This window comes from Vigna radiata, chromosome 3, assembly GCF_000741045.1.
Source record: "Vigna radiata var. radiata cultivar VC1973A chromosome 3, Vradiata_ver6, whole genome shotgun sequence".
NCBI classification, from domain to species: domain Eukaryota; kingdom Viridiplantae; phylum Streptophyta; class Magnoliopsida; order Fabales; family Fabaceae; genus Vigna; species Vigna radiata.
This window is the reverse complement of record NC_028353.1, coordinates 809,114-870,061: the sequence shown is the minus strand read 5'-3', so window position 1 is coordinate 870,061 and position 60,948 is coordinate 809,114. Positions and strand designations below refer to the sequence as shown.

The following is a 60,948-nucleotide window of genomic DNA, read 5'->3' as shown; positions in this document are numbered from 1 at the left end:
CTACTCTCTTTAGAAACATACAAATTAAATAAACAGAAAAAAAAATTAAAAATATATATACACATTATTAAGACACATTTTTAACGAGAATAACCACGAACAAAAATTCAGGATGCAAACACAGCATTAAACTAATTTTTAAAGCCATCGTCTGAGTCACCAATTCAGATATCTGAAGCAGTGAGCTCTGTGTGTGTGTAGATTATAGATGGCGAGATTTCTCGGAACTGAGAACACCTTGGGGAAGGAAAAAAGCAATGCAATTACACTAGTTTCATTTTGTCACATTAAAACTGGACAAAGCTTCCAAAAGAAATAAAAGGAAAAGACAATACAGTTAGTTACGTAGCATTAACATCTTAAAGGAGTTTCCTTCTGTGGTAGGATTAACCATTTTCATTCAAGAGATACATCACAAGGTGACGACGCTAACCGCTCCTAGCCTCTCTCCTAGTGGCATCGTGCAACAATTCAATGTCCACCCCTTCTGGAGGTAATTGCACGTATCTCACTACCGAACCTCTGATGAAGCAGTTTCTTACTGAAAGCTGACATCAAACACCCACACGTTACCAACTAGAATACCAAAAGAATAAAAAATATAACCATCGTTATAGGTATTCAAGTCAGATATACCAAATTAAGGGAGCTAAATCAAATAATTAACCGGAGAAAAAACTTGGCGACATATATTTCTTTTTTCTTCTTTCTTAATTCAAGAGGAGCTTTGACCACTTGGTATAAATCTTCCTTGATTCTAAGGTTTCCTCGTATGCACATCAGAATTCAGCACTCTGTTTAGCAATGATATCCTAAAAGTGAGTATCTTATTCTATTTTGGCACCATACTTTCTTATTATATCTTCTACCATCAAATTCACTATACTCATTTTCTTAATGGCACACCAACATAACTTTAATTCAATCGAGCATCCACTTTAAAACAGCAAGTACCAAACATATATAAGCTCCAAAATCTCAATTCACATACTTTCCAATTTCCAATAATCTACGAGATACAATTTATAACAACTTCAATTTCTCCATATTCATAAAACATAAGAGAAAATTGGAAGCAGGAAAGCTGACCATTAACAGCCTCAGTCGGACTTATTCTAGGTGAAGTCAAACGTCACCTAATAAATCCGTTATGCCTTGACATTTAGATTTGATGTATCAATGAAAGTCCATTTCGTAGAAACACATGAACAGGCATATAGAAGAGTGTAAAGTATCAAGGGCATAACTTTTTCTCTTTATCTTTTTATTTTAAATCCTTGCAGAGTGTAGGCACCACTACTCCAGTCACCAATAAATTTATTATTTTAGATAACAGTAGATATAAACAACACTTATAAGGATTCCTATCGTAACCAAGAAATATAGGCCTGCACAGCAGAACAGATGAAGTTTTCCTGAAAAAGAAACTACTGGAGGAGGGAGACCACTTATTGATATAAGAAGAAACTTGAAACCACTCTCAATCGCATATAAACATAAAACTAATGGAGAACGTACGCTAAATGCTAAATATAAAAGACAACTTCCCTTTTACATGCTTTCAAATGAAGTTTTCTACCACAACTACCAATTCACATATACTGATGTACAATTCAAAATCATAATCAACAACGATTCAAAATTAACCAATAAAAAAGGCACATCAATACTCAATTCAAATCCCAGATACAGAAAATCCTATTATTTAACATGGGTCCAATGCTTATTAAACATACTTAATTGAAACAAACTTTAAATTAAAGAGTACTAAAAAATCTAATTTATTTTTTTAATACGTGGTTAAACTGGAGTTGTTATGATCTAGATAAGAGGAAGGGGGAAAGGTCAGGTGTGAGTTCAAAGTTCAAAAATCCAATATCTACATCAGACACAGAGAGCCTAAGAGAATGTTCCGACTCAAAAATCCGATTTTATTCCAAAGGAAAGAAAGAAACCCTACGAACAAGGGTTATCAGTGGCTCCTCGACAACAAGAAAATTCATTTAATCGTAAACTCTACATCCAAGTAAACTAAATTAAACCCTAGAACGAGAGAGAGAAATGGAATACCATGTGGGGGTACTTGTCTTGATCAACGACGCGAGTGTTTTCGAGCTTGATGTTGAGGTACTGATCAACGGAATGCAATGTCCCTCTGATGGCCAAATCGTTCTTCAGCTCTACAGTTACTTCTCTTCCCACCAAATCCTTGAAGTACGAGAAGAACAACTACAACACAACCCAATTCATCACTGTTAAAAGAATCAGAATGAAGAAAACAGAAAAGAGAAAAGAAAAGAAAGAAATCGCTACCATGTTTGAACGGAGGGAGAGAAAACGAGGCTGCGGTGGAGGGAAACCAAAAGCTGCTACTGCGATTATGTAACCTTGTTCTCCCTCTATTCTATATATTCAGTAGTAATTAAAACCTCGATTATAAGATTTATTTTTTCAATAAAAAAAATATTAGATGCAACGCAAAATAATATTAAAAATACTTGAAATTTAATACAAATATTAAAATAAAAGCATATAATGCTGAGAAGATGGAGATTAATAATAATTATTACACAAATTAAGAGAAAATAAATATAAAACATATATTATTTAATTTCATTATGTGGATAATAAAAGAAGTCATTTTATTCATATTATGGTTCTTTGGTAATATAGAAGATGATCTTAATAATAAAAATTAAATTTGAGTTAATATCAATTAGTTTTGGTTAAATATATGTTTTAGTCCTCATATTTGTTTTTCATTCTCAATTAGGTCCTCATGTTATTTTTGTCCCAATTGCATCCTAATATTTGTAATTTGAGGCAATTAAGCCCTCTCTGTTTTTTTTTTGTCCTAATTGCATCCTAATATTTGTAAATTTGAGAGAATTAAGTCCTCTCAATTGGCCTACGACGTTAGTTCCAGTTAACGGAGAGGGCTTAATTGTCTCAAATTTACATGCAATTGGGACAAAAAAAACATGAGGACCTAATTGAGAATGGAGAACAAATATGAGGACTAAAACATATATTTAACCATTAGTTTTTAATATAATTTTTAATTAAATAAATTAATTTTTTTTATTTTAAATACATATGTATTTAAAATATATTTGTAAACCTTTTAAACATATACGTGGAAATTTATTTATATTCTTGACCAATTTTTATTTTCAAAAACTAGAAAGTTATAAATATACTATTAAAAGTATATTAATAATATTATGAGTAATTTATTATATATGTATATTAATATATATATATATATATATATATATATATAATTTTATGTAAAAGAATAAAATAAATAAACAAGATACAATAAATAAATAAATAAATAAACAAACACAAAATTTCACATCCAACATGGAAACAGAACAAGTTATATTTTTCTCATAACACATCTAATATAGTCATGTTATCATAGTCATCATAGTAAATAACTTATATTATGGTGTGTAAGAAAAATAAATAAAAGAAAATAGAGTTAATTAAAATTAAAATAGAAACCAAATTAACTAACATAATATAAATTGTTTTTTACTATTAAATTATCTATTTATCTCGCTATTCTACAACATGTAAAAAACTTTAAGGAAATCATCTAATAAATTTCACTTTTACTTACAATTTCTATCAATATTATTAAGTGTGTCATTTTTTTTTAATGATGGAAGGCTAATTGTAATTTATCTTTCATTAAGTCCTTTTTAGGGGATTCCAAATGAGGAAGTCAAAAAACAAGCTTAAGTCCTCAAAGTCTTATCTTAAGTGAGTTAGGATTAAGACTAATGTGAATTTGACTCCACTAAAATACTTTCACTATTAACTCTTAAAAGTAATACTTTAAGTGTAAGTCAAAGATGAGCCGACTCAAGTCGAAAGACGAGATAGGTCGACACAAAGGCTAAGACAGGCCAACCTAGGTTGAAGGACAACAAGGTTAAACTGGATAAAGGTCGAGACAAGTCGGTTCAGGATGGTCGTTGAGACAAGCCGGCATTAATGATAGGATGGTCCAGGCCAACGGTAGAGATAGGCTAATTTAAGCTAAAGGTCAAGACACATCAACCCTATCTTTCGTCCGTGACATAACTACACGAATCGAAGACCAAGAAGGAGATCGTTAGAGTTTGAAATTGAGGATCACAATTTCTTGAAGGAAAACTCAACCGCTTGGTAATGGAAGGACTATTTGATATAAGAAAATTTCTCCTAAATTCATTGGACCTTATCAAATGTTAAGAAAGATAGGTCTAGTGGCTTATGAGGTTGTTTTACCTCCTTAATTGTCAAGGTTATTACATGTGTTTCACGTCTCCTAGTTAAGAAAATTTGTACCAGATCCTACACATGTTTTGATAGTAGATGAAGTCTAAGTTAAGGAAAATTTATTAGTGGATACTCATCTAGTAAGAATATAGGAGCATCAAATCAAACAACTCAAAGGAAAGAAGGTTAATCTAGTCAAAGTATTTTGGAATATTAAGTCAGATAATGTCACGTGGGACTTAGAGGAAGAAATGAGAAAGTCCTATCCTCATCCTAAGTGAATATTTTAGGTTGAAAGTTTTTTTAGTTAGGAAGTATGTGAAAACCTTAAAAATTAAAACAAAAAATGCACACACTCAAAAACACTTCTCCTTTACTCTCACAAACCCTTCCTCCAAGATGTTTGCTTATTCTCTACAAATTTGACTTTTCTTCTCTTTTAACTCAAGAATCGAGCACACTACTATCATATTTGCATCAAGAACAACAAATTTCACATATCAATTCCTTTCTTAGGTGAGTCTCAAATTTTTTTTGTTACCCTAAGTGTTTTTGGGAATGGTTAGATGTTACATGCAAGTAAATTTCTACTTGCATGTGGTTATGATTTTGATTTCTATTATCCTTAATATGTTGGAATTTTAGGAGTATACTTAAATATTTAATCTAAGCTCCTTTTGTGTTTAGGTGTTTTTCTTTGAGAGGTTTTGGACACAAAGACAGTTGAATAAGTTGAATAGAACATACATCTAAATGTAAGGGAAGATGATTATGATATCTTTTACATTTAAATAATGGTTGAAAATATGTTAAATGGTTTGATTGAAGTGTATATGTTTGACTTACTATAAAATTGATACGAAAGTGTTAAAATTTTAGTGGGTAACCTTTTGTTTGGTTAAGTTTGGATGAATTAAATTGTTGTTGTTTGTTTGTAAAATCTGAAATGTGTGACTCATTGGTTTGAATTTTGCATCTCATAGTCAAATTCACAGCTTTTGTGAAAAAATCCACATGTTACCTATGAAACTCGCTAGTTCGAATTCTACATCGTGGAGACAAATACACAAGTTGTGGAAAATTCACATGTTTGTGGAACATTTTGTTTCTTTCTTCACTTTTAAAAATAACTCGAGTCATTTCTTTGTTATATGTCGCATTGTATTATCTTTGTGTTTCATGAATTTTGATGGCTTATTCTTGAACTTTGGTATGTTAAAATGCTTATACATATAATTGTGATGCTCAAGATAGTGTTTTTAAGGTGAAATGCTATTGTGTCTTGTTATTTGTATGGTGTATTTTTTATAAGTGCATATATGAGATTAATCTAACTCTGCTAGTAATTTGAGTCGTATAGATGAAAATTTTTGGTGGTGAAAATCAAAGAAGGTTCATACTTAGGATGATAATATTAATCACACTCACTAGAGGTATTGAAAACTACCCTGTATTGCTAAGTGGCATGATGAAAGCAAATTTTTAGGAAGTATCATAATTGAAAGATGTTCACGCCATAATGAATAATGAATGGCATGTTCTGAGGAGGAAACCCAGAAATAATGCGAATGCTACGGTGGCTTAACTAGTTTGTGCATTAGCATAATCGGTAAAAAAACAAAGAGATGCTAGATGATGACAAATGTTAAAGAGTACTTACACGCTGCTAAATTGAATAAAAATACAAAAACAAACGGGGAAGTAGCGAACAAATCAACAATTTCCAGACATGTTTTCCAGTAAAAAGAAATCCTTAAGATATTACAGAAGAAACCTACGTCAAACGGAACGGTAACAGCAACACAAATTACATTTACATCTCTTACACAAGAATAAGCTAAGAAATTTAAAATTTGCCTCTGATCCTATAAAAGATTATATATATTTTCCCATCAACTACAAACTCTCGATCTTTTAAAACGGAGAGTAGAAGAGGGTTGTACAGAAAGCTGTTCAGTGTTGAAACTAGAGCCTTTGCTTCACCCGCCTCCCATTTATGTCACTGCCATCAAGTAGTGCTTCATTCCTATGCTTGCACATGAAGTCCGAATGCTCAGTAAATCTGGCCACGTACTCCAATAGCTCAGTCAGAACAGATGGGCAACTTTCCTTCAAGTACTCAAATCCGTCAGTTTGCATCACAGCTGAAGAATCAAAAGATGAAATACAATGGTTAATAATAAGAACTTTATGGATGAGGGATTAAGAAAGTTATCAACAATTTCATTTGAAATGGCCAGTGCTAACAATAGTAAACTCTTGTGAAAACCATCTATAATAAACGTGTTTTAAATGAGTACCAAGTATTTCAACCATTAAACCAAAATCCTGGAATAAGTTTACTGATTGTTCCATGATCTAGGCACCTTTTTGTCTTCTATTTTAATGAAAAATTACAAGAGAAAATGAAGCAGAAAGCAAACTTAAACATTTACAAAGAGAAAAACTATTCATAAAGGTTCTGGTATAAATTAATGGTGACACAAGGCTTTGAGGTCAACTTGGGACAACCAGAAGCTTTAGCATGGGTTAATATTTAGTTACATAGAAAACATCACTTTAAAGTAAACCATAATATCCCTTTAAAGCTTAACAACTTTTTTAATGCAAATACAAACTAGAAGACAATGACGACAATTGACAGCATCACTACTGATATTCAGTAACAACTCTAACTTGCAGACAACTGTCACAGACCCCCTCTAATACTGCAAACTTCTTCTGGTAATTATTCAGATGGGAAAAACAAACCTCTAAGATTTTCAGATGTAGCGATAAACTTGAGACAAACAGCTTTCAGCTGGAAACAATGGTGCTGCTCTGCCAAGGCTAGAGTTGTAGCCACAGTATTAATTGCTACATCTTCACAAAGACTTGCCTCACACGTCAGCCTAAGCCTCTCTAGGCCATATCGATCAGCTGCTGCTAGAAGATGCTGAGCCATCAAGGTTGATGCCCACTTTGAGTTCAGGCCAGTAAGCTCATGCATATCTGGTAGTGAGTCCCAGTATATAAAATGAAGCAATGCCTGAAAAATAAAGACAAGACACAACTGACAAAACATTCTGCATGCATATTGCTCACTGCAATTTATCAAGTTGAACAAAGACAGACACATTCACTTTGAGTTAGACCCAAGCCTTGCATAGTTGCATCTTGTAAATGTACGGAACGAGAGTCACACCATGTACACCCATAATGCAATTACAAAACTAAAAGCTTGGAATTTTCTCTGCATATTAAAATTATTAAAGAAAATACTTGTTATATTGTGCCAACAGCCAATTACATTCATTAACCAAGCACTTTGTTTGGATGGGGCGATGGAAAGTGAGAAAGTGGAAAATCGGAAAGAAAGAGAAAGAGGAAAAAATTATTAGAAATGCAAGTGACTTGAAAATGTATTAGTGTCTTATTCAGTAAAAGTGATTTTACAACTATCACTATTTTATGGTCATAAGCAGCCTGTACAACTTCTGAAACGAGAACCTAGCACTAAGGAGTTGCTTAGTTTAGTTTGAGAAAATATTTCCCGCCTCCAGTTTAATTTAGGAGTTTGTAACGGAGAAATGAAAAAGAAAATAAAAAAAGGATTTTTCCCCCTTTTTCTATATAAACTTTTAAAAACAAGAAACAAAATAAAAACAAGGTGGCATTTTTTAAAGTTAAAAATGAAAACAGAAAAAACATTTTCTCAAACCAAACAAACTCTGAGGATCTACAAGCTCATAATGGTTAATTTAAATGAGAAAGGTCCATGTGTTCTCTGTGACCTACCAGCAACTGAGTCATCCAACAGCAAATGATACTACGATCTGGGCAGTGATGCCACAAAATTTTTAACTTATCTGATAGGTCATGCATATGAAGTAATTCAATGAAACGTGTGAATTTTCAAAAGGAGAGAAGCACAAAAAGAGATACAGATTGAAACCACATTAAAATGAGTTTTTGCAAACCTACTGGTATACAGTAAGACTAATTAACACAGGTAGCAGAGCTGAGCTGGTATAAAGATATACAAATTCCTAATAATGGAACTATAAAAGAAAGATCAAGGGAAAAATGCACACAATCATGAAGCACTCGCGGTTAGGATGAGAGCAAATAGAAACCAAAACCACATTAGGTGACCACATTACAAACAAAAACAAATAAAGAATGGGAAGCACAAAGAGAATTTAACAAACCTTGAAAACTGGAGCCTCCATGTCTTCAACTTTAATACAATGGGTATTCTGATCTTTCATAGGACCAAAAAGCTGTGCTCTAAAAACAGGTGACCGAGCTGCTAATACCAATTTATGAGCAGAAAAAATTTCTCCGTTCACTTCAAAATTCACATCACTTCCTTTACGACTTTCAAGTAGATGCCCAAATTGATGGCCAATGCTAGAAGGTGGTATTGCTATCGTATAGATTTTAGGACCTTCCGTACGTGACCTCACAACACCAACACTACAATTCACAGAGAGACAATCATCTTTAAGGTAGTCCGATGTTTCTAGAGCTGTTCTCTTAAAAAATCTTTTGTAACCCCTGAAACACCCAAAACATCAAATAATCAGTAAATACAAAATAAAACAAAAAATCAGTAAAAGGATATGAAGCCACGTACAAAGTTCAAGGATAAGAAGGGGGGCAGGGGGGTTAAAGATAACTTGAGGAATGTAAAAGATCTAAATGGATCATAAAATCCTTCCTAAAATGCAAAAGTATATTTATACATACATGCATATACATAAAAAAAAATAGCATAGATAAGAAAAATAAACAATAAATCATAAATAACAAAGAACAGAAAATAAGAGGTCCAAACATAACAACACTCAACAGACCCAAACACACTAAATAGGCCCAAACTGAACAGAACCAAAATAGGCCAACACATACCAATCAGGCTGCCATGCAACCCTCCAACACCTACATACGAGAAAGAAAGGATGCTTCCAACCAGTACAACTATGCCAACATCTGGAAATGGTAATATCCAACGATGATGGTGTCAAAGACCAATAGTGAACTGCAGATTGGAAAAGAGCATCTTTGTTCGTCTAAGCGAAGAGGATAGAGGCAGATCAACAATGAAACTCGCAATCCGCATAGCTAGTGACCTCTGTACGAGTTAGGAAGTGGACCCCAATCGTCCAGAAGAAAACTCATAGTATCAGGAGTTAGCGACTTTACTTGTGATTTTCTACAAGACATTTCTCCCATTTTATTTCTCCAGATTGATACTTCTCTATCACCTTTCCCCAGCATTTGTGGGTGGAGCAACTCCCAAGGGATGAAAGATCTCACCACTTAAAACACTAACTAAAATCCAATCCATTACACAAGTAGGACAAACATAGGGCACCCTACGAGACTTACCTCAGAAAAGAAAATGAACACACAATTTGGTATAGAACAGCTCAAGTACTTGACATGAAAATGCAAACTGTAGAACCTTAAACCATTAAATAATTTTGGAGGGGGGTACTCGTTAAGGAAAACCTAACCCGACCAATTAAAAACATTCAATTACTTTAAAAAACACATGTAAATGTTTTCCTTCTCAATAAATACTTTCCATTTTTGTTTTCTTAACTGCTTCCTCGAAAGCACATGTTAGCATACGTTATGTAAACCCGTCACCTTCCAACAGTATTATAAGTTAAGAAACATATTAGTTTTTTTTTTGGTAAAAGACCAGTGGTATCCTTCTCAGACACGATCTTGCTCGACTCAGTAAGACAAATATGAGCGACAACATTTAAGGACTCAAAAGAGACACCACTAGTTAAACTGGAATTCAGGTGCTCGGAGACGACTTAACAAATATGTCTTTTAGACAACACAAATTAAAGTGCAAGGCAGGGACGAAATTGAAAAACAAGATCAATATCAAAATTTATTTTTAAATCTCAACCCACCACATACTACCGCGGTATTTTAACGTGTAAGGCCCGCTTTCGAGTGTCCTCTCGAAATGGCTATGCACCTTGTGCCTCTCCTTGCCACTCTGATCCAAAAGGGTTAACTCGAAAAGTGCCCTAACGTCGGTGCCGTCGCTGGCCAGAGCGATGAAGAGCGACACGTAGGTCGCATTGTCCTCCACGCTCTTCCCATCGGGGTAGAAATAAATCGCCCAATCGTACCCTCCAACGGAAAACACGTCGGAGGCCATGTACTTTCCAATCCCGATCCCCTTGGAGAGGGAGTAGCCCGTGATCTTGAACTGGTGCGAGCCTCTCACGGTCTCCGTCACCGACGTGGAAGACGTGGTGGCGGGCGCCGCCGAAGAGGGGGACGCCGATGAAGAATTCGCCGACGGCTTGGCGGTTTCTCGGAGAATCTTACCCATGCGCTAGCCACCGTAGCGGAATCGGCGATTCTAAGATTGTGGCGTTGGAAGGTGCGAATTGGGGGAATTGGGGCAGTGAGGTCGATGCGAGGAATTGGGATGGGGATTTGAGTATCGGATTTGGATAAGTGAGGTTTGATGAGAGAATATAGGTTCCGTCAGGGAGAGGTGTCAGATTGTGGAAGACGATGAATTTCTAGGGTTTCGATTCAGAGAGAGAGAGAGAAGACGAGAAGCGAGGAAAAGAAAAGATTGCGAAACGAAATGACAGATAAAGGCTCACAAAATAGAATGGCTATGCCTTTAAATAATTATAATTTTTTATTGGAATATTTATTATATGATGAGTCGCGCAACTACCTGTCTCGATCCGCTCGCGTTCCTTCTTCCCAAACACGTGTACCTCTTACTGTAATATAAAAACTTACCACTGAGCCACTCACTTCACGTTAGCTGTGTGGCAATTGGTTAAAATAATATTAATTTTTTTAAATAATTCAAAATAAAAAATATAATATAATCTAAAATAACAATAAAAAACAAAATTAAATTATTTGAGTTTTTATTAAGTCAAGCTAAAAAAATACTTATATCAATTTTTTTTTTCCAATCCAACCTTTTTTAACGTTAATAGTTACAAGTTGGTTTTAAAAATTTGATTTAAGTATTTTAATTTATTTTTATTTTTTATATTTGTTGTTGATTTGTTTGAGAATAAACTTTGTTGATTATTCACGATTTAATCTTTTATCTTAAATTAGTACTAACATTGTTTTTGCAACAGGTCACGTTTCAATTTGAAAAAAAAAATAGTCTTTATACATTCTATTTGTAAAAGTCTTTATACAGCATGGTCTAATTAATTAATAGAAGAGCTTATTGCTCAATTGAGTACACAGTAAAGGTAAGTATCAAAATCGATAAAAAAAATCAAAATATTACTTAAGTCTTTTTTAAATAGTTATTTCATGGATTCTTTTTTGTTTTTAAAAATGTGGTGAATTGTGTGTTTGGTTAAGTCAAAATATATATTATACTTTAGAAATATAACAATTAAGAGTTATTGTTTTTGAAATATAAAGACTAATGAAAATATTGAATTATGCTTGATAACATAAGTTGGTGTAGCAATATGGTAAAGTTATTTTTAAGGAAAAAATATAGGAGAAATGTATTAATGAATATTTATTCATTGGATGGTTTTTTTAGAGTTTGAAGAAATAAATAAATTGTTTTTTTGAAAACTATAATCGTATGTCATTTTTCACTTATCTTAGTATTGGAAAAGGTATTTTGTAGTATATTCTTATGAGAATTTTTATTTATTTTTTACGGAATAATTTTTTTTTTCTTTGAAAAATTTATGAATGAACTATATTGATGGATGTAATTTCTGAATAAGTTTTTTTAAAGGAAAAAGTCAATAAGACAATATCTAAACAATACTATTTAAAATGTGATCAAGGTGTTACATATTTTCTTTGGAAAGAGGTCAAACTCTAATATTAAAATAATTATATTAATTCATACTATTAATCAATCAAAACTCTCTTATGCTCATATTTCAAGAAAAAAAAATCTTTAGATAAATATATTTACTTTTATCATCAGTGTACTAATATCAAGGCCGAGCAGTTACAATATATCTTATTAAAGATATAAAGAGCTTATATCAGTTTAAAGTCCATGAGACAAATTATAAATAGTTAGCGTTACAAGCCAGGTAACCTTTGAATCATCTTCCAATCACACTTCATTCACATTCTACTTACACTCCACAATTCATATTCTCAAATATTCAAACCAAGAGCCGAGACAACCGGTTAGTGTCTCGGTCATATAAAATATCTACTGAAACAATTAATATTTAATAAGTTAATCATATTTTTTTTAAACATGGCTGTTATGTAAAATAATACATGTTTATGTTATTCATCATTTAATGTGAAATTTTAGGAAAGTATTTTAATAATGTAGATTAAGACAATTATAAAGTCACGACATGATCATACAGCATTGGTAGGAAACACATAAATATGCGTTTAAATATAAGAAAATTTTCTATTTTTATTCATTCTTTAGTTTAATTTAATGCTGTAAGTTGCTTAAAAAATCAAATTCTTCTATCTTTTGACTTTATTTTTATGATGGAAGAATAATTATTTTTTTTAGAAAAGATATTTAATGAACTCTTACATTTAATTTTAATATAGAAAAACTATGTTGCTTTAGGACTATTTTTGAGCTGAAAAACTTAAATGTTAGCCTTCATTTGTAGTATACTATAAAAAATATAATTGTCACACGAAACAAACATTCTGAATTTTGATATTGAATTCGTTTTAACGTATTAAAATATTTTACAGTATTAATTAAAAAGTAAAATATTTTATACATAACTTTACAAGTAATATTATAAAAAAAATGAATATTCTGACTTTTGAATTAGTCATAATTAGATTCAAAATGCTATTGTTAGTACATTCTAATTAAGCTATACTATTTTCTTATACTCTTAAAATCTGATGTATTTATTATAATTTTTAACCACAGAATCTGTCAAAAGTTAATGTATTTATTATGTTTTGACATTGATATTGATATCTTCTCAGCCAAATGTTCCGTCCACTTCAACGCATAAAATGTGAGTATTTTATTTATAAAATAAAGTATTTATTTAATATATTTTTCTGGTCCCAGCAAATGCTATGCTACAAGCCATTTTTCACTAAAAAGGTAATAAAATTAGTATTAATGTACTTATACAGTATGAAGCCGACCACAAACTGTCTTTCATGGAAATTCAAAAGTTGACTATCAAGCCGATGCGTACCATTAGTTTTTCCATTTTGGAAGCTTCTGGATCCAGCAAGTTTTTTTCTTTTTTTTTTGTTGAGCTGATGGATCACAATAAAAACCTAATTATTTTTTGAGGTTTGTGGAAAATATTCAGGATTTGAGGTGCGGGAAGAGATAAGGGCATGAGGGCATGACTGAGTGCACGAAAGGAGGGAGCTTTTGGCTACAGAAAATCGTTTATTAATCCGGGTTTCTTTCAAAAATGGTGCAGAGTCTTTGTTTGATGGCATCTCATGGTTACCCAACTGGCCTTGTCTTACACTCACAACTGGGTTTGGCGGGTACCAACATGAAGGTAACATCAACAAGTTGTGGTTTTTATGTTTTTTCTCAGTATTAATGAGTGTAATGGTGTTTCTACTGTAAAATGGGTATGTTGATTCAAGTTTTCAATGAGGGATTGTGCCTATGTGACCTTGGTATGATCACGCAAGGCTATGTTTGGCAATGGGGATACATTTTTCGTTTTTGGTAATTTATAAATGTTATAGATTATTCTGTAATTTTTGTGATGAAAGGAATAGAATAAGAGATCATCTTACATTTTAATCATTCGTATTCGTAATTCATTAGGCCTATCTGGGGAGGAGGGAGGGTGCATTTTTCATTTCTAAATTTATGTATAAGCTATTTTAGTAAATGAATCATGATTATTTGAAGGTTACACGATAATCTCGCATTTCATCTGTCTGATTTTGTAAATTTCTTAAACTGTGAATTGTTCCCCTATGATAACAAAGTTTCCCCATAACCAAAACTCATAATATCATCCTCCATGGGTTCTAATACTGAAATTATTTTGATAGTGTTGTGCGTGCTTAATTTAGTTTCTTATATTTTTTAGTTTGTTTTTCAAGACAGGGCTACCAAATGTCCTTTCCTTCTCCAGTAGCGAAAGTCGACCTGATTAGATATGAGTCTCCTTATCTCAAGCAAAGCTCAGGTGGGGAGTCAAGGAAATTCCAAAATGAATGGGTTGATTACAATGAGGTTATTAATGTTGACTTCTCAGTTCAACGTCCCGTGCTTACTGATGAAAAAGGTCCTTTTTGTGGTTAACTTTATTTATGACGTTAGATTACTGTTTGATCGTTCCCATGCATGTTGGTAGTAGTGTTGAATATTTGAAAACTTCAAGTAACAGTACACACCTACCGACCTTGTAGTGCATGTTCATCGGTGATTCTATCTCCCCTCATAAACTAATCATGTGGAAATATCACATTTAGCTAGCTACTCTACTTAAATTCTAGTTGATGTAAATACCTTTTGAATTTCAATGTTCTCTGATTGCTTTATGTGTCTTCATGCAAAATTCCACAGAGTCTCATTGTAGTAAGTAGGATGGCTCCTTTTTTGTCTTTGTTTATTGATTATGCATGTTTCTTTCCCATGTTAATTTAGTGGTGATAAGAAGTTGGAATAACCACACTAAGGCCTTGTTCACATGAGTGGATTTGAAGGAGAGTAATTGAGTGGATTTGAAGATAATTTTTTTTTTGTTTATTTGACTGAATTTGGAGGTAAAAGAGAGTGGATTCGGAAATAAAGTTTGTGAGAATTAGTATAGGATTTAATTTATGTGACAGATTAAAAAAATTTACTTCCAAATCCACTTTCACTTATCTCCAAATCTATTCAAATAAACAACAAAAAAATTTATCTTCGAATCCTCTTAATTACTCTTTCCCAAATTCACTCAAGTGAACAAGACCCAAAAATGCTAGCTATGGTTGTTGTAGAACCGAAAGCCCTATAATCCCCCACTGGAATCCCATACTTCTAATGTGGGACTCAAGTCCCTTATTGGATCCTAAAAGGTGGCAAGATATTAAATCTCATGACCAATGATTTAGAGTAACCATTAAAGGTTGGCTTGTTCTCTAAGATGTTATGTAGTACAAACTTGCCTAAGATATTTGGTTGCATCTTTTCTTTGAGATGAATGCCTGGGATGATTTATGGTAGTAAATCTTTTTGTGCTTATTCTGACTTCTGAATATCGTTATTTGTCTTTGGTTGCAGCAAACTGCTCAAGTGCAGTCCTTTTTGGCTTTGGAATTGTTGAACAATGCACTAAGCGTGATAACATTACAAATTTGCTAATGTCTGAGACTGCTGAAGCAGGGAAAGATGGAGCAAATTTATCTTTGTTATCGAAGTTGAAGAAATTGCAGTTGTCAGGCAATGGTGAATCTCAGCAACCATTGTCATCCCTTATCTATCCAAGTAATCAATTCATTATTCGGAAGCCTTTACTGCGTTTAGTTCAAGCTTCAGCCCTTTCTTCAAAGATCACGGTTCATCCAGATGGTCAAATCACATTTATGGGTACTGCAATTGAGTTGAAAGATCTTGTCTCTGTAATTGCTGAGTCATACTTATCAAAAAGCTCACGAAAGGGTGAAAAGCAATCTATGGTTGTTCCACACTTCAATTGGTATAAATATTTTGACAATATTGACTTGTTTAAACAGATTCTGATTGTCCAGTCATCTGAACGACTATTTTATTTGCTTAAGAATTCACTTTTATAAAAGTAATAATATAACTTTCTTTGTAAATTATGTTGATCTTTGGATTAGCATCAACCATTCTGCATTAGTTAGATATTCAACATCTAAATAACAGTTTTACCAAAGCAAAGCATGCTTTCGAATAACGTGTCTCTTTTCTATCTGTCTAGGTTTTATGTACCCACCAGACCAGAGTCTTTGCACATCTTATCAATGTGTCTCCTTTGTATTATTATTATGTTTATCACAAGAAGTTAAAAGTTGAGTTCATGATTGAGCAAATTTTACATGTAAAAGTGCCCATAATCACTACTATTTAGATTAAATTTAAGTGTACACTTGTCTCGTCATACATGTGTTTTTCTTTTAAATTTGACCCCTCTGTGAGTTTTAAATTTAGTTCCTATGTGTGCGAAAATTTTTTATTTGTTCTTTGCGGGCTATTGCTATTATAATGCTGTTAGTTGAAGTAATAACATTTTGAAGTATAGGCGTCAAATTATAAGTGTCAATCATATATGTGACAATCATTCCTAGTTTGATTCTTGCATTCTATTGCTATTATAACACTGTTGATCAATGTTTCATTACGTAGTGGAGTATGGTCATCAAATTAAAAATGTGTCCATAAGGGACTGGGAATATTATATCTTTGACCCTCATTTGACAATGATTTTGAATTTGGTCTCTCTATTCAGTGACGCTCATGTCAATATCACACTGATACAAATAACAGACAACAGGGACGATATTGAAAATAATTGTCCATATAGATATTAAATTGAAAACCTTTTTGTATGGGGACCAAGTTGACAAGAAGTCTTGTGTAACTAACATATACCTTTACCCTTTTCTTTGTGATATCTAGAAAGTTGATTATTGTGTCAATGAACCTCCATTTATCACTCCAAATATGGTGACTTTATTTTCCAATATGTGTGTATGTGTTATCATTGCAATAAATTTATGAAGTGTCATACAAATGCATGTAATAGGGTCAAAGTTCAAATCTTGAAGAAGGCATTTGTTTGTAGGCCATACTAGTGAGTACTTAAATTTGTTGAGTTGTGTCCACCGACAATTCCTAGCACTTTACTCTCACAGCAATGGGTGGAGGGAATTCACTGTCTTTGGTCCTGGAAAATATGAATACTTGTATGGGAGTTAACTTAATTTAGTTTAAGTCAACTGTTTAACTTGTGTTTCCTTGCTTCAATTGATTTTTCAATTATGGTGTTATCAGTTCTTCTGTAATAGAAAGGACCTATATATTTCAAGACACAATTTAACGGTTTATTTGATGATATTCCATATGGACAGGGTGAATATCAATGAATTAGAGAGAAGTCATCCCTCTACATTGAAGAATCAATCCACCTTGACTGCTCCTTTAAAGAGGTATGCAGAATATACTTTTCTTGATATTGTTGACCTGTTTTCCTGCTGGGATATGCTCTAATGTTTAATTGTAAAAATAGCCTGTATTCATCTTCCAGCACCCTTGTTTAGCTTTTAAATCGCTGAGCATTGGACTATTTCTATATTGTGAATTATGTAAACTTGAGATTCAAACAGAGAGAAAATATATGTTTAGAGGGCTTAAAGCACCCTTCTTATGTTCTTCTATTTATATTAATGAAGAGTTGATACAATAAGAAGATGAAAGATCAAGGGACTGTCCTAGACTGCAAGGCACAAAACTAGGTAAATTAAGTAGAGATAACCCCAACATACTACTCCCTACTTTAGTCCACTGATTACACTAACATAAATAGATTAAATAATTATTTCAACACTTCCCTTCAAGCTAGAACATACTAATTGTATATACCAAGCTTAGAACATATAAACTCAATTTGAGGTCCCATTAAGGACTTGGTCAACACATCTATGAGTTGGTCATTTGATCCAACAAACTCAGTATATATTTTATTTTTGTCAACAACTTTTCATGAACAAAATGACAATCAATTTCTATATGTTTAGTTTTTTATTGAAACATTGAATTTAATGAAATGTGGAGAGTAGCTAACTTGATTATCACAATTCCAGATGTCATGAAGTTAAACTCTTGAAGGAACTGCATAACTCATATAAGTTCACATGTTAGTGATACCATTGTCCTATATTTAGCTTCAGCTGCCACTAAATTTTGTTTCTTACTTTTTTGTAATGGCTTTTCGTCCAATGAGGGACTAAACATATGCATCACTGTTTTCTCTATTTATTTTTCAACTTTTAAGAATATCAGAACAATCCATCTGTTCGATTTTTTTTAATAATTGCCTGATGAGAAAAAGTTATCATCTTCTATGGTTCCTTTTGATATTGACTTTATACATGGTTGTGGATAAATCTGATCATGTTCAATTGTTGGACTGCATACTAAATAATACAATACCTCTATTGTAGTTTCTTGCTCAAGAAGTATTTAACATTAATGCTTTTCTCTTATCTACAGCCCTGAGAAAGTGAAACTCAAGCCATCTCCAAGAAAGAGCAAGAAAGTAGGCATGGACAGGGATCGCTACAAAAACTATTCGTATGCATGTGAGACCCTTCTGACCCTGATGGTGGACAAGAAGCAGCGTGGCAGGAAAGCAATTCTCTCCCTGAAGAAATTTAGCTCTGAGCTTTTTGATCTCCTGACACAGTTTACTGCCAGTATTGGTGGAACCGGCCTTGCTTTTCTGCTATTTGTTGTGTGTAACCTAGCTGATGGAAAGGCTACCTTCTGTGCTTCTAACTTTTTCAACACTGGGTTTGGATTGGGGTTGGTTTGTCTTGCTGGGGCAGTAAATAAGCTCAGGATCACAATTTTGAACATCAGCAAGAGCGCAGGAAAGTTTGGTTTGAAAGAAGAGAAAATGATGCAGAAGCTGGATGAGAGCACAAGAGATATTTACTATACTGCTGCAGCATTGCTAGCAGTGGTGATGCTTAGATTTGCTTCTTGAGTGGCATCTCCGAAGACTAGTTTGATGAAGTGAATAATGCTCAGTTATTTCTGGTTGGTTGGATGTCTACAGTGATGGCATTGCTGAAGCAAAGCAGACTGTTAAAGAACAAATGTTCCAGTTAGTTTTACAATGAGATCTTCAAGGTACAATGCTGATCAACAATCCGCTGTTATTTTCCTACTTGCAGTTAACCCGAGAAGTATTCCTAGTATTGTAGCTTGTAATATAGAAATTTGCAATGGAATCAATAAAATGACTGCTCTATTTTCATCGTTAAAATTAGTATGATGTTCAACTGAATACTTTGGTTAATAAAATGACTGCTCTATTTTCTAATTTTATTTTTGTAAATAAAATTGTTGACGTTTCAAATACATAATGACACTTTAGTTTAGCTATGTTTTGCCAGAGTCCGAGTTAACATGTCTTATAATCTCATGAGTCAAGTTTGACTTATTAATAGTTTGTCATAGTTTCTATAACCAGGGTAACAAGCTTTCGAGTTAGTAGATCCTTTCACAGAAAAGACTAAAAATCAGACTAAACATGATTAAAACCATTAAAAAATATCACGTTTTAACACATTAAAACTAGCTAAAGTAAAAAGCAGTCTTTAATTGTGAAAATGTCTGACCTTGAATAAAAGTTCACTGTCTGACTTTAAATAAAAATCTTATTATAGCTTATGTCTTGTATAGCGTCAAACAAGTAAAATCAAACTCTACGAATTTATATTATAAACTATATGTATGCCAAACGAAGGTGGTTCTAGATAGAATAATTTGACCTTAATCATTAAAAATTAATGCAATATATAATTACCATTGTTTAAACTGGTGGTGTTCATTATTCAATTATTACGTTTCAGCCACTCGGTTACTTTTATAACAAGTGGAAATAGATAAATAACATAGATGATAAACATATACCCAATTCCCAAAATGTATCATTACAGCTAACAAATCATATTGCAACCTATTCATTTTTCTCAAATCAATATATGCCATCAAAAAATAGAGGTTCAAACAATGAGAATCGTTATTAAAAACAAAATATTTGTAAAACCCAATATCAATGGCTCGGACTGTTGGAACACAAGATACACATTATTCTTCATAAAGCAGAAAAAGTCTGCAGTGATCAAAGGCATGTTGAAAATTATGCACTACAAAATGAACATTGAAGATTAATTTCTCTAAATTTTACTCAATTTACTGAACTTCATCCAACACAACCGCTAAATGATAATTACTTGGCACATGGTTTGTATATTTCAGGATAAATAGTCAGGTCTCAGGGCTTCCAACCCCTTTTAGCAAATGTGTAGACTAAAACTTGAGTCACAGAGAACGGTACTAGCTCATTACTTTTGACACCACACCTGCACCAACTGTTCTGCCGCCTTCTCTCAAGGCAAATCTTTGTCCTGTAAAATCAATTGCAAGCAGTAAAGCAAAGTTTCCAGTTTCTAGCATGAAGTGTACAAGAATATTCAACATACGGATAAATACATTTAGGTATGTACACTGAAATAATATTTAGTTCACTAATGTAGTACTACTGACCTGCTTCAAGTGGAACTGCTGAAATCAATTCAAAAACAGCTGTAACGTTGTCTCCGGGCATAACCATCTTAACATTTTCAGGCAACTCTACCTTTCCAGTGATATCAGCTGTCCTCAAGTAAAACTGAGGTCTATAGTTAGAGAAGAATGCGGTGTGTCGGCCACCCTCATCCTTTGTGAGTACATATATCTCTGCCTCAAATCTCTTGTATGTTTTTACAGAACCTGGCTTTGCAATCACCTTCCAATAGAAGCCAGCACAAGGAAAGCGGTAGCTCAAATTTAGTAATTTGAATTCAAAACTCAACAATTTTACTAAAACAGATACAGATGATATATGTTGTTCTCTTGCATGCAACTACAACTTCTAACAAGAAAAGGAAAAACTTGATCTCTGCAACTTACCTGACCACGTTGAATATCTTCACGCTTCAGACCACGGAGAAGAAGACCAACATTGTCACCCGCCTAATAATACATACACAATCCGTTTTAGTTTAACATATGCTCTACGTAAATAGCCATAGCCCTTTTGTATGAATATAACAGTCACTTACTTGTCCTTGATCCAAAATCTTCTTGAACATCTCAACTCCAGTTACAGTTGTTTTCAGAGGACCACCCTACCAAGGAAAACTCGGTTTTAGGACTACCATTATAAAGGAATTAACCAAAGCTCGGATAGAGAAACCAAATAATGCTCATTAAGAACAAACCACTAATCATCAGTCATTAGTGGCAAATGAAAATAATAAAGCAGCAAAAGAAAGCAACAAGTGGACATTAATAGAAAGTAACGATGAGGATCAGAGGCAAGTTATATACAGGAAATGACTAAATGAACATACATACCTGCATTAGACCCAACACCTCCACTTCTTCACCGACTTTAATGACGCCTTGTTCAACACGGCCAGTGGCAACTGTTCCTCGCCCCTTCATCACAAGTGAAAAATATAAAGCAGCTGAAATGATGGAAACCAATGCCCCCATACATATCCAATCCAATATATGCAATGAAACAAATGCAGATAGAGAGAACTAAGCAGTGTTGAAAATAGAAATTTTGATATTCTTACAAGGGAAAACAAAACATTTAAATGAGACAACAATGTTTAAAGCATCAAGTTAAGATTTAAATTACACCACCGTGTCATATCATTACAAACAGAAAGGCCGTAACAAATACTACCTCCTTTCCTTTTTTATTCTTGAAAAACCTAGATAGAATTATTAACAATTTTAAATTTTATCCTTCACCTAACTGGATTTAGAAGAGCAAGAAAGAAATTGTTCAAGTGACCACAGTTACAAGGATGATCCAGTATTATAAACCACTATTCCACATATAAAACCAGTGTTCATAATCCCATCTGCTTATGATGTTAAGTACATCAATAATTGCTGAGTTTGAGTGAACTGAAGGAGAATATTAGGAATTTAAAATAATTTTAATATAAATAAATAGTAATAAATACGGTTGAGATAAACTTAAATTTTAGGAATTTATTAGTAATTTTGTTTGAGTCTTATTTTATTAGTTTGGATATAGTAATATTTATTTTAATTTTGATAGAGATAAAATAGGATAAGTAGTTTCGATTTTCTATTTATTTAAAAACATTATTATTTTATTTTGTTGATATAAGATAGAGATAAATTAAGTAGTTATTTTTATTATTTTGAGTGAGTTAATATTAGTAATTTTGTTTGAGTCTTATTTTATTAGTTTGGGTATAGTAATATTTATTTTGATTTTGATAGAGATAAGATAGGATAAGTAGTTTTGATTTTCTATTTATTTAAGTACAATATTATTTTATTTTGTTGATATAAGATAGAGATAAATTAAGTAGTTATTTTTATTTTGAGTTAATATTTTGTTATTAGTTTTTATTATTTGTGCTTGATCCAAGGTTCTATTTTCACCTATTTAAAGGTTGTTAAGATTTAATGAAAATATCCACAGTGAATTGAAGAGTCCAATTATTTTTGTGTGCCACATTTTATTTTAACAAATAGTACTTCTTAAAGAGTATAGTAACCTAAACGGTGTTTATACTGGAACAGAGGGAAGGTGATAGAACATGATAAAAACATAAGACTTACATTACATACTGTAAGAATTTTATAACTGAGACGATCTTTACTTCAATGAATCTGCTTTCTTCAAAAATTAACCCAGAAAATAAAGTTCAAGTCCTTTTACCTGAATTGAGAACACATCTTCAATTGGCATTAGGAAAGGCTTGTCAAGTTGGCGAACAGGGTCAGGAATGTATGCATCTACAGCATCCATTAATTTTAGAATCGCTTGTCTTCCAATCTCGTCATTTGTACCTTGTAAAGCAGACAAGGCTGAACCTCTAATGATCGGGATTTCATCCCCAGGGAACTTGTAGAAGCTCAGAAGCTCTGCCAAACACATTAACATATAAACAAATTTTAGCAAACACGGACCACAGAAACTAGAGCAGACTTATTCATTTTCTGAGCATGGACAAGAGAAGAAGGGAATCCCTAGAAAAACACCCTACCACGTAGCTCCATCTCTACGAGCTCTAACAACTCTGGATCATCAACAGCATCAACTTTATTTAGAAAGCAAACAAGAGATGGCACACCAACCTGCATAATAGATTTAAATATAAAATGTCAATCTAGAAGTAAGGAGGAAGGTCCAGACATTCTAGGTATATATATACAAACCACATCCGTAGAATACCTACTTGGCGAGCAAGAAGAATGTGCTCCTTTGTTTGAGGCATTGGTCCATCAGGTGCAGATACAACAAGTATACCACCATCCATTTGGGCAGCTCCCGTAATCATATTCTGAAAAACAGACAATTATAAAGCATATAGTCAACAAGAATTATTTTGTTATTCAAACTAAATAAAACCATTAGATAAAACATCGATAAAACATCTAGTAAGTACATAAAGGCAAGCTGGAATGCTAAATCCACCAGCATTCATGGAAAACAGAAATCTGACAGATGCAGCTGTTGCCAATATACAGTGTAATCAATAACTATAAAATGTATTTCGTTACAAACTAATCTACTTCCAAATTCCTAGCACACATTTTGCATCTCGTTTTGAAAAGAAGATCCGGCTACACCAGCACCAAAATATGCTAAATTCCACAATTAACTATTATACATGGTAAAAATTCTTAAATTTATCCGCCACCCAGCTTCTGTTAGGAAATTCATAACTCCAATCAACAGAAACATTCTTGGAGAAAATAAACCAAATTAGAAAGCTTACTTTAACATAATCCGCGTGTCCAGGGCAGTCCACATGCGCATAATGTCGTTTTGCAGTCTCATACTCCACATGAGCCTGAAAACCGAAATATTGAGCAAGTATACATCTCAGCAGAAAACAACACAATTGATTGCAAGAACAAAAGGGTACGATTCCAAACCGTTGCAATGGTGATTCCTCTCTTCTTCTCTTCAGGAGCCTTGTCAATTTCATCAAAGGCAACAGCCTTGGCCTTCCCTTCATCCGCAAGCACCTGATCAAACCTAATTGAGTAATAAACACCAAAACATCCACCTCCACAAACATTTAAACAAAAAGTGAATCAAGACCTTGGTGATTGCCGCTGTTAGCGTGGTCTTCCCGTGATCCACGTGTCCAATAGTTCCGACATTAACGTGAGGCTTCCTGCAACATCAAACAAAAAGATGAACAAAACAAGTAAAACACATATTAATAACGATTACTGTTACTTACATATTTTAAATTTTGTGACAAAAAAAAAAAAGATAAAGAGAGAGTGTTACGTTCTGGTGAAAGTTGCCATGGATCTCCACCATGGATTGGAATTGAAAGAATAGGAGGAGGAGGAGGTAGTGGAGTCATTGGGAGTAGAGAGAGGAGAACGAGATACGGAAGAATGGATTTGAGAGGCTAACGGGAAGAGGCGGCGAGAAGTGGAAGAGGAGTGTCTGAGAAGAAGAGTGGCCATTGAAGAAGTGATGAGGAGAATGAAAAGCCCTAACTATGGAATGCAGAGGCGAGGGTTTTAGGAGAGGGAAGACAAAAGCCAAGAGCAGTGAGTGCGAAGAGCGAGGGTTTTAGAATGGGCGCCCGACACCGACCCGTCATATTCGTGCGGCCCAATTCGAACACTCTCATAATGTTTCGGAACACAACGCCGAAATAACCACATGCTTCTTTTTTCTGTTACAAATGTTTTTTTCCTAATTAAGTCAACCAAAAGTATTAATATTAATATAAGAAAAACTTTCTTGCTCCACAGAAATTATTAAAAGTTATTTTTATCTTTTAAAGATTATAATTTGATTTAATTTAAAGTTTTAACTAAAATGACTCAATTCGTGTTTGGTTTAACTCATTTAGTTAAATGGTATTTTGTTTTTTGTAAATTTTAAGTATACTTATGAGAAATAATTCTGTTCGAGGTAGAAAAAGAATTATCTATTAGGATAGGTTATTCTAGGTAAGATATTTTTTTTATTACGTACAGGTTAAATTGAAGACCTTATATTGATAAATTAATTTATATTCCTTGAACTAATTATACGTGTTATTCATTTACTAACTTTTTAAAAATGATTTTCGAAAACTGACAATTTTTTCTTTATTCTTTTTAAAATGATTAAATAAATTAAAAGATAATTTGTGTAATTAAGCACTATTATTTATATTCAATGTAATATAGGTTTTAGTTGTTTTAGTATTATAGAGATGCTTTGTATTTAACTTGAGTCAACTCTAATTTTCTTTTTGGAATTTTCACACGAATGTATATAGTAGGAGTTTTATAATTTTAATCACTATTTTTATTTTTAAAAAAAATACGGATAAAGTTTGTTTATTTTTAGAAGTTTGGAATTTTAGAACTTTATTTTATTTTTTTTCTTTACTTTTCTCAATATTTTTGTATTCATTTTTAAATTTTTTGAAGTCTATATTTTTAAAGTTGTTTTTCTTCCTTAATGAAGTCACTTTGTCTGTTATTAGTTGTTAATGAATCCATTATTTATTTTATTCCTTAAGTTGAAATTGTCCTCTACTTGATATTTTTTTCAAATCTTTAAATCATTAAATATATATCTCACTTAATTGTCCAATTAATGTTAACATAGTGGTCTTCTTTAATGTTATATAAGTTTATCCTCATTAGTAACCATTGGACTCACTTCGTCTCTCACAAGTTTGGTGTTATGTGTCTTATACAAGTTGAGGACACGCCCCGAACACACCAGGTCATGTTTAAAAGATGAATTTTACATACTAATCAAATTCGATAACAAAACATCAAACCTTACCGTAAAGGTGAATTTGAGAAAGAACGTGTTATTTGAGTCAAAGGATGAGGAAGAAGACAAAATAAAAAATGAAGACAGGAATAAATTTCATTGGCGTCATTAGTTATTATAATTGCCACTTTTGAAGTAAAAAAAAAAAAATAGTGTGACATCTTTTGCAACATTGACAAACCTATTTAATCCTCGGTGTTCAAATGCAACTTTTTCTATTTTTGTAATGTCTGATAACTTTCAGGAAATATTGACTGCCCGCCCGCACACATTAACACCATTAACATCAGTTTTTCCAACGTGTTTTATCCTCACTTGCACGGGAAAACTTTTCAGAAGGTCATCCATCCCTAAATTACTCAACGCTTAACCATTGAGTTCTTATGAGTTAGGCTACCAAAAAGCAAATGCATTTGTTGATATGAGTAGCCAAATTAATTCTTTTAAGTTATCCTTCAACTGTATAGTCTCATACCTATAAAGTCTCTAGATCCCTCTGATTCTGGTGTATGTTCGATTCTTCCATATGTCCTTTCCACTGGAAGCTTGCTAGGAGCCGCTCCTTGTCTGTGTCTCTCTTGCACCGGCGATCACTTCCCGCTCTCGTTAGTAGTGCCTGGGTGTCACATGCCCTCTGTTTTGTTCGTCCTCGAACCACACCGTACTGGAAGAGACTAGACTCTGATACCAAATTAGAAAGTCGGTTTTGTGGAATTGGAAAAATTGTTTGTTTACTTAAAGTCGTTTGCTTTTGTTGATGAAATCATATATAACAGTTAGACATTGTTACTTTTTTACATCCTTATGTAAATGAAAGCTTAAGCAATAAAATATTTTCAATTATATTTGGTTTTTAAAATACTCTTAAAAGATAATGTTCTCTTCATATTTTTTGTAACGTCCCGACAATTTATACGAACTGACTATCCCCACACATCAACACAAGGTTTTCCAGTATATTTTGTTGTCACTTACATACTTTTCTAAAAAATTTCTTAACCAAGAAGTTCTTATTTAATACATTGAAATGATACGTTTCTTTCAAAATAAAAGACTCTAAATTAAACAAGTTAAACATAAAATAAGTTATTTACAAAATTTTAAGTAAATAAGATTTAAAGAAAAATTAAAATAATAATATTTTATTAAAACTAGTTTGATTTGGTCTGGAGTGATTTTTCTTGTCAAATTCTTGAAACTTGTGTAAGATTATGACAACTTTGATAAAAAAGTGTAATTTTGTAATATATGTCACTTAGGACGTGTTAATTTTGTAGTTAAAATAATCCAAATCTCATGTAATTTTTTTTTATGTAATTAACAATTTTGATTTGATTGAAAGGATAAAAAAAAATGTAAATAACAAATGTGAACATGGGTAATGATACACCGACAACACTTACTTTTTCACAACATTTCAACATCAATCATACGTGTCATTGTGTGATTGGTCCAAATGACACAATGACACTATCATGAACCAATCACACAATGACACGTATGATGATGTTCAAATATTGTCAAAAAATGTTGTTTAATTATCTTTATTCTGTGAACATACTACGCGTGCACCAAAAGAAAAGGGGAAACGTAAACCGTCACAGTAATACAAATATGAAACCAGCGTTTCGAAATGTGGCTCTCTACTGCCACGTTTTTTCTCGTTCCTTAAACCCTAACCCTCTCCTTCTCGTATCCCCGTTTCGAAGACCCGAAACGTTTCACCTTTCGGCCCCCGTTTCGTGCTTCTCCTCCTCAATGTCGGAGCCTCAGTCGTCGCTAGAGAAGCAGTTCGACGCGTTCAGGGTTCAACTGGAGCAATCTGGAACGCTCCGTGACCGAATTCGAAGCGTCGCTTCGGAGATTGAGTCCTCAACCAGGCTCATCTATGCCACTCTTCTTCTCGTTCATCAGTCTCGCCCCACTCCCGGTACAACCTAACACTTATGCTCTTCTGCTTTCCTTAACCATAACTACATTAGTATCCACAACTCCCTTTTTGACTTTAATGGGTTTATCTTTCATTGACTTGCAAATGGGTTTGTTTTTTATGGCTCGAGTGTTAAATAGAAAGCGTCTAGACTTAAACATGTATTCCGCATTTTCTGGTTTGATATAAGCAGACTTTTTTGTTATCCATTGCAAGTTTGAGATGAATTGTGAGGGTTGAAGTGTATTAAGTTTATTTTGTTTATGGTTTAGTTTATTGTAGCAAGGCCATGCATTCTGTCAATATCTCATGGATATTTTATTTTTTGGGTTCGAACAGGGCTTTTAGAGAAGGCCAAGTCTCAGGTCAATGTGTTAAAGGAGCAGTATAAGGAACTTGCTGAAGTTCTTGGAGGAAGCTCTGGGCAATACTATAGGTGATTAAATTCGGAGGAACTTTTCATCTTTTATTTATGTTTTAATTTTTTGTGTGTTTTATTGTGTAATGCAGGTATCATGGTGATTGGAAGTCTGAAACACAGACTGTAGTTTCGATGCTTACGTTCATGCACTGGCTAGAAACAGGAAGCCTTCTCGAGCACAAAGAAGCTGAGGAAACACTTGGGTGTATGTCTTAATACTCTTTAAAATTTGAAGTATGCTCTACATATGTTAGAAGCACCAAATGCTTGCATTCAGTCAAAGGTTTTATAGTCTCAAATACCATTAAATTCTTTGTTTTATATCTAAGTGTCTTGCCTTGTGCATCAGTACAGGGTTTTAACATCTAAATCAGAGAGCTAAGCATCTTTTGGACAGCTAAATTTCTGAACCTTTTGCAACGCTGAGGCATTTAACTTATAGGATTGTGCTAATCTTGTGTGGTTGATAGTTTATGGCAATTTATCTACTTATCCTCTGTATGCACCATACCGCAACTGTCTTTTGTCACTCAGAATAAGTGGATGGAAAGTGTGTTATGTTTTCCTCCCTGTTTTTTTTGTTTGCCATGATATCAAGTACTTACCACTCATTCCTAGTCACTGAGATTTAGAAATTCTGTATGCTAATTGTTGTTTTGCAGTGGGTTCAGACTTTGGTCTAGACGTTGAAGACTACTTAATAGGTGAGTCTTTTAAAATATGTGCTTGGCTATCATTAATTGTGTAATAATCGTTTCTGGAGATAAATATGATCCTATTGCGCATTTTCTTGGGCTAGCTTCCTCCAGGGAGCGTGGTCAATTTAAATATGGTTATATTTTCAAAAGCATGGGTATGACGGTTAGAATAAGTGGGATTTCCGGGACAAGGGAGCTTAATAACCAAATGTGTATGTTATTGTTATATTTAGTCGTTGCTCTAAATTAATCAACCAAAATCTTCCAACTCCATCTTTTGATTTGAGCCATAGCTGCAGTTTTTGCCTATTATAATTTCAAGTTTTGTTGTATGTGTATTAATTCATTTTTTACCATGCAGGTGTCTGTTTTATGTCTAACGAATTGGTAAGAACTCATTTCCTCTGAACTGCTACGTATCATCTTGCATAAAATAGTGGAGATATTCACTATACACTATGTTTTTAACCATATGCACCTACACATACACAATAGATCATCAGACTTCTGTATGTTTAAGGAAAAAATATCATGACTACTGCAACCTAATTTACAATTCATTTGACGTTGCAGCCAAGGTATGTGGTGAATCAAGTGACAGCTGGGAACTACGATTGTCCAAAGAAGGTCTTGAAGTTCTTGACAGACCTCCATGCTGCATTTCGTATGCTTAATCTTCGCAATGATTTTTTGCGAAAGAAGTTTGATGGTATGTTATTGCTTGTACCTTGTCCATGCATTCTTTCTTTTCTTTTCTATTGCCATAACACTACCTAATGATAGTACTGTCATTGCATTCTCAATGTTGGCACAAATATCTATCATCTTAAACCAAGATTAGTCTACTAACTGCAATGAGAACGGCATTACCATAACGGATTTACCCAGAAACTGGCAATAATTAAAAGAACATATATATACCAGCTATGGCTCACTCTCCCTCCTCAAATGACGTGCACCAATGATACTTGTACTGTTTGCATATATTACTTTTTCATAGAGGAGTTGTGTTCACTCATACCGTCCGTTTGGATGATATCTTTCAACCTTTGACATGGCAGGCATGAAGTATGACCTTAGAAAAGTAGAAGAAGTTTATTATGACGTTAAAATTCGGGGTTTGACACCGAATGGTGAGCCAATTGGAGACCTGGAGACCAAGAAACCAAAGGACAATCTTTAGTTGTTATAGCTGTTGAGCCAAAGCGACATGGAGCTTTACTGACTGCTCATCAATTATGCACCTTAAATACTTAGGCTGCTGGCCTTTTGTTAGCTGTAACTGGAATTCATTTGTAATGGTTGATGAAGGCAGGTTAAAATTCATTAGCAAAAATACAGTTGTCTGTATGTGGTGCGGCTCTCAAACCCATTGCGAGGACTGGGAACTCTGTTTTCACAATGTTCTAAATGGAAAATATGGTACGTTGAAGAATTAATACCTTTGTTCAGTAGAACAGGGGTCTTCAGTTCAATTCACCGATGATTAAAGTTTTTTTTTTTTTTAATCTCTCACCTCTTTGGTTATCAATGAATTAATTGAAGTAATTTTCTGTTATAAATTGATATTAATTATGGAATGGTATTGTCATTTGTGTATATATTTGTTTAAATATTAACTAATAATTGTTACTAAGTAATTACTTAAAGAAGTTTGGGTTAAGTATCTTTTTAATTCTTGAATTTTTACGCAAAAGTGAAATTCGTCAATATTTAAAACTTTGACATATTTTAATCTTTAAACTTTAAAAATTAAATAAATATAGTATTTTTAATTCAATTATGATAGTTTTTATGTGTTAAATGTATTTTTTAACTAACATTAAAATAAGGAAATGTTAAATTATGTAAATAATTAAATATATTAACATGAAATATATTTGATATGTAAAAAGATTAATATAATTAAATTAAAAAGATTATATTTATTTATTTTTTAAGTTTGAAGATCAAAATTTTATATATAGATGGATTTTAGTTGTCTCAAAATTCAGAAAGTTTAAAATCATATTTATCTCAATATGAATTGTTATAAAATATAGATCTCATTTAGGTTCATTTGTTATATCTCATCAATCACTTGTTTTCCATATAATACGATTATACAATAAAACAATAGAGGAGGTTAAATCAAAATCTATGAAATTAAGAAAATCTATATTATGACATCAAATATATTTTTTAAGATTAAAATTTATATGTGAAGAAATAACATCTATTCACACCAACTTAATCATAGCACATTTCTTTTCTAAAAATCTGAGAAATTTTAAAATTATAAATATTGCATGTTAGACTCTAGAATATTTAATTTAGTAAAGTGCGTAAAATGACCAAATATATTATATAGTTTATTTGGTTAAAATGTTGTATGTGATATTTTAGGGGTTTATGGAATGTGTGTTTCTTGGAAAACTGTGTGGGGTACCATTTTGGAAGCTATAATGTTTTCGGTAGTTCTTATTTGACCAAAATAACTATTTATATTCTTAGAAATATTAAATAATATTATTTTAGTCTAATTAAGTTTAAGATAATGTTGGAGATATTAATATAAATGTTTTAGTTTGGACATTATTTATTATGTTTGTGCCTGACGAGCAAAGATGATAAAAGGTAATTTCGCATATTTGTATTGAAAGTGTATATTTTGTTGGGATTTTTGAAAGTGATACTTATATATTTCACCACAATTCGGGATTCTCCAAAAAAGTAATGGAAAGTTGTATACGTCGCCAAAGCTTTTGAGAAAAGTAATGGAAGTTATTCTGTCTTGAGAATAATAATGAGAAGTTGTATATATCGAGAAAAGTAATAAAAAGTAACACATATAGACTTTGGACTAGTTAGAAAAATAACGAGAAGTGAAATGGTTATTGGTAAGTTGTGTGTGAGAATTACAATTCAGTTTCTTGACGTTGATATCACTAGTGGTTGTATTAATTGTTTGTATAACATGTTTTGAACTTGTGATGATATATGTTTAAAGTATTGTTTATGACAATAGATTTTGTGAATGATTGACAATTAATGAAATTGAATGATGTTATGAGATATTAAAGTTAAGAAATGTTTGGATGAGTGTTATATTATGATTGATGTATATTCTTGGTATGATTTGGAATACACTTGTCTTCAATCTTTAGATCTTCATATCCTTTTCGTAGGTAACAGTCATACGTTGAAGTCAACATGTCAGAGCAGACATGCTTTTTGCAGTACTTTAATCAAAGTAGGTTGTACGAACTCTTCAACACGACTTTTGATCGAGAGAACATTCCATGAATGTCTTCTTTGTTTTTAACATCCACTTGTGACTTGTTTATGATGGAAAAGGTGAATACTTGTAATAGGCATCTGCACAAAGTAGAATAGAAATGTGTGTTGGCATATATGTGCTTTTTCTTGTTTACTTTTGTTGTTTGAAACAACTTTGTGTATTCAAAACAACTTTGTCAATCTTTCTATACATGTAAATCGTTTAAGCACTTTTGAAAAGATACCAAGTATTGATTCATAAAGGTTTAATCATTGGATGAAAATATCGTTTTGCATCAAGGTATCATTTAGCCTTTAAAAAACATTTACTAATAGTGCATCGTTTAGTGATCTTTTTTTAGTACGAGAGCACATTTATGAAAGCGTTATTCAACATATTGTTTTTGAAGCATTATTTATAGCTTTAGTGCGTTTACCAAATACTTATTGTAGTACATTGTTTACTAAGATATAGTAGGAGCGTGTTTAGCAAGGATATCATGTAGCATATTGATGCATTTGCCAAAAATATCGTTTAATGGTGCGTCTAGTATCATAATAGTTTGTTTACTAAAATACTATTTAATAGTGCATTTACTAAAATTTAATGCAGTGACCTTTTCATAGTAAATCATTGTTTAATGGCGCATCTACTGTGAATAAGATCGTTTGGTCTTACCACGTTTGTACGTGGTATCCATAAAGAAAACTATATTAAACGCATTAACAAGTGCATTGCATCGGAATGTGTCCAAAAGAGGTTACTTACCATGTCAAAATCGTCCACACGTCTACTATATTGGATGAATTTTTCTCGATCTAACACCATCATCAAATGTTGCATTTCAGTTCTCGACCTTCTTAAAGATCACTTGTATGTGTACCTTGTGTTATATATTTGTTTTACTATTGTCACATTAGAATCATTATGTTCTTTAAGAATTAATAGAAAATATTCGAGGACTTTATTTGACTCTTAGTCATGTCAACTAGTAATGACTATTCAACAACATTTAACCTCCTAGCAAAATGATGACCAACTAAAGTCTCAGTTAAAGTTATGATATCCTTACATTACCTTTAACACCCAACCCTCTCCATTAGAATAGGGTTTTTCCCTCAACTTAAAGGAACACTCACATTTTCTTGTCCTGAATACATTCGGCTGAACATTAGGTTTATACTTCTTGTACTTTTCACTCCTTTTACAACCTAACAAAACATATGTCTTTCTTCCAAGTTCACCAGTTGCTATGCAAGATCTTATAGTAACTACAACAAATCCAAGATCGAGTGCAATCCTTCGGATCCATTCAATTAAATCATCACATGATGAGAATATTTTATTAGTGGTAAAATTATTTGTATAATCATCCTCAGTCACTTCGTTTATGAAAGAAGGAAATTCAGACACGAAGCTCAAATTTATCTGAGAATTCATTAAGTGAAATGGATAATTATCCATCTTATAATATTAATCACAACCTATACAATAAACATATTTATCACTCAAGATTCCTCATTATATAATAATAATAACAACACATATTAAAAATTAAATAATAAATAAAAAATGAGAATAAAATAAATAAATTTTAAAAAATTAAAATTATTGACAAAATGAATTTCGAAATGTGTTAATCACATAATCGAAATTCAAAATTTGACGAGCTTTTAAATGGATTAATTTCGAAAGCCAATTAAGGAATCAACATTTTCCAAAACAAAAGGACTTCGTTTACCTCGACCTTGCAACAAGCAATTTTCATGAACCACCAACAACGAGGGACCACCACGACCAACAAGACCACAAATAGGACCAAAAATATGCACCAATGGAAACAAAGAAGCAAAGTGGACAAAATTGCACCAGTTGAAACAAAGAAGCAGAGTGAAGTAAACGAGGGAGGGGTGTAGTAATATAGAGTTTCATTTATTTTAGTTGGTGAACATTTATGAAATCCAGTTAACATATTCAATGCTAATCTACCGGTGCATTTGTTTTTAGATAAAAAAGGCACATTTGTAATTTTGAAGGTGTAGGAAGAACTTGGGGAGGTGCATGGAGAAGCACTCCTTTCATTACAATTCAAATTAAGGACTAACTAGATAATTATCTATATATAACACAAAGGAACATGGGTTTGTGTCTACAAAGATCAAACCATCAACCTCAACAAGTTAATTTTGCCCTATATGTCTAGTTAGGGATGACAAAAAAATTTGTGCTCGTGCATATCTGTGGACAAATCCGGGATGGATAGTTGGTATCCGCAGATATTTACTACCCGCAATCCGTGGGTAGCGATATTTTAATACCCGCTCATAAACGGGTCGAGTGCAGGTATTATACTATCCGTACCAGCGGATATCTGCAAAAAATAACAATAAAAATTTAATTTATATCTTATTAAGTTAAATTTAATTAAAATTAATTTATATTTTACAAGGTTAAATTAAATTAAAATTGAATTTTAATTTATATTATATTTTATATATTTTTTGTACTCCTATTTAAATTTTATTTTAAAAATTTATTAAAATATATACTTTTTTAAATATTTACGGGTATCCGCAAATACCACGGGTTTTAAAATATCCACAGAATTTTTTAAATGGATATGCGTGCGAGTAACAGGTGAATTTTTTTTGTCGGATTGAGTTGTAGATAGGTACTATCCATGCCCGACCCGACCCGTTATCATTTCTATGTCTAGTACATCATCTTGTTTAGAAGGGACTTTCAACTTTTACAATATTAGATCAAAAAAATCTCACGTGCCTGCTCTCACAAAACCGAAAACAAATTATCAACTAAATTTTAAAGGGTGTTAAGTGAGAAGAGATTTAATTGAAAAGATTGTCGTTCAAAACTACAATTGCTACCCGTAGAGTTTGGTTTTTAAGATTTCTATAACGCATAACCAAAACCTCAATTTAACAACAAACAACATCTAAAGGTCTTCAAACTATAAAATTCAAAGAGTAAGTGATAAGACAAATCCACTAGGAGCGTTTAATGGTTACAAGTTCAAGTAGGTTGGTAGAGGTTATAGGTTCAATGCTTAGACTACGAAATCCAAAATTGAATTGGGATTACCATAATCCAATGTTAGAATAATAAATTGATTTTATATTTTGGGCTTATAAGATAAAAGTCTAAGATTAGAAAAAATTCAAATATAATTCTAAAAAATTCTTATCTAAAATAATTCTATTTTAAAAATTAAGAAAAAAATATATGAAATGAATATAAAAAAAGGGTTAAATATGTTTTTGTCCCTATACGATTTTGGTTTTAGTCATTCTTTCAAACTAAGGTACAATTTAGTCCTTCAACTTTAAAAAACTCTGGTTTTAGTCCTTTTTACCAAATTTTTTTAACTTTATTTGTTGTTTCAAGCATGTTTCATTATAGCATTTGGATTGTTTACACTGTTTAATACATTTTTCCTTCAATGTTAACTTAGAAATGCGTTTGAAAGAGCAAATAAAATTAAAAAAATTTGGTAAAAAGGACTAAAACCAGAATTTTCTAAAATTGAAGGACTAAATTGTACTTTAATTTGAAAGAGGGACTAAAACCAAAATCGCCCCAAAGTATAGGAACTAAAAACATATTTAACCCTATAAAAAAATGTGTATGTGATGATTTTTTAAATTCAAAACCATATTACCATTCTGTAAAAGCACATAGGTTCTTACATGTGCTAAAGTAGTTTCGAACCTCAGTGAAGTCAAAGTTCTCTCGTAAAAAATCACTTACGGGAATCATAAAAGTTGGTCCAGGATTTTGAATTTGAGTCAAAATAACTGGTTCTAGAAGTCTCAAGGTTGGTACATAATAGTTTGTTTTCTAAAAGATGGTGGAACCGAGAAGAGTAAATGGTATAAGAAGAAATCTTTGGTGAGTTGAAACCCAATATTTACTTAATCAAATCATAATACACAGCAAATTCTAGATATATATATATATATATATATATATATATATATATATATATATATATATATATATATATTTATCAAATGTATTACGTTAAACTAGCTATGAGATAAATGTGGAAGCAATACTCAACCAGCAACGTTAGATTGATACACTACCATGAACATGCAAAAATAAAATTCGTTTTAATGTTTGGTATGGTAGGAGCCACTTACATTCTGGCTCTCTGGTTGTAATTTAAAATTCAACAAGTGCAATGAGTTGTTTAATTTCCACATAAAGACACACGAATAATAATTACCCATAACCACATAAGCATCTTATATGTATGGTAATAACGTGATTCTTGCAAACTGCAACCGCCAATTATGAACAAGGCTCCTCTTCGAATCTGATACCATCTACAAAACTTTCACGTCGCCATGTTTTCTTTTTTGCTTTTTATTATGATATTAACAGATCATTAAAACAACATACTAACAATATAAGAAAATCTCTTTTCTTGTTTTATTCTTCTCTTCCTTTTATTTTATTTCCTTGAGCCGTCAACTTTGGCCATGGTTCAATGATACTACAAGCCATGATGTGATGATATAATATACAGTAGTACATCGGTACTTGGTTGTTTTCGAGTTTGACACCATTATATTCCGTGGAAAATTAAAAAAAGCTCTTCTTAATCGCTGTTTGGAATCTTAACTGGATAGCTCCTACAAACACAATTACTCCTCATACATATACCTATTCAAACGTGTCACTATTTCTTTCTTATTTTAGTTCATAATCTTTTCATTTACACCCTCATAACACACTATAAAACAAGCCCCTTCTTGCAAGTTACACTCAACTCAACTTTATAACCATTTGAGCTTAACCAAGATTTAGAAAACCATATACCCTGCATCAAACACTTTTCAAACCAACCTGCGTCATGGGGAATAGGAACTCATCAAGTTCAAAGGTCCATGGAAAGGCAACAAGAGTTGCTTCAACTGAACCTGGATATGATCCAAGGAAGAGGTGGCGTGTTGCTGATCCAGAAGTAGAGATCACACGCGCTCGGAAGGGACAACATGGTAGTGCGGCGTACTCAGATGACACCCCACTTGATAACGATCAAACTTTCAACAGTTTCATTCGACGTGCCAAGGGTAAAATTAGAACCGTGTCCCACATCGGTCGGGAGCAGAGCAACGTTGCACCTGCACCACTACCAAATCATGACGAGGCTAATGCTAGGGACAACCTAAACGACCAGTTTTCAAATTTTATAAAGAGTTCGAAGAAGAAGTTGAGAAGTACATCAAGCATGAGAAAGCATGGTTCCTTCAACAGGAAGTGACCATTGATAAACCAGGGAACCTCAAAGAGAATGGCTTTATGATGATTTGACATGTGGGTCCGTCCAATATTCTGTTATATACTGCATGAAATAAGGCCTTAAGTCATGCAAGCATTATACTCTTATATTTTTCTATTTCGAGCATAGTAAATGTGAAATGTTTATTTGGGGAGAATAATTTGTATTGGTTGATTATTTATTTGTAAGATATATGCATTGATGTTTGTCTTTAATGAAAGGTTTCTAATTAATCTGCAGTGTTTTTATTGAAAGAGTATATCAGTTTAAATTTAGAACATCACAACAAAACAAGGTTCCTTAAACGATTTCATTTGTGCAATTACCTAATTTGAGATGTTCAGAGCCCCCAGATTGGATAGTTAAATTAATATATATATATATATATATATATATATATATATATATATATATATATATATATATATATATTCAGTGTCACACAATCTCATTACGTTTTGTCCTCTCTGTGTGCGACATATAGAGCAGGTAGAACATTCCATCATTAAGCATTAAGAAGGCATGGAATCTTGAACCTTACCTTAACCCAACTCTTTCAATGATGATATATGATTTTAGTGATTATACCCAACTCCCTCGTTTGTTTGTTTTCATTGGCTTGCCCTTACCAGCATTTCTTTAAAAGAAACATGATTCATGTGCCTATTGCTGCATTTGGCATCTCAAAAGAAGTAATCATTTAATATTACAAAGGTTTCATTTTCCTAAAGCAAGTTGTTTTAAAATTTTACATCGATAACTGTCGATGTCCAGATTATAATATTGAATCCATGCAGTTTCCTGTGAAACGTAAAAGCACTCAATTTTCATGTGCATGATCTTGTTATAGCATACAGTGGCTTTAATTCAAATCACTACGTAGGGTACGTATGTTTCTCAGAGAAAAATATAGTTTTAAGGGTTCATCCTGCTTGAATTGTCTTCATTTAATTGAGTTTGGGAGGTTTTTAAATCTTCTGTAATTAAATTTATATTAAATTTTCAGTTAGTTTCTTTTTAAAATAAATATTTTCTAAACAAAAATTAACACGACAAGCATTATTTCAGTATATTGAAAATAATTTTAATTTAAGAAGAATAAGCAAACTCTACATGTTATAGATTTGATATGAGCTTCACTACAGTTCCTATGAGGTATGATATCCTTGGAATAACAAGGTCAGGTTGGATGGAAGTCTTCCATACAGTGTGATTTGTGAGAGCTTTTGGACTAGCAATTTGCAGAATAATTAATGAAGTGTTAGGTCTAACCAATTTCCTTGGTTGACAGACACAGACCATGATATGTGAGTTCTATGTGATTATTAATGATGTCTGTAACTCCAAATTTGTTCAATCTTAAGACGGTGTTTAGATGTTCAGACTAAGAAGTTGTCTTATGCTTATTCTGATGCCACAATTTGTTTCATTAGTCTGATTCATATAGTTTACAAACAGGAATTCTCATGATTTGTGGAAGTAAGCCAGTAGTTTACAAAGTTCATTTGAAAAATGTAATCAATCAACCATTAATATGCAAGGAAAACTCAACCACTAGCATTACGTATATTGAAACAAAATTAACATGAATTTAGATTAAACTTATTTGCATTATTAGATTAAGGACATGGTTGATATGAGAAATCAATGACAATCACTAGAGACAAATAATTACAGAATTTTTGCGGTTGAGATTTTGCAGTGCAGTATTCTACGGTCAAAAATAAAACTCTAGAAATATTACAAAGCGGATTCTTTTTTCCTGGCTCTGATCTTATTGTAATTTGTAGTTCTATAAGTGCGATGAGTTGTTTAATTTGCACTAGAAAGACACGAATATTAGCTCCATTAGGGTAATGGAACCACATACGCATCCTATGTGGAACACTCGCATGATGTGATTCTTGCAAGCTCCAACCGCACTTTGTTTATTTCGCCAATTCTGAACTATTGCTTTAGGAATCTGATACCATCTACCAGCTCCTTCGGAAACTCCCATGTCCCTTCGTTTTTTCCCTACTCGAGCGTAACATAATTCATACCGAGAGAGTTTCTATGTATCGTCATTTCATTAAGAAAACAAGCTATTCGCATCCAATGGATGCATACAATGTTACAAGCCATGATGCTATACTATTACTACTTTGTTTACTTTTTAGTTTAGCACCATTAGATTCCGTGGAAAATAAGAAAAAGCTGTTCCTAATTGCTGTTGGGAATCTTAACTAGGCAGCTTTGACAATTGGTTCCCACAAAGGGTTACAGTTAAAAACGTGTTTCTATATTTCTTTCCTGATTTACACAGTAAAACAATCTTATATATATTGCCAGGCCCTTCTTTCAAGTTACACTCAACTCAAATCTTCTGAGCTTAACCAAGTTTGAGAACCATATACTGCATTCCCAAAACTAAACCTGCACCATATCCATGGGGAATAAGACCTCATCAAATTCAAAGGTTCATGGCCAGGTGACAAGGGTTGTTTCTACCGAACCTGGCTATGGGATGGGAAGGCCTACTCCTAAATTCAGAGATGAATACATAGCCAAAACAAAGGCAGAGACCCTAGGCACTTGGAAGGGACAACATGGTAGTAGGGTTTACTCAGATGACACCCCACTCGATAACGATGAAGCTTTCAACACTTTCATTCGACATGCGAAGTATAAACTCAGGAGCTTGTCCCACATCGGTCGGGAGCAGAGCAACGTTGCACCTGCACCACCATCAGATGATGACGAAGGCAATGGCAGGGATAACCAAAACAACGAGTTTTCAGATTTCATTCAGAGTGCAAAGAAGAAGTTGAGAAGCACATCAAGCAAGAGAAGGAATGGTTCCTTCAACATAGGCTAATGTGTTGATGCTGCTAACTTAGCTTCTGGTGCCTCTACATTTGTTATTGAGTATAAAGTGAAATAAGGCCACTAGCCATGCATTCAAAGCAGTTACATGATTTTTTTAGGGGTGAGGGAATAATTTTATTGGATGATTGCAGATTTGAAGATACAAAGATTGAAGTTTTAATATTGATTTATATTTCCACTTTTACCAGCTACATATGTAATGTTAATCAGCAGTATAGTACATTCCTTTATTGAACATTAAAACATACATGGAATCTTGAATCAGTCGTCTTTCGATTTCACTTGCTTTGTCTACAGTTCTTAAGGAAGGTTTTAAAACACGCTTTAAAGAAGGACACAGTAAGAATTACCTTCTTTTAATTTATCAGCAAAACATTTTGTGAAAAAGGAAAAGATCCTTCTGATGATGAAAGGAAAAGGATACCAGATTCTTTTTCCATTGTATCTCTTTCTAATTCTAATTGACATTTTCAAAATTGTTGGCGTTTTTGCTAGTTTGACCATAAGAAAGGAAAAAGATAAAAACACTGAAAAGCAATTCACCTGAATGAAGGAAATTAAATAGTCAAGAACATAAGATCACAACTTTTTTTTTTTTCAATATTTTGTTTGATCAAACTTTTTATGTGTAGGGAAGATGAAACCGGTGGTGTAAGAAGAAAATAAATGAAAAACTATATTTTCACTCAATATTCATTAATAACATCCACTGTATATATACAGCCACTTTATGTGTCAATCAATGTTGAGAAACTATTAATACGAATTATTTTTTTAAAAAAAAATTGGTATATCTATTATTGTATTGGTGGTGTGATTGTTTGGACTGGTTTATAACATTTTAGTAATTTAAACTACACACCAAAAATATATTCACCAATATATTTTTAGGTACATTTTTTTAAAGATGTAATTAAGGATAAATTTTATATATTACAGTAGCATTTTTAATAATAAATGTTAATTATATATACAAAAATATACACAATGTTGTAACATTTTTTTTAAATAAATAATATAATTAATAATAATAACTTGATCTACAGTGTCAAAATTTGTTTAAATGTTAGTAAAGAATAATAATTTTTTAAAATTGTTAACTTTTTTATTTTATTTTTTATGCAATTGTGTAGAGATAGGTTATTGTGGGCTCTTTAAGTTTATGTTATTTAAATGTATTGGTTTGAAAGTAAGATAACTTTGTATTAACACTTGTAAATTTTTGGGAAGTTGATATAGACTCTCTTGTATTTGAAACTCAAGTAAAGCAAGTATATTAAATAGAAATTCAACTGATAATTGGTAAGTTGTCACTAAAACCACCTTTAAAGATTTGCTTGATGTGTATACAATGATGATTTAGAGAACAATGATATGGAAAACAACTTGGGAGATGAATTAAAAAGTCTATTTTTGTATCAATATGTGATTAATGAAGATGATCATGATGGAACAACAATTGGTGCAAAAAGTTATATTAGAATTAAAACAACATATTCCATCCAAAATCCAAGAAAACAAAATGTTTATATATTATTTTTCTTATTTATTTCTAGTTAATACGGGACTCTAACTCACATTTCAGCGATATGATCCTTACATTGACATTTCATTCGAATTTGTTTTCATTCTCTATGTATTAGCTACAAAAATTGTTTATAATTATGATATTAAATGGAAAGAAACATTATTATAGAATAGTATGATCGAGCTCTCGTATAAGAAAAAGGGTAACTTTTAAAATAAATAAAAAAGTACAATAGAAAAAAAAAACAAAAAACCACGTTAAGTTTATGTTAGTCAATAATTTTTATTTTAAAATCTCATTAAGTTAACAAAATTAGTTGGAGAATATATAGTAAAAGGGTAATAAATTTAAATCATATCATACACAATGATTTTGCTCTTTAAGTTATACTACATTGATATTCGTTTTCTTTAAGGCCCAAAAGTATATATATGATCGTATTAAGAGCTACAGCATATTCTATTTGGTGGCACAAATCTTTTTTCTTTCAATATCTATCCATAAGAATTAAAATATCTTTTAATTTAAAACTTGAAATACTTTTATAATATACATTTATTTAAAATTACATGCAATTTGAAAATATATCTTACTGTGTAATTAGGAATTGAGATTTATACATCATTGATTTTAATAAAAAGCTTATTCACCGTTGTATAATGCATGCATAACCACAGAACTTATGTTTTGTCGTATCAATAAAAGATCGAAGGATATATATAGCTTAAATAAATCGCGTTTCACGAAGTTAATGTAAAGTAAAATTATCCATACATTTGTAACATCAATGGCTGAAAATCTCTTCATTCAAGCCGGTTTATACAATTACATTAAAAAATTGAACCATATAATATAAAAGATTCCCTTGATGTTTTGTCGTGCAGGACGGTATCATTCTCTGGTATTAATTTCAACAAGTGTGAGTTGTTTTCCACGAGAAAGCCAATAATATTTCTTTCTCAAAAACAATGCATATATATCTGATTCTTTCATTGCTATTACTGCGCTTTTGTTTATTTTATCCAATTCTACAAGTCTCTCTTGAATCTGATACCAAGTGCTTTTTTCTCTCTTCTCTTCCTGAAGGACTAATCAGTAAAATGTAGCAATAATTCCATAACATAGCTGTTACGAATCTACTACCCAGGTGGCTTCTTCAAAATACAAAACTCAAAATTCAAACCATCTTTTATTACTTTTTTGCTTATCCACACCACTGTCATACACATCTAAAGTAGTACTAGTATATAATAAGCCTTCAGCAGGTATTGCATATATGTTGCACTCTTGGTTTACATTTTAAGCTATTTTGAACCTATACCATACCCTTCTCTTTGCACTTTCTATGGAAAACAACACCAACTCACGCTCCTCTATATGCTGGAAAATCCGTCGAGCACTTGCAACCATTCATCGCATCAAACACTATAACCGACAACCTGGAACTGTCACCCCTCATGCAAATTCTCCATCTTTACCACTATCTACTCATTTCCCTCAAAAGATGAAGGCTAAGAATACGCAAGGAGAAGGAACAATCCCGATCAAAGTTGAAGCTGAACCAAGGTATGGTGTATCAAAAGGTGAAGGCAAAGATAGCACAGGCCATTTGAAGGAACAGCAACAAGGTAAGAAAACCCTAGATATCAATGACACTTTCTCTGAGTACATTGAACGTGCTAAGTACAGAATCAGAAGCGTGTCAAACGTGGGTAGGGGGCAAAGTAAATCTGCACCATAAAGAGCATCTTTCAGATTTTATTCAGCATGCTAAGAAGATAAGAACTACTCAAGCGTTCATTGAAAAGAGTTGAGATGGTGAACATGGAACCTGCGGGGAGATTAAGAAATAATGCTTTGTGACTTTATGTTGTTCAATGTGTTCGTTGCCAAAAACATATTTAATTTCTTATATGTGTTTATATCTTATTGAAATTGGAGAGTGCCATGATACCTATCTTAAGGAGAATAATTTTTTGTTTAATGCTTTCTATCATAATTTCTTACGTTGAGTTCCTCACATCTAGGATGGAAAATGAGGTAGCTTCATCATATCTCTGTTGCTCCTCCATAATATGTATTCAAAAATATATTTCAATATGAAAATAATTTTTAAGTCTTTAACTAATTTGTATCTTTAATTAAATTAATTTTAAAAAATTATTACTTTTATATGTTTTAAATGAATATATATATATATATATATATATATATATATATATATATATATATATATATATATATATATATATCAAACCTTAGGGTAATATCACTCGATTAAGAAAGTCATAGTAAACGATTTTCTTAAAACATTAGTTCGAGGCCAGTGGGTGCGCAAGGGTCGAGGTTTTTTTTTTTAAAAAAAAAAACTTGTATTGAAAATTAATATAAGGTTCAATTACTTCGTTTTGGTGGGCGGCCTCTATCTTTAAAAGAAATTTTAATGATGTCTTAAATTTGTAAAAAGTGTCTTAATTAAATTTTTGAGAAACCTTTTTTACTAATAAAAACAACATGCCTCAATATAGAGTTTTTTATTTTATTTTATTTTTAATTTGTTTATCTTATTTTTATTTTTTTAAATGTAAAAAAAAATTGTTATCATGTGTCGGGTCTCTAATGTGACACAATGTAAGCTAGTGTCATGTATAAGTGTGTTGTTGTTTTAATTTAGTCTTTATATATATATATGTCTTTTTAATTTTATCTCATTTTTTTTTAAATGAAGCAATGTTGTCTCCCACCAAATTTAGATAAAATTTATTATTTCTATAAATGTTATACTGATATTTTTATTAAACATGATTTCAGTTGTGTTCCCACATCAAAAAAATTCTTTCTTTTCTTTAACTCTCAGACACTTTAAAAGGTTACCAAAAAGTGTTTCTCGTTTGGCCACCAAATCCTCTTATTAGATGAGAGGGTGCCTTTCAGACATGTGGCTTTTATCTAGCTTGTTGTGTTTGTCGGATTGGTTAATACTCTTAGGCTCTCGCTGGGTGAATAGACATGGTTAGTTGGACGAGCCAACTTCTGGCAACAACACTTAAACATGAACATGATCCAATCTTCCAATTTCTTGCATAATAACCTAAAAATAAGTACGTATCTATATGTGTAACACATATATACAAGTCTTACATCTTTTTATAGAATTTAACACAAAATAAATGATAAAAAGAGAAATAAGAAATTCTAATAAATGCGAATAAAAGATAATTATTACATTATCAACAAATGAAACATTTTTAAAAATAATGACTAACTTAACACATGTTTAACAAAATGGAAACATATGAGTAATTAAACATTAATATAGTTATTATTATATATTAATAAATAATTTATTTATATAATTATGTTTAAATATTATAAATATATAGTTTTAAATATAATGTTTAAATAAAAGTTTGATATATAAAAAAATAAATAATCAATCAATTTTATTGTAACATATATTAAAAGATTTAATTATAATATATTTTGTAATATTGAAATAAATGGTTAGATATAATAGAATTTTTTCTAATTATAAATTATATGTTTTTGAGATTTAGTAGTTGTTATATGTTAAATGCAAGATTGAATATCATGGTAATATGATTAAAATTTACAATTAAACTTTTAAGTTGTATACTATATTAAAATGAAATATGTATCAACGGTCATTGTTAAAATAAAACCTAAGTATATTATATAATATGATTCCGTACCAAATAAAAATAACACAAAATTGATGCTGACATTGATACTATGATAACTAAAGTAACGGATTATATAAACTGCAACTAATAATATCAACACTAATAATAGTGATGGATTATACTAATAATAAGAAGAAAAATATAAATTTAATTAATAATAAAAATAATAATACAAATAATAACAATGATAATATTCAAAAATATTATTTGGATATAAATTTGTTTGTGTTAAATTATAAAATTGGTATAATAATTAATTAGTGTTGTGTAGTAAAATAATATAGTTATATAAATTAAAATTTATAATTAAAGTTTTTAGTTATATATTACAGTAAAATGAAATAAGTATGTACTATTTGTTGATAAAGTAAAATTAAGTATATTATAAAATATGGTTCCATTCAAAATAAATATAACACGGAGTTGATGCTAAAATTTGTAAATAGAAATACGTGTAAATATAGACATAGTTATAGTTAACACTTTTAACCAAGAGGGTAAGTGAATTCGTTTTAAAGAAATTTTAGTTCTTTTTCAAAAACAGAAGTTTGATTGTTGAACCATTAGACTTTTGCACAATATTAAAGAAAACACAAGATTCATAAGAGATGAGAGAAATAACACACAAAACTATACTGGTTTAATTCAAATTGAATTTATATCTCGTCTTCTTCCAAACAATCTAAGCTGGGAAGGTTTTTCACTATTTTTACAGATATTATAGAATTATAATTTCACCTCAATAATCCTAACTTCTAATAAATCAAAAACAAACTCTTAAATATGATACTTCACACAATCACATCCAAACTGTTTACTTTTGATAGAGTGTTAAGACAAGATCATCTAGACAAACTATATTATCTAACAAATATTTTGAAGTTTAACCTACAATAATTAGTGAAATATTAGTAAAGTATTCAAAGATTACACTTGCTAAGAATAGCTGAACAAAATATGTATTAAATGAAATAAGCATTTATATTGTTTTATGAAAATAGAGTTTTCTAATACACACGTGCACACACACATGCACATATGCACATGCGCACGCACCCACGCACACGCACGCATCAACACATGCATACACACACACCCACGCAGACGCACCCAAGCATGCACACACGCATCCACACACATGCACACACACACGCAGGCATACACCCACACACGCACACAAAGACTTACACACGCACACACACTCACACATACACGTACATGCACATACGTACACACACATGAGCGCACACACACACGCGCATAAGGCACACGCACCCATGCACACACGTCCACGCACGCACACACACATCCACACACATGCACACGTACGCACACACACACACACACACACACACACAAATGCACACATGCAAACGCACACACGCACACACACACGTACACGTACACACGCACACACACACACAAACACGCACGTACACACAAACACACACGCACACACCTGCGCACGCACATAGGCGCACACGAGTTTTTGCAATGTCAGGCTAGGGGCTCCTGACAATTGAACAAATAAAGAGGCTACTTACCAGGTCCCAGTGAGCGTCACCTTAACCAATAACAACAAATTTCGTCACCGTCTCTGACGAACTTCATCACTGAACGCCGCACAACATCAAACGACACACAATAAAGAGATGAAAGAGACTAGTTTGAATATGCACTGGTGAGATGTTGGTCATAGACACAAAAGTAAAATGACAATGCCTCAACAACAATTCCTAGGGATTAATGTCTTTAGGAACTCCTTCTTTAGTCTCGTACAAAATTCGCGAAATGAAAAATGTTGGGGGAGAACACGGGTACCACACAGCTACAACGACACCATGACCAGAAAACGATTAGAGGCAGAGACTCCTAGGGTTTGAGCGACGAAGATGATGGATCGACGAACGAAGATGATGGTTCCAGATGATGAAGGGGAATGACTATGATCGATGAGAAGAATCGCTTGATGACAAGAATGACCAGAGAAGAAGCTATGATCGAAAAGGAAGAAAGAACTGAGAGGAAAGAAAGAGCCAAGACGAAAAAGGGCTCGAAAACTTTCTAACAATCCTCATTCTCTGTTACGTTTTCTTTTAAGGTTTAATTTGTTAATTTTTTTATTAATTTTTAATATCCCCACGTAATATTAATATTATATATGATTTTATCTTTTGAGAAAGCTCCCGTTGTCAACATTATATACCACAAAGCTCCCGTTGCCAACATTTTTTCTATTACATAATTCGTATGTAATTTATCCGTATGTAACGAAAAAATTACATATGGATAAAAATCCGTATATAATAATCCGTATATAAATGACTTTTTTCTTGCAGTGGCACATGCACCCACATCCACGCACACATACCCACACACACACATACGAACACGCACTCACGCACACGCACGCACCCACGTACATACACGCACATGCAGACTCGCACCTACACGCACGCACCCACGCACATACACACATAAAATATATATATATATATATATATATATATATATATATATATATATATATATATATATATATATATATATATATATATATATGGTCCTTTTAAGGTTAGATTAAATATATTGGATATGATATATGGAGTTCGATATTGCTTTGCGTAGGTCTAACTTCATTTTATAACATATCAAATGTTGTTCTTCGAAGGATTTGGTTAGTATTTATATTGTTTAAACATCATCTCAAATTTAAATCAGAAGAATTTGATAAATGTTGTTTGGAGATATTAAATAATTTATTTTTTATTTTATAATTTGAAATATCAATATCAAAATATAAACTAATTTGAAATTGAACTTTAATATAATGAAGACAGTATTGGATTAAACACTTGAGTAAAAATTAGAATATAAATCTAACTAATTAAACTGAATTATTAACATTTTTACGATATTTTTTTAATAATATACTACATACATCATAATTAGTCTATATTTTGATATTGATATTCCAAATTATAAAATAAAAAATAAATAACTTAATATTCTCTAAGCAACTTCAATCAAATCGAGAGATTTCTTTCCCAATGCTAATGGTTACTGATCCGTGAAGGATTTGGAAAAAGAGTTTCTTTTTCACATTAAAATATAGAAAGGAGACTCAAGTATTTTAAATGATTTATAAACATAATCTTTAATCAAATTTTAAGAACTATAATTACAAAGTAACTAATTAAAGGGCTGTATATTAGTCTGAAAGATAACTTTTGTTAAGATTAGTATCTTAAATAATTAGAATATTGAGCCGCTACGAAAAGAGAAAGTAAAAGAAAGAGTGAAATATTAGAAAGAGATAAAGAATGATTGAATTATCAAGTTAGTTGTTACGTTTGGTGCGTGTAAGTTTTTACGATTTTTTTTTTTCTCATGCAGCCATGTTGTTTGGTTGAAAGTATAAGATTTCATGCATAAATGGTTGTGACTAACTAGAAAGGCATTTTTGTGGCACCTCATCATCCCATAAAAACTTAAGGTTGCCTTCGTTTCCACCTAACTTGGATGCTGATTTTCATCAAACATCTCCTATTTCATTTTTCCACTTGATTTTCTCTGTCTCTAATGTCAACTTCCTAAATTACTTCCCACAAAACACATGCACTCAACCCTCTTATTACATTACTTTCTTCATATTAAAGGAAATATAAAATCAAATTTAAAATTAAATATATTTTTCCTCTTCAAATTATATTGAAAATTACATTTATTTTATTTTTTTTGCAAATGTTTGTACAAATCTATCTATAGAGAATCTTAAAAGTTGAAGGTTATAAAATTGGTAAATGTATTCTAGATTCTTCTTGGGTTTGATTTTAACATAATAGAGGTTTTTTTTATAATGTTCTCATTGAAAAATGGAACTCTTGATCATTTGGTATGTTTATATGGAAAACTTTAAGTATACTTTTTTTTTTGGTAAATTTGTCATTGGAAAAAATGGCAACTAATAACTTTGGACGTTTCAAGGTATAATATCGTTTTCTTTTAGCGTTTCATTTATGTGAAGGTTGTTTACAATTATTTTCGTAAATGTATTAGTAGGTTATAGAAATTTCAGAAAAGAAAAAATTAAGCTGAAATAATGAAATTTAGAAAAATGGGAAACAGTAAAGTGATAGTTAACCTAAACTCTCATTCGTATTGAAATATAAGATTCTTACCATTTCAAAGTTTTATGTAAAATAAAGGTTTTGTATTAACACTTATATTTGTTATAAATATGTAATGAAAATGTGATATTTCCAAACTCACTTTTATTGATATCTTGATAACTTAAATAAATACTTAAATGTATTTTTAGTATTAAATATATTTTTAATTCTTATATTTTAACTCAAAATTAAAATTTTTATGTATTTCAAATGTTAATACAAATTAATTTTTAATTTTGAATCATCTTAATCAATTGTAAAGTTTTTTTTAAGTCAAGAAGTAGTCATATATATTTGTAGGTAGCAGATTCTCTTTTATTGGTATCTCCAATATGCATTTAATTCAAATTTAAAATTTAAAATTAAAATGTACCAAATTTAGAAAAAAATAAATTTTAATTTTATATATTAGTTTAAGAATTACAAAAACATTTAACCCTTAAATCAAACATAACTTATAAATGTATATTATTAATGATATGGTTAAAAGAAATTTTGATATGCTTATTAAGAAAAAATTATATAAACCAAAAGTATAATTAAGTTTATATATATATATATATATATATATATATATATATATATATATATATATATATATATATATATATATATATATATACCGTTTCATCTTATAGAATTGAATTAGTTAAAAGTATGTTTTATACAAAATTTCATTAACTTTTAATGAAATTTGATATGACTCTCCCTCCATTTTTTTCTATTGTGAAATAAAGTTATTGCATTTGTCATAACCTCTCCTTATAGAATAAGAAAATAACAATTAATAGTGAATAAAGGAAAAAAAATAATAAAATAATATTCTTTAATTCAAACACATACTTTAGAATATTTTTAAAATAAACGTTTAATATGGTAATAATTTAAATCAATATTATGATAATAATTATAAACAATAATTATAAATAATATATATGTAGCGTCAATTGTTTAAAATATATTTTCAAACAATCATTATAATTAATAGAAAAAAAAGAAGAAAAAGAAAAACATGCATAAATGATAGAAAGGGAGGAGTATAGAAAGAAAATAGGTTCTCAAGTGTCTGTCAACTGTAATTACCAAGGAAGAAATAGTACTGAAAGCTAAAAGGATATGTAATTTCTACATCTTTTTTTCTCTTTTTATTGTACTTTAAAGGTTTATATAATTTAGTATTATTTTATTACACACAATGAAGAAAAGTGTAAAAATGATTAATACAGCAAGAAAAATAATAAAATAAGTGTGGATTTCACAAGCTAAGCCAATCTTAAGCAAGAAATCACACATGTTTTTTCTCTGAACAAAATATGTACTGAATGAAATAAATATTTATATTATTTTATAACAATAGTTTTCCAATATACATGCGCGCACATACACATGCACATACGCACGCACTCATCTATGCGCACACACACATGCACCCACGCACGCACACACGCATCCACACACATGCACGCACACACCCAAACACATGCACACACTTACACACACACATGCACACACACGCACACGCACGTGCCTACGCACCCATACACGCATGTGCACACACACGCACACATGCATACGCGCACACACACGCACACATGCATACGCACACACACATACACACACGAACACATGCACACGCACACACAATTATTTATGTGTAGTAAAATAAGAACGCGTTACACAAGCCAACAAAACACTTTCGACATCCTGAAACATATATTAACTTTCCTCCACTTAATATAATAGACTAAATTAGTACAATTTGAAAAAAAAAAGGTTAAATATATGTTTTATTCCTCATATTTGTTCCCCATTCTCAATTAGGTCCTCATGGTTTTTTTTTCCCCAATTACATCCTAATATTTGTAAATTTGAAACAATTAAGCCCTCTCCGTTAACTGGCCACTAACGTCGTAAGCCAATTGATAAGGTTTAATTGCCTCAAATTTACAAATATTAGGATGCAATTGGGACAAAAAAAACGGAGAGGGCTTAATTCCTCAAATTCACAAATATTAGGATGCAATTGGGATAAAAAAAAACATGAGGACTTAATTGAGAATGAGAAACAAATATGAGGACTAAAACATATATTTAACAAAAAAAAATAGAGCTAATTTAAAATTTGAAAATAGAGCTAATAGACTAAATTGATAAAATTATTTTAAAATTATTTTGAATATTTTTTATTACTTTTAAAATTTTAAATTAGCTATTTTTTTTTTCAAAATAATTGTACCAATTTAGTCTATTATATTAAGTGAAGGAAATTTAGTTAATATATGTTTGAAGACGTTAAAAATGTTTCGTGGGCATGCATTGATACGTCAATTTCTCAGTAACATTTTCAATGAAAATTAGCAAATTAATATTTTTGAAAATAAGACCTAATTAAAATAATGCCACAGTGTTAATATTTATTTCAAAGCATTAAATGAATTATTAAGCATTTTATTTTTAATACATTAAAATTAAAAATTAATATTTGAATTATAAATAATTACGTAAACAAACATAATTGTAATGTAAGGGTGAGTTGGATCTAAGTTATGAAGTTTAAAGAATCAACTCATCCATCAAATTTTTTTAATCTAACTAATCCTAAAATTTCAAACACCTCTCACAATAGGTAAATGTCATTCAACTTGCAAACTCAAATTTGGAAAAGGAGAAACAATAATTGAAATTCCAACAACAAAGATTATTCCAAATTAGGAAAGATCACTCTAAAATTATGATATAATTATCTTCATTATTTGTTTAATATCATTTTAGTACTTTAGAATTAAAAAAAAAATGGGACCTAAGACCGATTCAATATTTGTTCCAAAAATTAAGGTTGTTATGTAGTTTACTAAGTGAAAAACAAAATCAGATCAAATTATATTATATATAAAAAGAATAAATCTTATTATATATAAGTTAATTTTATATAATTAGGTTAAATTTAAATTCCTTTATCAAAATCATCTATAACTTATCTTAATAATTTGTTCGAACTCGTAGTAGCTCTTATCGAGTTATCTCTTAGTCTCATGTTAAAAAAATGTCTCATTCTTAATACAAGAAATATATTGAAGAATTCTAATCAACTATATCCTAAGCCCATTTTATAACATTACGTTAAATTTAAATTTCACAATCTTTAAAAAAAAAGTAATTAAAAAAAATAGTTTTAGCTATCCATAAATAAAATATGGTTTTTCTACGAGTTTTTTATTCAATATATTTTTATATTTTGTTTATGATGTCAAACTTTTTTTTTCCATTTTTGTCCTATTAAAATTACTTTTATCTTTACTATTTATTACCATTTTTAAGCGATAAATTATATGGTAAGTGATTATATGGTAATTGTGTTAATAATTTAATAGGATTAACATACATATTTCCAATTCTTTATTTTAAAAAATAATAATCAATAAAATGAAAAGCAACGTTATCTATGTTTAAGTACACCTTGTATCTATTATTTCTTTTATTTTTTTCATATGAGAAGGCGAAACTCAAATATAATAAATATTAATAAGCATAGAGCTTTTCCTTGTTAGATTTCTCGTCCTCTTAATGGTCTATCTTTAATTAGAGATGTAGACTCTAACTCAAGTGGAAAAGAAAGACTTTGCATCACATTAATTGTTTCCAATCTAAAAAAGATTAACTTAATTCATATGTCATAGATACCATCATTTATAAATAATTCATCACTTTCTAATCTCAATAATATATACATAATTGTTTTTTTAAAAATCAAAATAATTAGAAATATTAAATTCAAAAGCAAAATCTACAATTTTATTGGACCAAAAAACTTATTTTAACACAGAAATATATACGTGTAAGGGGTATTATTCAACCCATAATTCATCATTTAAAGAATGAGACTATAGGAATAAAAATAAAAATAAAAATGAATATGAAGAAATAAAATAAAATATTAAAAATGATAAACATTTGTAATTAAAATGTTATTTATGTCCAAATAATGTTACTAAATTTCAACACAAACGTCAATGGCATTACGGATCCGTTAAAGTATATGCTTTACTTTGACGCAGACTTATGTCACGAATGTTTATTATGATGTGAACGTACACAAAGAGAAATTGCCCTTCTACAGATTTTTATATTTTACGTTATTTTTATATATCACACAATTTTATTTATTCTTATTTTTTTATGCTGTTTTTCGCTGCGGTTACACGATGATACATATTTTAGCCGCGAAATATGTCTTAAATTTAGCTTCGTTCTATTCTGTAAAAATATATCCTTATATTTAAAAAAAATGGAAATAGTTACTTTCATTTTTTTAGTATTATAACACTAATTATTTTTTTATTAGCTGAAGAAAAGATTAAATAGTCATTTAAGATATATCATCTAAAAATCTCATAAGATCCTTAAAATAAATATTATTAATCTATTTTAAAATGAATATCAGAAACTAAAACTAATTAATTACTTTTTTTAGAAAGAAAAAAATTATAGAGATTAAAAAAAATTCACATATTATACACAAAAGTAATTTTATTTTTTTAAATCAAACAAAAAATAGTGATCAAAATTAAAATCTTTTTATTTTTTGCACGGATAAAAGATACAATTAAGTCTTAATTTTATTAGTTAAAGAATATTCCTTTTGTATAGCAAGCATTATTTTTTTTAAATTGTTTTGACTATTATTGAACTTGACATGAAATTTTTTAATAATAAGAGTAAATATGTGTGTTTTTTTTTTAAATATTTCTTTTAACCTTTAACAGTATTATTGTGTGTCATCTTTAGCTTTTGGGCTAGTGGAAAATAGGATTCAAGCTCAACACATTGGTCCCACTTCTTAATTTTATGTCTTATTTAATCAGCTTAGCTTAGCTGCCATCTCAAAAACGCATTGTAGGGTTTTTTTTTTTATAGTTGCTAAATGACTGTTTTATTCCAAATATTCTATTATTTAATTATAAGAAATTCAGCTAAGTGCATGATTTCGTAATTTTAATTTTAAATATTCATTTTCTTACTATTTGTTATTCTAGCATCTAATAATTTCTCAAAAAAGAAAGAATCTCATAAAGTTCTATTTCAAATTGCCGATGGAAAGCAATACATTTTGGGTATTTTTCTCCCCGTAAATATATTAAGCGTCTTTAAATATTTAAATCACAGTAGAAATTATAACTTGTTTTTAACTCAATTCAACTTTTTTTTTCTTTGAAAATTAAAATAGAAAGTGCAATCCATTTTATAATTAAAGAGTGTAGATATTTTTAGTCATATAAATTTTGTCTAAAGTTTGAAAATATAAACACATTAGATAATGTTTTTAATCATAAAAGCTCTGACTTAAATATGAATTTATTTCCACGATTTGAGAGAACTTTATTTTGAAATATCGATAATGTTTTTATTACAAATGTAAATAACATAAATTATGACGCTTCTAATTTAGTTACAAGTGGACATGAAATCATCAGTGATGTGTAAAGTTTAGACTAAATATTTTTTTCAAAAAATAAACGTTAAATTTAAGAAACTAAAAATAAAGTTTATTTAAATTTAATTTAAATTATGTTATGAGAGCGGAAAATTCGATAAGAAGAAAAACTATGCAAACAACTTTCTGTCGTGATCGCATAACATCACGACGAAGGGAATAACCTTTTCCCATGTAAGCCGAGCGGAGCCGAGCCGATTGTAAAAGTATGGGTGATTCAGAGCGACGTCGTTTCGTACGAGGAACAGAACAAAATTCAACTACTAGATTGCAGAGTGGGAGAGAAACGTTAGTAGTGGTGTGTTTGGGAGAGTCATTGGAAGAATAATTGAAAGCGTTTCCTTGTGAGTTACGACCTTAAGGTTGTGGGGCCCAGTTGAGGGTCCGAGAAGTGCCAACCAACAATAGAGGCTCTATGTGGGACCCAGCAACTTCCTCCTTCCTCGGTGGAGTTCAATGGACCCGATGCTCCTAATTCCTAAGGGAAGGGTCCCACAGCGATGCTTTAAGCTCTTTTATCTATGGACAATGATATTTTGACAATTTTTTTTAATAATTTTTTTATAACAGGACACGTGTCATTATTTTATTGGTCTGTTTGAATTTATGTTTAAAAAAATATTTGAAACAGACCAATCATAAATTGTTACATATACGTTGTAAAAAAATTGTCAAAAATTATTAAAGGGACTTTTTCCTTTACTTATTCCACTCGTTTATATAATTTATATAAATTTCTGAAAACATTTATGCGACTATTCGAGCCGTTAAATTATTCAAAATAAAATAATCAATAAACTTTGGCACACACATCTTAATCGAAATTAAAGCTCTATCTCTTTGCCTAAGTTTTGGGGACCAAAACTAGTAACAAACCACCGTGTTTGACGATGAAAAATCCAATTTAACGGTTCCAATTGCTTCTCACTCTCTCATCATACACAAACGTTTGATCACGGAGAATAAAGTGATAATAGAATCATCAACACTTTTATTCTAGAACAAAACACACTAGATAAAATATTAATTGTTTAATTCTTATTATATTTATATTTTAAAATACCATTTAATAAATTGTAATTAACGAAATAGATATTTATAACCAAAACGTAACTAACTAATATTTACTATTCATGGAGAAAAAGTTTGAGTCAATCTCTTATTTATTGCTCTCTGCTTTCTTTACTTTTACCAAAAACTTAGAAAGACGTCACAGAAATCGGAATTCAACACATAATTTTACGCTGAAAATTATGATGAATGAGAAACATTATCACTACTACAAATTAAGATTTTATTATAATAATATTAAAAAATATTTCTATTAAATATTTAAAGTGTTTGTTTTTCTCGTCTAATTATCTTGTTTTCAGTTTTCGCTGTCACGATATAATTCTAATTTATGTTTTTAATTCTCCGTTCACTACCTTTTTTAATATCTTACGATTCTTCAGTCTATTTCTTCGTTTTCTTTTAAAAGGTGAATTGCAATAAATTAAAGATAAAAAGCGAGTTAATCCACAAAATTTGAAATGTAAAAAAAAATGGAAATAACAACTATGCAATCTATAAAAAATAATAATTAAATACTTATATAAAAATAAAAAATACTTTAAATATTAAGAAAAATCAATTCTTAATAAAGATTCAATGAAAATATTAAATTTATTAGAAAACTAAACCCTAATTAAGTTTTTATATAATTTTTAAAATATACATTTCAAAATCATTTCAAATTTTTTTGGATCATCACACTCAGTATAAAAATGTTATCCTATTGAAAATTAATAACTTTTAAAATCCAACAAATCGATTTTAAAAAATATTAATATTTTTTTATTTACAAAATTAAAGTTCAAAATAATTCTGCCACATTAAGATGACAATAGAAAGTGTATAATTACTTAAAAATGTACTCAATCAGGTCTCTCTAAACAACTAAATGAGAGCTGGTTTTCAAAAACAAATTATTAAACTAATATATTTAATTAAATTATGTAATAAAAAGTAATAAAAACAGTATGGAACAATGTGTTGTTAATTTACTATAACTCCAACGTATTATATCTTTATTAATTATGTCACGTTATTGTGAATTTTATGCTCTTTTTTTTTTCAAGTTACGTTTAACATTTTTTTTTGTTAGTTATGTTTAATATAATATATTTTGTTATCCTCTAATAAGCTTTTTTAATAGGTTTACATTTTTTTTCTAATATGATTATTTTCAAATTATTAATAGTATTAATTTTTTTTTTAAAATATGAACATCGATATCTAATATTTTCCTTAAGAGAACCTAGTCAGTTTAGTATTATTATTCGAACCAATAATGCATTGTTAATCTATTTATACATTATTTTTCAATATATATGATTAAACAACAATATATTAAGAATAGTACTTATTAAATATTATTATATGTACTAATGATATATGTTGAGAATTATTACATTAAGTAAAAACAGTTAAGGACATTAATTTATTATGCTATGTATTTAAGTTTCATTAAACAATTCCTATTTTTACCTATTTATTCTCTCTCTCTCTCTTTGCATATAATTAATATTTAATTAATTGGTAGTCCTGAAAGTCAATCTTGTAAATTGATTTAAACCCATGAGCCCAAGTATTTAAGTTAACTTGCCATTAAGATCTAAAAATTAATATTAGAAAAATAAGATTTAGTAAAGTGAAAGAAAATAATTAATTAACTTTGAAGACACTAAAAAGTGTATATAGTATTTTTGAAAAAAAAGAATGAGGAAAAATATAGAATTAAAAGGAGGAAAAAGTTTTTTTAACAAATTTTTTTTAATAACTTTTTAATAATGTACACCTGTAGTTTCAAATTTTTTTTTAAACTAAATTCAAACATACAAATAAAATAAAGGGTTAACTATAGCATAAAATGAATGTTTTGATCTGAGGTTTATGTAAGATTTTTGGACGTGGTGATGGTGCCACGTCACATGGAAGGGGGGTGTGAATTGTACGGAGCAGGCACACATAGAAAAAAAAAAAAATGAGAGGGACAATAAATCCGACTCCTCTTTATAGCTAAACCCCTTCCCCACTCTTCCACTGCATCACATCTCATGTGACTCACTCCATTCGCTCTAACTAAAACCCTTTTCCATTATTCTTCCTTTCTCTCTCTGACTTCTCTTATTTGTCTCTGCTTTGTTTCATTTCACATTCAACCATATCCCTCTGCCTATGGCGGCTGTCCCAGTATCGCGGACCGATCCACCGGCAATGGTGCCGCCACCTCTCATCATTTCTGACTACTTTGCCAAGGACGCCATTCTTGCCTGGTTTCGTGGCGAGTTCGCTGCAGCCAACGCCATCATCGACGCGCTCTGTGGCCACCTCGCCAGCATCGCTTCCGCCTCCTCCGACTACGAAGCCACCTTCACAGCCATCCACAACCGTCGAGTCAACTGGATCCCTATCATCCAGATGCAGAAGTACCACTCCATCGCTGATGTCGCTCTCGAGCTCCGCAAAGTAACGGACAGAAAAATGGAGGCCGAAGGCCTCAGAAAGAGCGACAACAGCTTAGACCAGGAACAGAAATTGGAGAAGGAAAACGAGGAAACTGTTGGAAATGAAGGTGACGAAGCTGCTACGCCGGAGTATGATTCGCCAGACAGTGAAATAACTGATTCAGGTAATAGTAATCAATTTCACAGTGATCATATAATTTCTTTTTTAGTTTTTCCTCTGTAATATTTGAATGATTCACTGTTCACCTTCATTCTTGATTTTTCATATTATGTGATATTCTCTTTTAGATGCACGATTCACCTTCCTCCTTCTGCCGGAGAATTGAATAGTCATTTTTCTGATTATTCAATAATTACTTTTATTATTTTTATTTTTACTGGTGTTTTTATATATTAGAGATATTTTTTTGTGATTGATAAGGGTGAAAATTTTGTGTCTCTTCATACGAGTAAACTTTTGTTTTTCTGCTTTATTAATTTTTTTCCATCACTTTTATACAGAAAATGTTATTTTCATTCCCTTCTGTGTGGCTAAGAAATAGAAGCACAGGAAAGTTAGTTTTTCACATTTTTATTGCTTTGAAGTCAAATTTCGGTTGCGCAACGGTAGACCGCAGACGTCGTTCAAAGTTTTGATCCATATTTTATAATTAATTATTTTAAAGGAAACATAACTGTGGCCAATAGGTTGTTTCTTTTTTTTTTTCTCTTCTATTAAACTAATGACAGTCATGGAATATTTTTGATAATTTATTTTCATCAAATTATATTTTGATTTTGAATTCTTATTATTTCATATTAGTCTTTATTAACTTTTTTTTTATAATTTAATAAAAAAACTTGCCAATATAATTTTTTTTGTGTTTTGAAACTGTTTTTGACTGCCTAAATATTAAAATATTATAATACGTTTATATCTTAATTTACATTTAACATACAAACTGCTTTTAAATACGTTTCATCAAATAATTTTCCAATTACTCCATCTATAAAAAAAGTGATATATATGATTTTCCAAAAAAAAATAATGAATAATTTTACTGGTGAACAAATTTATTAAATGATCTTTATTATATATATTTTCTGTCTGAAGGTTGAGTCTTCTAGTTTAAATCTTTATTTTGAAAAAAGTGAAATAAGTTAATTAATGCTTGAAATAAAAAATTCATCAAATATAAAAAATAATAATTAAAGTAACATTATATTTTTTTTTGTTAGATTTAGATATTTTTTATTATCTTTCTCTTATTTTGTTTGGTATGTTGACAGAAAGAAATTCTCATTTTGGTTGCTATTTAACAATATTAATAACTGAATAATAAATATATTTTTTATTATATTCTTCATCATTTATTATAATGAGAGAAAATGGAAAAAATAATAAAAGAGAATTTAAATTGATATAAAAAATTGAAATCTGCACAATTTGTTTTATTATATTTCAAAACTTAATTACATTTTTTTAGTTCCTGTATGAAAGTCTTAGAATATTTTATTTTTCTTAGATAAAAACATGTTCTTATTTCTGAGTTTTGAATACCTTTTGTAAATAGCTTTCCGGTTAGTTGGTGCCTCGGGGGCAGGGGCGAACACCACAATGTTAGTTAGGGAGACTTCTAAAGATGTGTGCAATGATGCTAATTACAGTCGGCTGAACGATTAGCCGGTTGCATTATGGCTGTCGTTGTTGACGTCACGTGAATGGTTCCATATTCTGATATTGTACCACGTGCGGTTCGGGTATGAATGGTTGGGTAGTTGAACTTTGACATATGAGGCGCTATTCCCTATGAAACAACCTGTTAAGTGTTGAGTTTATTTAATGGTCCAAGTTGGCGGGTCAACTCGGTTTATGAGTGAAGGATCCGATGAATGAACTTTAATTACAGGTAGGAAAACAGAGTATACATAGTTTAATAACGTTAGAATTACAAAAAAGGTAAACCAAACAGGTACTCTCTAGTACTACCTCTGCAATAATTCTAATAATTCTAAGTGCATCATTGCTTATGGACCTGGATCCTTGCAGTCAAAGTTTCCTTTTAATATTTAGCTCTAAGGTTAATCATAATACAATAATTTAATGGTCCTATTTTTGTTGTTTAGAAAGACTGATTGAAGAGACTAGTGAGGGTTCATATTAGTTTGGTATAGAATGTGCACTAGAAACACATTTTCAGTTTAAAATATAAACAAATGGATTATACTATAAGTTTATTTTGTTGAGTGCAAATAGTTGGATTAAA

The 60,948-nt window shown here is 30.9% G+C and overlaps 6 protein-coding genes across 6 annotated transcripts in view; 3 read left to right on the top strand and 3 right to left on the bottom strand.

Annotated features, from left to right (window-relative positions):
* Positions 1–238: 238 nt before the first annotated feature.
* LOC106757334 (sm-like protein LSM2) lies at positions 239–2,411 on the bottom strand. Its single transcript, XM_014639976.2, has 3 exons — positions 2,314–2,411; positions 2,071–2,229; positions 239–548 (listed from the first exon to the last, which is right to left on the bottom strand). The coding sequence occupies exons 1-3, from the start codon at positions 2,314–2,316 to the stop codon at positions 429–431; spliced, it is 282 nt and encodes a 93-aa protein (XP_014495462.1). The 5' UTR covers positions 2,317–2,411; the 3' UTR covers positions 239–428.
* A 3,473-nt stretch (positions 2,412–5,884) lies between these two features.
* LOC106757768 (BTB/POZ and MATH domain-containing protein 2) lies at positions 5,885–10,903 on the bottom strand. The gene is made up of 4 exons (XM_014640556.2): positions 10,188–10,903; positions 8,463–8,811; positions 7,024–7,300; positions 5,885–6,416 (listed from the first exon to the last, which is right to left on the bottom strand). The coding sequence occupies exons 1-4, from the start codon at positions 10,616–10,618 to the stop codon at positions 6,238–6,240; spliced, it is 1,236 nt and encodes a 411-aa protein (XP_014496042.1). The 5' UTR covers positions 10,619–10,903; the 3' UTR covers positions 5,885–6,237.
* A 2,494-nt stretch (positions 10,904–13,397) lies between these two features.
* LOC106757889 lies at positions 13,398–19,270 on the top strand. Its single transcript, XM_014640740.2, has 5 exons — positions 13,398–13,772; positions 14,339–14,519; positions 15,503–15,917; positions 17,314–17,391; positions 18,455–19,270. The coding sequence occupies exons 1-5, from the start codon at positions 13,680–13,682 to the stop codon at positions 18,948–18,950; spliced, it is 1,263 nt and encodes a 420-aa protein (XP_014496226.1). The 5' UTR covers positions 13,398–13,679; the 3' UTR covers positions 18,951–19,270.
* A 697-nt stretch (positions 19,271–19,967) lies between these two features.
* LOC106756705 (elongation factor Tu, mitochondrial) lies at positions 19,968–24,650 on the bottom strand. Its single transcript, XM_014639240.2, has 12 exons — positions 24,315–24,650; positions 24,120–24,195; positions 23,951–24,043; positions 23,791–23,865; positions 23,248–23,352; positions 23,056–23,146; positions 22,728–22,933; positions 21,371–21,454; positions 21,076–21,141; positions 20,924–20,986; positions 20,519–20,759; positions 19,968–20,379 (listed from the first exon to the last, which is right to left on the bottom strand). Exons 1-12 carry the CDS (start codon positions 24,497–24,499, stop codon positions 20,309–20,311), a joined length of 1,356 nt encoding a protein of 451 aa, XP_014494726.1. The 5' UTR covers positions 24,500–24,650; the 3' UTR covers positions 19,968–20,308.
* Positions 24,651–27,400: 2,750 nt separating this feature from the next.
* LOC106757258 (translin) lies at positions 27,401–30,367 on the top strand. The gene is made up of 7 exons (XM_014639890.2): positions 27,401–27,747; positions 28,087–28,183; positions 28,258–28,373; positions 28,831–28,872; positions 29,228–29,253; positions 29,440–29,575; positions 29,928–30,367. The coding sequence occupies exons 1-7, from the start codon at positions 27,432–27,434 to the stop codon at positions 30,047–30,049; spliced, it is 855 nt and encodes a 284-aa protein (XP_014495376.1). The 5' UTR covers positions 27,401–27,431; the 3' UTR covers positions 30,050–30,367.
* Positions 30,368–58,252: 27,885 nt separating this feature from the next.
* Positions 58,253–60,948, top strand: part of LOC106756742 — a 6,471-nt gene continuing 3,775 nt past the window's right edge. The window contains exon 1 of the mRNA XM_014639297.2: positions 58,253–58,866. Coding sequence (XP_014494783.1) covers positions 58,413–58,866 — 454 coding nt within the window. The 5' untranslated portion in view covers positions 58,253–58,412. The remainder of the gene's footprint in view (positions 58,867–60,948) is intronic.

What these genes read in the sequence shown, in the direction of transcription:
- LOC106757334 (XM_014639976.2), bottom strand. An exon ending in AAGACAAGTACCCCCACATG is followed by an intron (nt 549 to 2,070) that starts GTATTCCATTTC and finishes GTTTGATGTCAG; the next exon opens with CTTTCAGTAAGAAACTGCTT.
- LOC106757768 (XM_014640556.2), bottom strand. Translation starts at nt 10,618, where the DNA reads ATGGGTAAGATTCTCCGAGAAACCGCCAAGCCGTCGGCGAATTCTTCA. An exon ending in AAATACCGCGGTAGTATGTG is followed by an intron (nt 8,812 to 10,187) that starts GTGGGTTGAGAT and finishes TGGGTGTTTCAG; the next exon opens with GGGTTACAAAAGATTTTTTA. An exon ending in TGGAGGCTCCAGTTTTCAAG is followed by an intron (nt 7,301 to 8,462) that starts GTTTGTTAAATT and finishes TTTATTTTTCAG; the next exon opens with GCATTGCTTCATTTTATATA.
- LOC106757889 (XM_014640740.2), top strand. Translation starts at nt 13,680, where the DNA reads ATGGTGCAGAGTCTTTGTTTGATGGCATCTCATGGTTACCCAACTGGC. An exon ending in TGGCGGGTACCAACATGAAG is followed by an intron (nt 13,773 to 14,338) that starts GTAACATCAACA and finishes TTTTCAAGACAG; the next exon opens with GGCTACCAAATGTCCTTTCC. An exon ending in TTGACTGCTCCTTTAAAGAG is followed by an intron (nt 17,392 to 18,454) that starts GTATGCAGAATA and finishes TCTTATCTACAG; the next exon opens with CCCTGAGAAAGTGAAACTCA.
- LOC106756705 (XM_014639240.2), bottom strand. Translation starts at nt 24,499, where the DNA reads ATGGCCACTCTTCTTCTCAGACACTCCTCTTCCACTTCTCGCCGCCTC. An exon ending in TAACAGCGGCAATCACCAAG is followed by an intron (nt 24,044 to 24,119) that starts GTCTTGATTCAC and finishes AGGTTTGATCAG; the next exon opens with GTGCTTGCGGATGAAGGGAA. An exon ending in ACATTCTTCTTGCTCGCCAA is followed by an intron (nt 23,147 to 23,247) that starts GTAGGTATTCTA and finishes TCTATTATGCAG; the next exon opens with GTTGGTGTGCCATCTCTTGT.
- LOC106757258 (XM_014639890.2), top strand. Translation starts at nt 27,432, where the DNA reads ATGAAACCAGCGTTTCGAAATGTGGCTCTCTACTGCCACGTTTTTTCT. An exon ending in TCAGTCTCGCCCCACTCCCG is followed by an intron (nt 27,748 to 28,086) that starts GTACAACCTAAC and finishes GGGTTCGAACAG; the next exon opens with GGCTTTTAGAGAAGGCCAAG. An exon ending in AGCTCTGGGCAATACTATAG is followed by an intron (nt 28,184 to 28,257) that starts GTGATTAAATTC and finishes TGTGTAATGCAG; the next exon opens with GTATCATGGTGATTGGAAGT.